Source organism: Labeo rohita, chromosome 14, assembly GCF_022985175.1.
Source record: "Labeo rohita strain BAU-BD-2019 chromosome 14, IGBB_LRoh.1.0, whole genome shotgun sequence".
Lineage (NCBI taxonomy): Eukaryota > Metazoa > Chordata > Actinopteri > Cypriniformes > Cyprinidae > Labeo > Labeo rohita.
This window is the reverse complement of record NC_066882.1, coordinates 27,457,731-27,529,819: the sequence shown is the minus strand read 5'-3', so window position 1 is coordinate 27,529,819 and position 72,089 is coordinate 27,457,731. Positions and strand designations below refer to the sequence as shown.

Sequence of the window (72,089 nt, the reverse complement as noted above, 5' to 3'; positions counted from 1 at the left end):
CATTTGGGTTTGTTTGTTTACCCAACAGCTTTTACAAAAAGGACAGGATCCACAAACATCATAATTCAAGACTGTTTTTGATTATGATGTTGGAAAACACCATATAAAATCACTGGCAAAAACATTTGTGTAACTGGATATTTGGCTAAGCTCTTATAGTTACTGAACTAGAACTTTCGACTACTTCCAACTTTGGTGACAGCTTGCGCCACTTCCTTGTGAAAAAGAAGTAGTTCACAGCATACTTTTAAAAAAAGAGTACTTGTTATGGAAATAATATACTTTTAAAAGAATATACTTAAGTGTGAACTAAATGTGATGTTTTCAGGCACTTAATTGTATGTTATTTACAATTAAATTAAAATGTTTTAGTTTAAATGTATATTAAACGCAATTAGCTGAATCTAGAGTTCTTTTTGCCCCACTTAAGTAAGACTGAAGGGCATATTTATGTGTAATTCTTCATAATTACCTCTATTGTCTTTAAAATACGGTTGAAGTGTACTGCTGAATGTACTGACAAGAATTTAAACTAAAATATACTTTAATGTAACTTCTGTTGAAACTTGAATGGCTTGAATAAGGGCCCTTCTACAGTATTGGTTCAAAGTCAGGGTTGGAAACGTACTGAAAAAAAGGGTAATTTTCCACAAATTTTGTATGTATGCAAATTGTATAATATGCAAGGTACACATTTCTCGTAATTGTGCAGTTAATCCTTATACTGTATTTTCAGGGAGTTTTGGAGTATTTGTCCTCTCCCCGAATTTGTCAATATATAATTTAATTTGAAGGGTTATATTGGCCTATTAAGATTTTGTTTATATCTACCTTGTAAATATATTATATTTTTTTACAGATTAAACATTAAAAGGGAAAAAGTTGATCATACTAATTTTAAGATTCATTATTTTGAATATACATTGAACCAAAGACTATCATAACATCTTAGCTGATAATTCAGTATACTTTATGTCACGAGTTCACCCTCACATCTAATCTGGTTGAGTAAACAGTAAGCATATTTTGGCGTGCTGTCCTGGGGGAGGGCTCCGAGCCCGGAATATGGCCCGAACCCAGAGAACTCCCCCCATCCCAAGTATAGGATGAGGATAGATTAAGGGTGAGGAGTTGGGGTGGAGGGGGGATGCCAAAAAACAGTCAAATGACGGAGGTGAGTCGGCTGTGTGCTTATATATGACTTGTGCTATTTTGGATGATTAGCTAGACGAGTTGCACCTGTGCCAAATTAGTTGATTATCTGATCATGCTCCTCCTGAACTTTGTTATCAAACATCATTTTTGACAAAACATCCCATGTTTCGGTCATGACAGCACATTTTCGTGACAGCACAGTAATGTTTTGGTAGTGATCACATCACATTACAGAATTTTAACCCACATACTAAAACACTACTAAGACTAAAATTTGCATAACTGTTCTAAAATTTTGTTTATTTCCTGCAAATAAAGGATTATGTGTTCCCTTTTGTTACTACTGAAACAATAATAACATGTTTTGGTCGTGACTGTTACGGTAGTGACAATTTTATGGGATAATACCCCCCCCCCTCCAAAAAACCCCCCAAAAAACAAAGATGTCACTACCAAAACTTCATATGTTTTGATCCTGACTGTTTCAGTTGTAAAGCCATTATAGATACTTTTCAGCCTATAGCTCAAAGATGCTAATCAGCACATCCCTTACGAAAATGAAGTTTATTCAAGTGTGCTATTAGTATACTTCTTTTAAACTAAAAATAGGAAAGTATACTTTCAGTCTACTTTTTATGTACTTCTCAGAAACGTGCTTTATATACTTATCAGAAATATACTTAAAATGGCATTTAAGTATACTTGATTTATACTTAGAAAAAGTATTTGAGCTGTACTTGTGCTCTGAGAATCCGTGTTTTCATTGTAAGTTCCCAGCATGCATTGCAGCATGAATAAATTATCCAGTTACTGTTATATGATTATTGTTTTGCTGTTTGCTGACTTCATTTAAAATTTTTTGTTGTTGTTTTGTCATTATTGTTAGTTATTTGTTGTACTGTGACGTACAGATCTAATCTTTTTAATATTTGCTGATTGCCACCGTTCTTGAGGTTTGTGTATCTAGTGTTGAGGCCTAGATACTTTAGTGTTTTTTATCTGTTTCCTGGATATTTTAATCTTGTAAAGTGTTTTACAAAGAGAAATAATGTTGTTTACATACAGAACTAAATTACTTGTGATGTTTTGTATATTCAGATACTCATATAACAAAATATACAAATTAATACTTAAGTGGAGATATAGTGGTATATTTGAAGTATGATATGAAGTTTACTTAAAGGAAACTTAAGAGTATACTTACAGTATAAAACTACTAATCTTGTAGTTTAGTGAGACTATACTTCAAAGTGTACAAAGTATTTAATTAGTAAACTATCAGTATACCTATTAGTTCACCTTTAGTATACTTGCAGTACAAACAAAATATAGATGTACACTAATTGTGTACTCAAAGTTTACTACTGTTACACTTAAAGTATACTTAAAAGTATACTTTTATATACTAGAAAGTGGGCCAATTTAGTCCCAAGGAGTATTAAAGTAGTACACTGAAAAGTATACTACTAGTATGCTGATATTTGTATACTTACTGCATAAAGTATACTTAACAAATATACTTGAACTTTACTTAAGTATACTTAATAAAATAAACTTGAAGTATACTTCTTTGTGGTAAGGGATGGTTAGCTAGCACAGTTCTGAACAGTTGTACACATAAAAAAACTTAATGTTATGGAGTACCTCCCAAAAAAGTATGCTTAATTATAAAAATTGTGTTCGGTAGTGACATTCTTTAAAGTTACACACAGATTTTTCATACTTTTGAACACATTTGCCTCAAAATGACGGGACCTATCTACTCAGCTATGAGAGAAAGTGACATAAGTATTTCCTGATCATAAATGTAGGGGTGTAGTTAAAATCAGTCTCAGCCAATGGACTAAATAAAACAGTGTTTTGGCAGTGACATGAAAATGTGGGGCTCCTTTTTATTTTACATATAACAAGTTTCATAATTTACTAGGAAAATATAAAATAAATATATATATATATATATTTTTTTTTTTACTTACTAAAATATCAAAATGATATTTTTAAAAACAACAATGGAATAAAATACAAAAAGTGTTTTAATAGCATTTTCATAAGTTGAAATTTAGGGGTTATAGGGTTCGGGACCTCCCGAATGCAAGTACCCACTAAATGATGAGTTTATATATATTTAGTTTACTGATATTTAAAATATTATTATGGGTTTGAATATATAATCTAAGATTTGAATACTTAAATGCTTTTCAACTGTGTTTTTTGGTTGTGGGACAGCAGTTTGCACCAGTTGTGTAGGATGTGAACTTGTATATTTTTAAATATATTTTACACATTTATAAAAATTATGATGAATCTGTAGTTAGTACATTTATATTTACTAGCTTTAAATGTAATATTAAATAACACATTATCGTTAAAATTATAATAAAGTATTTTAGTATGTTTAATACTTTAGTATGTTAGTCAACACATCAAAACAAGTGTACTTTTTTAAAGCATGACAAAAGATTATTAAAACAATGATTTAAAATGTACTTTAAAATTAAACTTTTTAAAGGGGTCCTATTATGCTCTTTTAAAAAGTCTTGATTTAGTTTTGGGGGTGTACTAGAACATGTTTTCATGCTTGCTGGTTCGAAAAATGCATTATTTTTAACATAATTTACATTATTACAATACATTTCTCCCAGCCTGGGAGGCCCGCCTTAATAAAGGCCCGCCTTCCGAAAAAGGAAATGTGTTGTGATTGGTTAGCTGTCCCACTGCGTTGCGATTGGCGAACAGCTTAGACGGTGTTTCAGTACTGCCACACCCCTTGTCAAAGAAGCAAGTTCCGTGTACAACTGTTAGCGCAAGGTAGATTAAAGTGATTCTTACGTTTTAAATATGGATATTTTTGCTACAAAACGCATCAGTTCGCTACAGGAGGCCTTTATTAACCCCCGGAGGGGCGTCTGAAAGAAGGAAGTCATATACACCTAGGATGCATGGAGGGTGAGTAAATAATACGCTACAGTAGTGTTGGGTCCTATCGTCAGCCTGCGAGACCACAGATACATGATATTATCGTGATAATGTATTTAATTATTTACATACTTAGTTTCATTGCCCGAAACCAGCTCCAGCATAAGGCTAAAAGCAGCCTAACATTATCAGAGAACATCATCACTGATCAGCCCATAGCCTATTCCAGTGCAAGTTCATGCATTTTAAAAAACACTTGAGTTATCGACACTGTATGAAGAATAAATCTCTTACCACACACTGCACACGTCTGCGGCGTGTTACGGCTCCGACGCGCAACCGGAGTAGATCGCGACTTCGCCATGTGTTTTGACCCCTGTACTGCACACGTCTGTGTTACAGCTCTGAAGCGGCCACTCTAGTCAATGCTTGTGTTTATACCCGCTTCGTTGTGGTTCGTTGGAGCGTCTCTCTTTGCTGCATCGCTATAGTTAGGCTAATCCCCCACCTCGTCCCTACCCTCCCTCCAACAATTCAAATTTCCGTGGGCGGGATTTATTTTAATGATATCCTAATGGACCACGTTGTGACATCATTGTATGTGGAAAACAAACATTGTAGTCCAAAGGAGCCGTTCGTTGTAGTTCTTGAAAAGGGATTTTTAAAAAACTAAATATCTCCTTTTGGAGTGGACTTTGAGATTTGTAACTTTGTAGATATTTTTTATGCCCAAAGATACACACCACACACTGACTAAAGTTCAAAAAGTAAAAAAGCATAATAGCACCCCTTTAATTTAACATTATTGCACTTTTTAAAGTGCACTCAAAGTAAGTGTACTTTAAGAAACAGTCAGGAAAATGTCATTAATATTATATTATAGTAGTTTTTTAAAAAAAAAAAAAACTTTAAAGGGTAACATTTTGCAATAAAGTTCATTAGTAAACACTACTTTAGTTAACATGAACTAAGAATGAACAATGCTTCTATATCATTTATATCATTTCTATCATCATTTATACTTAGTTAATGCATTATTAAAATTGAAAGCTGTGAAATATTAATCCACTGTGAAATAACAATGAACGACTGTATTTTTATTAACTAACATTAATAAAGATTAATAAATACTATAATAAATGTATTGTTCATTGTTCATCCATGTTACTACATTAGCTATAATTAACTAACAGAACCTTATCGTAAAATGTTCCCCTTTAAAGATTTAAAGTGCAAATTCAATACAGTTAAACACACTCCTTTTTTTCACAAGGGACTCTCCTTACTAATGTTATAACCAATTCGTACTGCGCCGGCAAGTTTAAAGTGAAGTATTTCCAAGCTACCTCTTCTACAAGAAAATAATACCACTTTACAGTTAAGCGGCTTAATTTAAATAATACATCTATATATATTCCAAAACTGTGATGCAGCCCTTGGACCGGGGTCTTTACAAGAGCCTCTTGTTATTTTACACATCCTGTCTTACTTCTCCCTGGAGCCCGCTGGTTTAGGCTGGGCTTAGACTGTGGTCAGATAGACAGGGGCCAGACGTTTCTGTCTGTTTCTCTACACACTCCATTTCTGATGTTCTCAGAAGGCTGCTGTTGTGCTGCCCGACTGCTTCACGCCTTATATAACAAGCACTCATTGACAGGTTTATATAGCACACAACACACCCAGCCTGTGCTGCGTTCGGGTACCGTTACCTGCTGTACTATCAGCTTGTGTTTTAAAACCCGTCCCGATAGAGCGTTTGTAAAATTTGCTATCGTGATTGTGCAGCACGCTGCTTTTGAGTGTGTACTTTGTACAGAGAATGTGTGTAAAGTCCTTCTCAAAGTCCATTTCTTCAGCTGTTCACTACAGTGATTCTGGGATCAAAGTGCAAAGCCATTGACTGCTTCATGCTTGTTCCTCGACATCTGCTCTCCAGCACAGTCATTCCTTTCCTTTCTGACAAACGACTCACACAGTTCATAATGTTTTCTGACAAAATCAAGATTCTGTCTGAATCAGGATAGATGTTCAGCAGGGAGCAGTGAGACGTTTGGTACTTTTGGCGTGTTATTATTAGAGTGCAGGGGGTTTTAGTGAGTATGAGGGGTGAAAACATTTGAAATTGCTCACTTTTCTGTTAATCAAACTTCATTTCAGACTATATTTCACTCATGTTATTTGCAAATCTAGGATATTATGGAACTAGAGTTTTGTATGAAGAGTTTGGTTCCAAAACGCTATAAATCCATTATGATTAATTTGAGTAAAAATGTGTTTTCTTTACCAAGAAAGTGGCTAGATGAAAACCACTATTAAAAATTTCAATCCAGATTTTAATTTTCAGAGATATATTATAAAAACTGATTATTTTTCCCCCCAAAATGCAATAAATCCATTGGGGCTCTACGCTTACTTTTCTTTTTAGGAGCACTTGTGCTTCTAACTTAAAAAAATTTAGGAGCACAGTCAAAATTTTAGGAGCACCTTCTAATCAATAATCAAAAAATCTGATCAAAAATTAGCCTTCCCATTACGAGGTGATATTTGACTCCTTAAAATGAATTAAAGGGGAATTTAGTTTTTACCTTTGTAATGGCATTTTTTTTACTTTATTAAAAGTATGTCATCTTTTATGTCAATTTTTAAAAAATATATATATTTTATGAGCTTTTTTGAATAAGTTACCATTCAAATGAAATCAGTATTATCAAAATTAATTTGTACTACAGAGGTGGCACAGAAGAACACAAAAGTGGCTTGTAGGTGTATTTTCATGTTTAATGAGGCTCAGAGATGGAATGCGTACAATCAAATTTATAAATTCACGTTGAGATTAATGTTTTAAGTATAAAATTTTGAATATAAAAATATTAAATGTTTCAAATAACTGAAAAGTTACTTTTAAAATACTTAAGATACTTTTAAATTTAAAAATGAAACTATAACTGCCAGTAGGTGGCGGTTTTAATTACTGAATCATATCGAACGGTTGATTGAAGGTTTGTTTCAACGAAAAAGAGCAAAATCAGGCAATAGTGTTATAGTCAGACAATGTTAGTCACTTAATATTAACTTCTTGTCTATTTAAATGTTGTATTAAAGCAGTATCTCATTTACTAACTCCCTTACAAATCATTAAAAGCTGTCGCTCATCATAGTTCATCGCGATCTCACAAAGTTCCATTATAATCAACGAAGCTCTCTACACTGCACACTCAATCTCTTATTTACACTCTCTCTACATTTTGTTTCTGAAAGGATTTGTCAGATATATCTGTGATACATTACTCAGTGTTGAAAACTAGGATGCTGTGTATAATCAAAGCGCCGTGTTTCCTGTTTACAGTGTGTGAAATGGTGCGCTGTGATTGGCTGAGCGGATGTATTGCATTTTGAAGAGAAGGGAGACGTTTGTCGCGGTTTGGAAAGATAGGAAGAAAACATGACAGAATAACACCGCGGGCATTGCATTTTGCGTAAAATCAAAAACTGCCTTTTCAATACCGACCAGATACAATACTGATTTTGGCTGATTTGCGTTTATCGCATTTTGGAACCAAACTGTTCATATGTAAGTTTTACTTTCCTGTGTAAACCTTGCCATCATCATGCTAGGGTGTTGTGGGTGGTTGTCAGGGTGTTAATATGTGATGAAGTGGTAACTAAGGTGTTTTCAGTGGTTGTTAGCAACATGTTAGTGGTTGCTAGGAAGTAATTAGAAGGCCAGTTCTAAATGGAAGTGGACATCCCTATGCCCTACTCCTTTTGAAGGGCAGAGCTCTTGAAGGGTGCGGGGCATTACTGTCTCATGTAAGCATTTGGCACTCCCTTGACCAAGGGATTGACCAAATGTTACTTTGACAACACTGCGTGTGTGTGCAGAATTCAGTATTCCATTAGTTATTGCAAATAAACATGTTGTCTAATTGTGTCTTATTTACTATTAAACATTTTCAAGAATTTATAACCCAATATCACATGATCACAAATATCTTCCTTGAAGTGACCATCGTATGTTCCCTTCGCTAGCAGACTTCTAGAAGGGCTCTTCGTGAAAGGATCCAGTTGTTCACTTTCGTTTGGAACGTCGCTACAAATGGTGTCCCCTTTCCGAAATGCCGTTCAAGGGTGCAAAAAAAGCTGTTTGGAATTTGAGAATTTCCCTAATTAGCAAACTGTCTGAAATTATACTGTAGCTGATTTTCAAAAATAAATATTCATAATTAAAATTTGAATAAAATATTTTACATGACAAATGTAGTAATTATTATTATTATTATTATTAACACAACTTAATAATAACAACTAATTCCTACATATTTAATTTTTAATATTTTGAATAATATCAGTTATTATTATATGATTTCTATTTATTACATTTTTATAATAATAATCATAATAATAATAATTTTTAAACATTGTTTAATTTCATTATTAAATAACTTCAAATTTCTACACATTTATTCAGGACCACGGGACGTGGTGAGTCCTCTGTGTCTGGCCAGAGGAAAACTGGCCCCCCGACTGAGCCTGGTTTCTCCCAAGGTTTTTTTCTCAATTTGTCACCGATGGAGTTTTGATTCCTTGCCGCTGTCGCCTCTGGCTTGCTTAGTTGGGGACACTTTATCTTCACTTTATCTTCACAAAATATATTATTTTACTTTGTTGTATTTGATTAACTACCTTTACCTGAAAATTGAGTGTTTACTGTTGCCCTTTGCATTGTTGATGTACTATTTCCTATTTAATACTGTACAGCCGCCTTGTCACAATTCTGTATTGTTAAAGGCGGTATATAAATAAAGGTGATTTGATTTTGATTTGATTCAGAGATTTTGAATAATAGTAAGAATTATATTCTTCTTCTTAAAAATTATTAGAACATTCTATTTTCTAATTCTAATTTTCTAATTTAAATTTCTATTATTTAAATTCTACTCATTTCAAATTTCTGCTAATTTAATTTTTAATCAAATATTTTGCTTAATACTAATAATGAAGATTACTATTGTTTTATGATGTCTCCTAATTTCAAATAACTTATACTAATTTCTACATATTTAATTTGTAGCCGAATATTTGGAATAATTAAGAATCAGTGATTGATTATTATTATTTTATAATTTTGTTTCAGTGTCAACTAATTTCAACTAATTCCAAATTCCATATTAAATTGGTAATGCTTTACAATAAGGTGTAATTTGTTAACATTAATGTATTAATGAACATGAAGAAACAGTACATTTATTACAGTTTTTATTAATCTTTGTTAATGTTACTTAATAAAAATACAGTCGTTCATCATTGTTCATGTCACAGAGCATTAACTAATGTTAAAAAACACAACATGTGACTTTAATAATGCATTAGTAAATGCTGAAATTTACATTAAGTAAGATTAATTAATGCTGAAGTATTGTTCATTCTTAGTTCATGTTAACTAATGTAGTTAACTAATGAACCTTATTGTAAAGTGTTACCAAATTTAATTATTCCAATGGAGTAAAGAGAAATTGCTTTGCATTTTCCCTTTCCTTGGGGTGGGCTGAACTCAGCTGGAACCCAATCTGTTTTTATTTTATCTGCCAAAGTTTAATGCACAGGTTTAGAGGTTTGTTCAGATCACTGATTTTCAGTTTAATCAACAGTAACACTAATGCCTGCTATAGCAAACACCACTAATAACTGTTCTTTTTTGAAGACCAACTGAATCTCACAAGCCCACTCAGTTATATACACCAGTCCACGCTTTCACATGTTATTTTTCAAGCAGGACTGCAGCATCTGACTGAATGAGGAATTGAAGGTTCACCCCAGCATTTACTGTAGGTGTCAGCAGAGCTGTGTGTTACCATGTGGTCTGTCTGGATGCTGCAGCGATGCTTTGAGCCAGATGCGGTCATGACAGCCGGGTCGTTTTCTGAGGCCATCATCAGCTGTCAGTCATTTGGACATCTGTGGATGTACTCTGTATGTTTGTTCAGTGTACAATATCAGGGCAGAGATGATATGTTGTGCAACCATTATGCAGAACTATCAGTCTTACACCCGCTGAAAGCTTCATATGAGTTGCTGTGGAGACTTTTGTCCTTCTGTCTGTGATGATTCATTGTGTTTGTAGCAATACACAAACAACGCTCAACAAATACACACACAGAGCATCATCTTTGTTTAACCTTCAGCTGTGCCATTTTGAACCTGTACAAATGGGATGGAGGCAGAAAGGTTTTCTTCAATGCTTTGGCTTTTATAAAGAACCTTGAAGTTCTTTTGAAGCATTCTTCTCATCGTGTTGACTATTACGCTCCATGAATAAAGCAAAACTGTGAGTTGGTCAACCTAGACTGACTTGAAAGTAAACAAAACCTCTAAAACATCTCATCTGTTCTTTAGAAGTGTCTTTACAGCCCGCCAGAACACAAACTCCACTACAGAAATAACAAAAAATGTTACAGTATCGCATTATGAAATGTATTTGATTATGTTAAGTTGTTATTTCTTATGGTGACACATTTTTGCAACCTGCATTGCTCTGCTGATCAGCTGACCCTGTTTTGGCCGTAACAGGTTAAAACACTGCATTTGTTTGTTACACGTGCGAAGACGTGATCTCGAAAGGACTGTATTTAAATTTTTTGGTACCAATATGTGTACTGTTATACTCGTACATGTTACATGACAAAAAAACCCAGACACAGTGTGTAAAAAAGAGCTAATGTAACATGTACAGGTAAAAGTGTATATAAAGTATGCGTTACTTGTAAAACGTTAATTGTTATTCACTTTGCTTGCGTTACAACTTAACTGTTTACTTTCACACATTACATCCGGTGTTGGGTGTAAAGTGTTTAAAGAAAAAGTGCTAATGCAACATGTACAGGTAAATGCATATATGTAGTATGTGTTACTTGTAATGCATGTTAGTTGTTAATCACATTACTTGTGTTACGAGTAAATTGTTTACTTTTACACATTACATCCAGTGTTGGATGTAAAGTGTGTAAAAAAATAGGAGTTAAGGTCACATGTAAAAGGAAATGCATATATGTAGCATGTGTTAATTGTAACACGTTACTTGTTAGTCACATTACATTATGAGTAAACTGTTTACTTTTACGTATTACATCCAGTTTTCAGTGTATAGTGTGTAAAAAATAAGAATTAATGTACTGTAACATGCATAAGTAAATGCATATATGTAGTATTTGTTACTTGTAATCAGTGTTGGGTGTAACGCGTTACAAAGTAACGCGTTACTGTAATAATATTACTTTTTTCAGTAACTAGTAGTGTAAGGCATTACTCGTCTGAAAATGGTAATATTATTACAGTTTTCCCGAGCTAGTTACTTGCGTTACATTTGCCAGTAGCACCTTCATCACACACAAGGCACACAACACAGAGAACAGAAGGGAAGGGGAGGGGGCGTGAATGGAACAGTGATTGGTCTGGGTTTGGCACGAGGTATCATTTACCATCACCGATTGGTCGACACCCGGCAGCCGGCAGCAGAGCGGCACCCGCAAAGACAGATGGGGAAAAATGGAAGCGTCAACAACGGCAAGCTTTTTCAGAGGAAGGTTCCCAGTAGCGCTGCACAATTAATCGTATCGCAATCGCGATGTCAGCCTGTGTGATTATATTAAATAAGTTTGGACTTGAGAACACCTACTTTTTTTTTTTGTTTTGGATTTGGATTTGAGATTACTGACACTGACCAGAGAGAGGTACTGTGCAAGAATTAGAGGCCCTGTTTCACCTGGTATTAACATGCGTTTTCTGATGCGTCGATCTGATCACAAGTGGACAATGCTAAGTACAGGTGTAAATAGGGGTGTAAAACGTTTTCAGCTTGTCCACTTTTGACCACATCTACTTTTCAAAATCCCGTTTGTGTGCCCCTCACTTTCAAATTTGTTTGTTAAATTAATGTCTCGTATTGTAGAAAGCACGCTCAGCGCCGCTGAGAATTCGCACGATCCTTAAAACGAAACCGAAAGTAAAACGCGCACGCGCCTTCAAAAGCAATTTTAACACGCGCTTTTAGAGAGCGGTTCCACAGTGCGCGCAAATTAGGCTACATAACATATATATGTTGTTATTTGTATGTATCCTATAATAGGTTGTGTAGTTGTCTAGCTCTGTATCAGGCTTAAAAAAATTGGTCTCTATTTGCACTTTGAACATTGAGAGAGTAGCCTGGCCTACTTTGATTATGGCTGCACTATTGTTTGCACTTAATACAGCTATTCTTTTGTTTAGACTATTTTTATTTAAACTGTTTTTATTTATATTTGTAAAAAAGATCTTCAGTTAGGAGGTCAAACGTTCTAGAAGCTCATAATTCATGTACAGTTCTAATGTCTGAAGAGAATCACATGAAATCATACAGGAGAGACGCCAGTCAGTGGAGTTTGTAATGTATGTAAATGCAGGAATGTGGTCAGAAGTGGTCGAAAGTGGACAGAAGAGATGGATTAAAACGCCAGGTGTAAACGACTGTGTCTCCATTGTCCACTTGTGATCCGATCGACCAAAAACATATCCTGTCTCCTTTTCAAAAGATTTTACACAGAGTACATGTTAAATTCTTCATAAATGTCCGTTTGTTTGGGCAAAATCTTTAAAATATCTTATTTTTGTGAAACTGTGTATGTTTTTATTTTATTTAATTTAGCTATACTTTTGAGAGTTTACATTAATGCAAATGCTATTTCATTTGGTAAAAATAATTTATTTTGAAACCATTTCTAGTGTTACAAATACACATTTCCGCATTATCACTAATCTGTGTGTGCATTTTCTTTAAGAACCCATCAAGTTGACTCACAGTACCATTTATTATAATCGCAATCGCGTATCGCAATATTGACCTCAATAATCGCAATATGAACATTTTCCCAAATCGTGCAGCCCTAGTTCCCAGCAACAGAAAACTAGTTTTGACGGGTGGAGATTCAGTCATTATTTTGAATATGTTCAACGGAAGGAAAATAACTTGACGGTGAAGTGCACACTCTGCCCGGGAGAAAGCTGCTCTCCACCGCTTGTAACTCTACCTCCAACTTGAAGAAGCACCTGCAGCGACAGCACGGACACATCAAGCTCCTTGCGAAGCGACAGAGTGACATGAACGAGCAGCCCCATTGTACTTGATTGCACAAGTACAGTTGTTTGTAGTTATTTGTGCTAGACAGTGCCAGTCTGTTGTTGGCGTAATAAAGACCCTAAAGAACACTCCTCCTTTGTATGTTCTCCCTCCATCTGATGCATCTCAGGCAATTATAGAGTAATTAAGAAAAAAAATGTAACTAGTAATATAACTAGTAATATAACTAGTTACTTTCTCCAGGGAGTAATAAAGTAAAGTAAGGCATTACTATTTTTGAGAGTAATATGTAATATGTAATATATTACTTTTTTGAGTAACTAGCCCCAACACTGCTTGTAATGCATGTTCCTTCTTAATCACATTACTTGTGTTACGAGTGAATTGTTTACTTTTATGCAAAACATCCAGTGTTGGGTGTAAAGTGTGTAAAAAACCCCCAAATGTAACATGTACAGGTAAATGCATATATGTAGTATGTGTTACTTGTAACGCATGTTACTTGTTAATTACATTACTTGCGTTACGAGTAAACTGTTTACTTTTACATATTACATCAGGTGTTCGGTGCATAGTGTGTAAAAAATAAGAATTAATGTACTGTAACGTACTTGTAATGCATGTTACTTGTTAATCACATTACTTGTGTTATGAGTAAATTGTTTACTTTTATGCATTACGTGTAAAAAAACTAATGTAACACGTACAGGTAAATGCATATATGTAGTATGTGTTACTTGTTAATCATATTACTTGCGTTACGATTAAACTGTTTACTTTTACGTATTACATCCGGTGTTCGGTGTATAGTGTGTAAGAAATAAGAATTAATGTACTGTAACGTATAAATAAATGCATATATGTAGTATGTATTATTACAACACATTACTTGTTAATCACATTACTTGCATTACCAGTAAACTCTCTACTTTTACGTATTACGTCCAGTGTTTGGATGTAAAGTGTTACACATAACATGCATTACAAGTCTTAAAAATATTTTACAAGTTGTAACACATTACATGTAACATGTTTTCCCCAACACTGCATGCTAATGTTGAAAAAAAGATAAAGCTGAGATGATTTCAGCTGTGCCTGACCAGGATGTTTGTCAGTGGCACCGCAGGAGTGCAGGTGTCCCCCTGCAGACCGTGAGTGCGTATTGAGAGGGGAGATGGAGAACAATGGGATCGTTGCAGCGGCCGTGCTGCTTCTCTGGGGCTTGCGCTGTGCTTGCTAATTGCGGCTCTGGATGTGTTCAGATCTCTTTGAAGTATGTCTGAAGAGGATGCATGAAAGACCGGCAATTACCGCACATCATGTAATTGCTGTGAGACAGGCAGCCGTATGAGAGAACTCACTGCTTTCTCTGAGAGAGCGAGTGCGTGTGTGTGTGTGTATGTGTGTACACTTTCTTGAATTAATGGAGTAATACTTCACAATATCTGTGTAAGAAAACATCAAATCAAAGGGATTGGAAGCCGAGCACCAGAGCGGTTTGAGCTTGTTTGATGCGCGATTTGTACATAGTTTCATAAAATGGCTTAACTAATGCTTAATTTTGGTTACATAAAGTTAATCTCATTTACATCCATAGTGTGCTTTAATTTTTTAAGTCTCATCAATTTAATTGATGATACTGATCAGAATTAAAGTTACAATGAAAACAAAATGAACTATTCTTATTTTTTAATGGAATATTGCAATGTTTATAATAAATTATCACTATGGTTTTAAAATTCATGTGCCTTTATAATCTTTAATCAAAACAAAACAATGCTACATTTGTCAGTACATATGTCTCAACGCAAAAAGACCCATACAGAACATTTTTGGTATGAATGTGTGTACTGTTCAGTGTTGGGGAAAGTTACTTTTAAAAGTAATGCATTACAGCTTGGCATTACTCCCTAAAAAAGTAACTAATTATGTTACTTAGTTACTTTTTATGGAAAGTAATGTGTTACATTACTTTTTAAATCTGGGCAGGGCTTGCTTGTTAGTTTTTAATATAAAAAGTTTTATTTTCAGCAAATGTAAAAGCACTTGCACACCAAAAGTGAAATGAATAAGCCTCAGGCTGAAGGAAAAATAAATTCACATCTGTACTGTAGAACACAGGAAAAGGAAGTTCAACACAGCAATTTAAAAAAAAAATATGAAGCACAAATGTTAGTTTATCTAAAGTAACTTTTGCTCATTGAAGGTCAGCAGCAAAGACATTGGTTAATAAAATGGGATTAAATACAGAGATATGGGTAAATGCATTTTCACAGTTAGTATTGAACTACAGTAAGCATCATCAATACACTGAATGCTTTATTCCCGATTTCTCTTAAAATTGGGACAGGAGAGCTGTCAGTCAATAAATGGGACAAAGTAATAAAACAAAGTAACTGGTGTTATTTATTTAAAAAATATAAGATATTTTCTTGTAAATTAAAAAGTAGCATTACTTTACCAGTTACTTGAAAAAAAGTAATCTGATTACATAACGTTACTTGTTACCCCCAACAATGGTACTGTTACACCCCTGATTTTTACTTGAAAAATATATGCAATGCAAAAGAAATATGTAACATGTATAAGCGTTTGCTTGTAACACACGTAACGTGTTACAAGTAAATGCGTGTTTACACAATGCTGTTTTCAACTAAAATTGAAAAAAATATATTACTTTTTATATGTTTTGGCATATTTATGCATTTATTTACATGACAGTGACATTTTAAGGACCTAAAAATGCAAATTTTTTGAATGTTTTTGAATAAAATGCAGTTTTCCGCATTTTAGCCGCATGTGTATTACGCGTTCAGTGTATAATTATGTGTGCTGGTGCATAGTGTAAGAGACATTGTCAGCTACTGGCCTGGCATGTAAAATACAAAATTTTTAGTCATTTTTGTGCATATGTGGGAATGGGGATTGTTTTGAGAAAGTTGTCGTCTGTAAGGGAAACTTTTCAAATGCACAAAGGAAAAATGTTTCCATTTTTACAACGTTGTTGTGTAAACATACCCTAAATTGTTTTCTTTTACCCATTACTTTCAGTGTTAGGGGTAACGTGTTATACATACCATGCATTACAAGCTGTAAAACATGTAACACGTTACATGTAACATCTTTTCCCCCAACACTGCATACTGGTGTTCTAAAAAGAGAAAATTAAGATGATTTCAAATTAAAAACACAATACATGTACTATTCTGTCATTTCAAATAATGACAGTCATGTTTGGGTGAACTGATAATTAATAAATAAAGTAAAAAATCCAGATCTTTTCTCTGGTCTGGATGTAACTCAGTATTCTGGATGTGCATTTAATCAGATCTGGAAAGGTTCACACCACAAAGTGCACATTGGATATATAATTTATGTGGCCACATCTGCTCTGTGCTTGTATGTGGATTTGCATGTGTGTGTTTTAGAGAGAGAGAGAGAGGGAAAGGCAGAGAGAGCCGTGTGGATGACTGCCAGACTCCTATGGAAGTGCTGGCATGGACAGCCGTGGTGTTTACCTGAAGGTCACACTGCATATCAGCGGTAACCCTGAGCACATCTCATCACAAACACACACTGAAAATCACATATAGAGTCAAGACTGAACTCAGTGTGCAGTTACCACCATAAACCTAATTCAACACATAAATATATTTTAACAAGATCAATAGAAGTGTGTTATTGCATCTCTATTTTTTTTTTACATATATATATATATATATAATACAGGTGCATAATCCTGCTGTCTAGAGCTCTGCTTTCCTGCAAAGTTCAGCTCTAGCCCTAATCAAACACACCTGAACCAGCTAATTAAGATCTTCAGGAACACTTGATAATTACAGACGAGTGTGCTGGAGCAGGGTTGGAAGTGAAGATAGCTCTCCAAGATCAGGAATGGGCATCCCTGCACAGCAACTGCTTTTTTTTTTCCAGGTTAAGGAATCTTCTCAATCACATATACTAAAGCTGAATGCACATTGTACTATTTATAATAGTCCTTTATGATCGTTGCTTGTCAGACTTGTCAGATTGTTGCCATGTCACACTGTGGGATCTCATTTGTCATTAATGTCAGACTGTATGACATTAATGGACTTGTCCAGAGTTTTACATCATCGATCCGTGACATGTTCACTGATGGTGTGCTGCATTTACATGCAAAATTAAAATGGTGGCTTATAGCCAACAAAAATAATCTTGATTATGGAGGCAATTTGATCACAATGGTCTTTAATTGTCTGTTGAAGAACATGTCAAACGATCAAAGACTACAGATTTTAGGCCTTTTCCACATTTGAAAAAGCATCGTTTTCCCTCTGTTTTGGCCTTCTGTCCACAATGAGATAGTATTTTTGTTGAAATTAAGCATTTTCAAAATGGAGGCTTTTTTAAAACAATGATGCATGTTTAGCCATGATGTACGAGTAGATATCTATATTTATAGGGTACAATGGGGCTAAAGGCGCCCTGGGGTAAAAGGTGCATTTGATATTATTTTTCTCTAAACCAATAGATGGCAAAAAAAAAAAAAAAAAAAAAAACGTAACAGAGCACTTTCCAAAACATCCCCTTTTCAACATACACGTGCACAATTGTTGATTCTGTGCTTACTTGATCTAATATTTTATGTTTTTAAAAATGTTGTAGATTTAAGTACCAAATGAGAATCGCTAAAATTATTCAATATATCTTGAGAATAATGTCTTCTTGGTTATTAAATAATAAAAGAATATGTAAAAGTATGGTATTTGGGGTAAAAAGCGCCCCTGCTGTTAGGGTTAAAGGCACAATAATTAACATGATAATTAATAGAAGGCTGACTTTTCCATTTGTTGACATGACATTGTTAGATTCAGACTGTAAATATTATATATTCTTATAAAGAATATATATCTTCTTATATAAGAATCCTATATCTTGGATGTCCATCTTTAGAATGAAACCATCATATTTAAAAACATGCTATTAATCATATCATATAATAAAACATAATCTGTTGTTACTACTGTAAATGTATATTAAATTATTATGGGATGTCCTTCAGTGCTTTCAGAATCTTTACATTTTAAAATGATTTTGTCTCTGTATTTTAAAATGTATGTTTTATATTAACATATTTTAATGACAATATATTTTTTTAGAACAAAAAATAATTTTATTAATCAAAATATATAGAAAATAGTACAAACTTTGCTAAAGTGATTGTTTTAAACAAGTATTAACTTAGACATTAAAAAAAACAAAAAAACAAAAAACAAACAAACATTATTTTAGCTAAAGTATTTGAATCAATACTGTGTGCCTTTCACCCCATGTGTGGGGTAAAATGCCCCCCCTTGCCACCTCGTACATTTATATTTTTAAACAAAACTTGTATGATTTATTTTCACACAAAATTTGTTGCTCCATGAATGTTCAATACAAATGTATGTATTTTTCCGCATTCATACACAGTGAAAAGCAATTTTTTTTTCTTAGGGGGTACCTTTAGCCCCGTTGTACCCTACCGTTGTTGTGTCTGTTATGTGCTACACTGTTGCTAAAGATGTTACTTTGTACACTCTTCATGTCTTTTTATGAGGTTGTACACATGCCCAAAGCAAATTTAACATTTTCTGACATTTTAGTGTGGGTGAGAAACTTTTGGAAAACGCTTGACAACACTGTATGGATGGAGAACGTTCTAAAGCGAAAACGCTGTTTTCCAACGTATCCGGATTAATATAGACACAGCCTTTGAGCAGTATCAGAGGAATCTTTGACCAAATTGGCCAAACTACATAAAATAACCCATGTTAGACCTTCAGAATCCCCCAAATGTTGTCCCAACTCATCAAATACAGTAATCGTTTTTTTTTTTTTTTTTTTTTTTTTTTTTTTTTTTTTTTTTTTTTTTTTTTTACATGTGGTGATTGTCACCATTCTTGAGGCTTGTGTATCAAGTCTTGATGTCTATTTACAGCCTTTTAAAACTTTAACCCGGATATCTTTGCTTTGTAAGGTGATTGCTCCATCAGAAATTAAGATAGCATAGATCATGTCACATATTAAGTGTCCTATAAAAATGATGAAATCCATGGTGTTGCAATCTGAAAATTTGCTTAACAAAATCTGTAGCTGCCTTAATGAATTTATTCACTGAATGAGACATTTTGTATTTAATGAATGAACAAATTGAAACTGACAAAAGAGAGCAATAATTAAAAGAACCTGAAAGTCACATTGTGTTGCACTGAATTTTTATGAAGCAACTATGGGGACATAGTGATAGAAAAAAAAGAGATGGGAGGGAAAAATGCTCTTGTGTTTTTTTTTTTTTTTTTTTTTTTTTTTTTTTTTTGTCTTCTGAAGCCATATAACAACTTATGGTGAGCAAATAATAACTGAATATTTATTTTACTAATCATACAAATGTTGTTGTTTTACTTCCTAAACTCTAGGGGGAGCTTGTTAAAAGTTAAAGGAAAGCTCAATAAGTTGGTTTGTGATCACTTTATGTACACTGCCCTCCAAAATTTTGAAAATGCCCTAGAAAAGTAGGGTTTTTGACAATATTGGCATGAATCCTTTTTCATTTGTGATAATTTTGCACTGATAAGGAACAACATAAACTACGAAAACATATTTTATTACATAAAAAGTTTATACATAGAAAAAACTTACATTTTAGATTCATTAAATTATCCACCATTAGCAGCTATTACAGCTCTGCATAATCTGGGCCTAAATTCATTGTATTCTAAACTGAATTGGCAATCAGTTGTTGAAGCTATTAAGGTGTGCTGACCCAAAAATCTTTTAAAAACCTGGGCCAAGTTTAAACCAGCAACCAGGCATCACAGCTGGCAAAGAGGCATGTCTGACTTTGACATGTATATATTGCCATTATGATGTAATCAAAATGAAAATTATTATTGCTGGTCTTTAATGATAATGTCAAGTTACTTTAATGTATTTGCACCAAAAAATGATAAGGATTTATGCTGATATCGTCCAAAACCACACTTTGCCAGGGGTGTTTCCAAACTTCTGGAGGGCAGCGTATCTATATATCTTGTTTTAAATATTTATTACTAATATTTATTTTAAACGTGAATGCTTTGCGATTTTCATTGTGATTTGAAAATCTGAACTCTGAAATGAATGGTAGTTTTAAAGGACCTTATTGGTAGACTTAAAACCTGAAGCTGAAAGCTGAAACTAGAGTTGGTTGCTGTTTTCCTTGATGGCCTCGATGTGTTTAGCTACTCTGCAGATAATGCTTTGATATGAGCTGAATAAACAAAAAACAACCTTGAGGCAAACTCCACATTTGCAGTTATGCCAGGTATGCAAGCGTACTGCGTCTGTCACATTTTGAGTGCAAGTGAAGGCATACGGCAGCTAACCTTAAAAAGTTCAATGACGCAAAAAAAAAAAGTGTGTTACTGAACCATACATGGTTAGTTTTCAGTTATTTTGTGACATGATTTGGAGTCATGGCAGTTTAAGTATCATGTGCATTATGACTCTACAAATACGTAAGCCTATATTTATAATATAATCTTTAAAATCTCGGTTGTTTTCTTACATGGCTATAAAATTAACTGATGGTTGTTTTGCTGAAATCTGGTGAAATCTAATATTAACATAATACTGTATATTTACATAATTGCATTTTTGTTGCTATTTTTATGCACTTCAGGAGAAAACAAGTTTGAATAAATTAAACTGCACTTAAGTTCACCACACAAGGCCAAAGGAAGCAGTGTCGTCCGGTTTGTGATGTCAGAGCTGGATCTCAGAACGCCATTGGTCCAGAGCTCAGCAGGCCATGATGTCAGAAGCTCAGACGGGGGTTGTGGTAGTAATGGATTAGTACGGCTATTTGTGCAGGAAAGTGCACGTTAGGACGTGTGATGTAATTGTGTCTACTAGGCCTACATGAGGAAAGTCCTATTTGGTTTGCTGTCAAAGAGAAATTGTGACTTGCCATTGCATAATTTTAATGTATTATTTTACAGTATAAATCATATGAATATTGTTGCACTGCATTTATGCAGAGTTAAAAATATGGCAATATAAGACATTTGCCTATTGTATCATGTTTGATACACAAACTTCCTCTAAATTATCAACATTATCAAAACTATGCTAAAAAACTTGTTTCTAAAACCAGTCTACACATGCCTCTGGTTGATAGAACAATATTTGGCCGAGGTACGACTATTTGAAAATCTGAAATCTGAGGGTGCAAAAAAAATCAAAATACTGAGAAAATTGCTTTTAAAGTTGTCCAAATTTGCTTATTTGTTCATCCCTCAATCAATTTTCATTGTATTGCATTGCTTTTTATCTCCACAAAGAAAACTACCACGGTTTTGATCATAACAATTGATAATATCTTTCTAAAACATATTATTGGGAGAAACAGGATGACAACTGTTATTTATATGCATTTTAAATACCTGCTATAGTTATAAAGTTATAAATCTCATTTATTTGCATTGCAAACTTCAGTTTGTGCCTCTGAATAAAATAAAAAGGTGTTTTTCCTCCTCGAGTATGAAAAATATGATATGCAACAAAAATGTATTATCTTATTTTAGTTTTGTCTAACTTTGTCTGACGTGTTCCATTAAAAAAATAGATTTTTCTGACTATTACTGATTGTTTTATAATTTACAGTGTTTAAAGTAAACACAACAAATACTAGTATGGTTTAAAAATACTTTTTAATTTTTTAATTTTTCCAACTTCACATATTTTTTTACATGTTATTTTCAAACTACACTTTTATACTTTATTCAGCTTTTAAAGACAGGTTTTATTTTGTAATATTTCTACATATGTCTGCCTAGCCTAAACCCCCACACCCTGATCTCACGTGGCGTTAAGATAACATGCATGTATACACATTCTCACACACACACGCACGGCCGCCATTCCTTCACACAGCAGCAATCAGTAATCAGAAACCTCTGGCCTGCTTTCCACACACAGAAAAAAGGCAACTGCCAGAGAGAGAGAGAAAAAAAGATTTCACCCAGCCAGTTTACCAGGGCAGACAGCCAATACTGAGAAAGAGAAAAAGAGTGAAAGGGAGGGAGTGAAAGGGCAGGAAACTCCATACATAGCCAACAGGAAGACAAGAGTTGGGGAAGGAAGTGCCTTGTATGGTCACAAAGGTTTCCTGGCTGGCCGCGAGAGACCACATTTCTTTAGCTGGTTGGCTCCCTAAGCCCGGATCACATGACACACAGCGGGAGAGGAGAGATTTGAGGGCCTGGGCCACAGCGTGTGTTTATGTGTGTGTTCGCCGCTCAAGCCACTCCCTGTTCTCCTGTGCTCCAGTCCTACTGCTCTGTTACGCAGCTCGCGGTGACTGGGCTAAGCTAAGCTAATCCTTCCAGCTCAGACTGTGGTTATGTATGCTTTAAAAAAAACAATCCCTCAAACAACCACTCAGGCTGAGCGAGTAATCAAGCCACACATTCTTTGCTGTCGCCGTCTTTATGTCGTAAACGACATAACAAAACTGTTCGAACTTGTTTTAATAAATGAGGAAAGTTCAACTAAGTAAGGAGCAGATCCCACAGCCATAAGGAAGTGCTGGCTAGATGTGTTTGAATGCATTTTGGTGGGATAAAAGACTCATTTGTCTTATATTACAGCAATATTTCATACATGCAAACATCCTATGATTATCGATTGCATGAGAGTCTGGTCAGTTATAAGGAATCAGGCTGGTTTCTTATTTGTTCTGATTGCTTGGTCCGAGCCTGAGTTCAATCCCACTGTCCTCCCCCTGCCTTCACGCCTCCCTATTCACACAGAATACAGGGTAAAGCCAGGATACTTAAGCATAATAAGCATAATTAAGCACGATCTATCATTATGTGCATTTTCTTCCAATGCTAACAATCTAAAATTCATCTTTAACTGTGGAATGCCATTGATCATAATTATTACTATCATAAAATGTCTCACGTTTCATTGTGTTATTTAAGTACGTATTTGTCCCTTTGGATTAAAAGAAAAAGTTTACACGCACAAATAAGGCCAATCCTTTGCAACATGGTTCAGAATCAGGTAAACAGGTTCATACTCGCATACTAAAGCAAATATGAAGTACATGATTATTTTTTCTACTGTATTGTGTTTTTGGATGTTTGAAGGGACTGCAACTATTACAAAAGGTTCAAATGCTCACTGATGCTTCAGAAGGAAAAAAGATGCATTAAGAGCCGGGGGTGAAAACCTTTTTAATTTGAAGATCAGGGTAAATTTAACTTATTTTGTCTTCTGTGAAACATGTAAGTATTTTCTGTAGCTTCTAAAGGGCAGTACTAAAAAAAAAAAAAAAAAACAAATCTTCATTCTGTTCAAAAGTTTTCACCCCTGGCTCTTAATGCATCTATTTTGCTTCTGAATTATCAATGAGCATCCGAACCTTCTGTAATAGTTGCATATGAGTCCCTCAGTTGTCCTCAGTGTGAAAAGATGGATCTCAAAATCATACATTGTTGGAAAGGGTTCAAATACACAAAAATGCTGAAAAAACAAAGAATTTGCGGGACCTGAATGACTTGTTGAAGAACAGGGGCAGTTTAACAGTTCAGGACAGACAAGGGACTCACTACAAACAACTACAACAACAACAACAACAACAAAAAAAACAGCTGTAACAGCAGGTAACAACACAGTATTAAAAATCATGTGTATGTAAACTTTTGAACAGAATCATTTTTATAAATTCAACTATTATTTTCTCTTGTGGACTATATATAAACATCTTTTATGTGAAATATCTTATTCAGGTCAGTACTAAATAAAAATAATCCCTCTTATTTTGGTAAAATAATTAACATTTTGCAGATTCTGCGAAGTGTATGTAAACTTTTGACCTCAACTGTATTTTAAATTTACTGGATTCTTCTACCACTTCTACAAATTTATTTAACTGTAAGTTTTAACAGAAGTGGTCTTAAAGTTATTATAAATGCTTGCCTGTACATTCAGCAGTACACGTATTCAACCATATTTTAAAGACGACAGGCAAATTATGAGTTTAACTAAATGCATTTGATACAAATTTAAACTGTAAAACATTTTATACAACATACTTCTGAAAACAATACATTCAGCATTCAGTTCACATTTAAAGTATAGTTATTAGTATATTTAAAGTATATTATTTCCATAAGTACTCTTTTCAAAATATGCTAAAGTATGATTCTTTTTCATAAGCTTTTTTTTTTTTTTTTTTTTGGAATGAAGAGAATTTATTTAGAAATGAGAAGTTATAAGAACTGCATGAACAATAGCATGTCATAAATGGCAGTTTACTTTCATGTTTAAAGACAGGTTGCTTTTATTGTGGACTGTAACAGAATAAAAAAAAAAATACCATTTCTCCAACTCTCACTCCAACTAGTTGTTTATTAGCATGTATATTACTAGCATATTAACTGTTTATTAGTACTTATAAAGCACATATAATTGCCTTATTCTCATATTTTATATGCTTTAATCCTACTCATGCCTAAACCTAACTATCTTACTAACTATTAATAAGCAACTAATTAGGAGTTTATTGAGGCAAAATGTACGTAATAGTTAATTAATAGTACGAATTGGTCCCCAAACTAAAGTTTAACCTGAGAAAAAAATATATTTTATTAAGAATTTACTATGAATAGCTACAAAATGCTTTGGTAAAGCAAACCCTCTGATTGTTGGTTCTCAAACAGGATTTCTCCATGAGGCTGTTTTACCTTATCAGCTCATGTGCAGGGCAGCATCTGACCTTTTAGACTGCACTGAGAACAGAATAGTCGATTTTCTAGCCTTTGTGAGGGTGAGCGCTTAAAAGAGAGAATCTGAGAGAGAGTGAGAGACGACACGAAACAGAATCACACAGATCTGAGTGTTTAAGCCACATCGATGTATCGACAGCAGGTCCTATCCGATGATTGACATGTTGATGAGCAAAAATCGATTCACACTCATTCAATTATCATCAATTGCTGCCGTCTGAAAAGACTCAGTGTAACGGGATATTTATTTCAGTGCGTCACAAATCATCATTGATTTAGAAAACAAATGGTTGTATTATATATATTATTCCCACTAACAGAGATGTTAGTGGGAAATTCATATTAGTGCTTGTGAAAGCATGGCTGAATATTGTACATCAGAACAGCCTTTGTTTCATTTTAAAGAAGCTCCGTAATTCCTGGGAAAATTTACATAACAATATGTAGATAAACATAGCAGGTGCATGTTTGCTTAATAATAAAAAAAATATTGCTTTTTAATGCTTAAAGAGGCTCAGATGTATACCGGGACATCAGGCGCTTTTTAATACAGACCCAGAGAAAGACAGAGATGTGTGTGTTATTCATAAATCTTCCCTGCATGTGACACGTGTAAGTCCATACACCTGCTGTAGTTGCGTATAGCAAAAGATGATGGATGGATGTGTGTGTGTGTGTTTGTACATAAAGCAAGGGATAGGCTGCAGTCTTCGACATAGGGGCAGTGAAACAGACATCCATAGTCTGTAAATTCATAACATACGTTAAGAGTTAACCACACACCTGCATTGTGTGAATTCACAGAGCAAGTTCTTAGAAAAACACAGGTGATGGACAATATAATGTAAACACTGAGCAATAGATTAATGTCACAGTCCTAAAACAGCAGAGCAACCTTTCACCTTCAGTTCCTCCAGGAATGCTGCCATACCTGAAAGGTTTTTTCGTTGAATATTGCACCATTGCACCATAACAAAAAAAGTTTAATTTTCCAGGACTTCTCAGTCAAGAACTTCCAATGGTTAAACATTTAGGCCTGCATGATTAGAAGTGCTTTTTTAAGCAAATAAAATTCACTCCAAAACATAAGGTTTTAAAACTGGGTTTCTTTGTGAAGAACCATTTTGGGTTTGCCAAAGAACATTTCAGTTAACAGATGGTATAATGTTTCTTAGTGTGAAAAATATTTGAAGGAATAGTTAATAGAAATGAAACCTCCTCACGCCAATCGAAGATGTAAATGAGTTTGTTTCTTAATCGAAACAGATTTGCAGAAATTTCACATTACGTCACTTGCTCTCCAATGGATCCTCTGCAGTGAATGGGTGCCGTCAGAATGAGAGACCAAACAGCTGATAAAAACATTACAATGATCCACAAGTTTTTCCACACCACTCCAGTCCATCAGTTATTGTCTTATGAAGCAAACTGTTGCATGTTTGTGAGAAACAAATCTATCATTAAAACTTGTCATTTCAAATTGTCATTTCTGGCCAAAATACCAAAGTTCATAATACTACATAACACTTTCTCTAGCGAAAGAGTTCAAAGTCATGTTTGTTTTGAACTGTGAAAACAGTGCTATTTTCACTTGTAAACAGTGCTTGATCTGTGCATATTTCTCCCCTGATTTAGATAAGACAATGTTTTCACTGGTGAAAGCAATATTATGGATAGATGACTTATTTTTTATCCAAAAGCAGCAGTATGCTTGATAAAAATGTCTTAATGATGGATTTGTTCCTTACAAACATGCAGTTTATGGATTACTTGCATTACAGTACTTGAGGATTATTGTGATGTTTTTATTAGCTATTTGGACTGTCATGCTGACGGCACCCATTCAATGCAGAGGATCCATTACTAAGCAAGTAATGTAATGCTAAATTTCTCAAACTTGTTTCCATGAAGAAAGTAAAAGTCAGTAGGTCAGTAAAATGTAATTTTACTTCTTTTAAAAATCTAAAGGGGCTTTTGCACCAGAGGAACCTTTTCATAGTTCCTAGAACTACTGGACGTAAGTTCCTTCTTTTTGGCTTCTTCACACAACAGGAACTAGAAATATATTTAGTTCTAGGAGCTCCATTTGTGGGAACTAAATTAGCTGTTACTTCAGAGTAGGGTCTAAAACAGTTATAGGAACTACCAGTGACGAAGTGTACACTGATTTGCCAAACACATACGGCATTTTTAAAAAGCTGTGTAAAATATTTACTTGACAAACGTGGAAAACGAATATAATGGCATTTATATTTTGTCACTTTTTGTCTGCAGTCTTGTGTTCTTTTCTCAGCCTTGATGATATGGAAAATTGCAAGTTCTCATAGGAGATTAATTCAGATTTTCATGCTCTTTTAATCACGTAAATTGTGTTTACATTCTATCTGTTATCACGAAACACAAGACACACAAGAAAAAAACACCTTTAAAAACCTTCTTCCACTATAAAGAACGTTTTTTGCTGTGGACAGATTCCATGGATGTTAAATGTTCTTCATGAAACTATAGAAGCCAATTTTTTTTTTTTTTTAAAAAAAGGTCCTATTCCTATCAATCAATAACATTCACAATATGAAACACAGTGAATGATATCTCATTATATCACATTACTTCTCACTGGCTTTTGGTGTTCATCACACATATATATGTTGTTTTTAGATACAAGCTTTTTCTGAGTGGCACTTGTGCCATTAATTCCAGCATTTCTAAAGTTCAGAATGTACAGTTTTGCTGTGTGCTGTGCTGATTCAATGCTGCTGCAATTGTTGAGGCTGTATTGTTGCAGTTATCTGTGATGTGTCCATCTGTCTCTGTCATGGAGCTGTGGCCTGCGCTGTCATTATTTTGAGACGCTTCTTCTCGACTCATTAGACATTTTTGCACCTTCAGTTTAGTCTCTTTGGAAATCTGTTAGCCGCTTCAAACCAAAATGCATTGAAAACCTAAAGTATATTGACAATGAGATTTTTGAGGAAAATGAGTTTGCTGAGCAAAAGTCACCTCCGCATTGTTCCAGTGCTGCCAGGAGATTGTTAGATTGTTACTACATCGTTTCTAAGTTCTAAGTTCTTGTGTTTTTTACCCATATGTGCTGTAGGATGTTTAAAAAATGGGCTGCTAGGGTGTTGCTATGTTTCTAAAGTGTTCTGAGCTGCTTTTAGCAAAACTACTGTGGTTGTTTGTTGCATTTTTTAATTGTTGCTAGGTGTTACTAGTTTGTTGCTAGGGTGTTGGTTTGTGGTTTTAAGGTATTCTGAGTGTTCTACAATATTACTTGTGATTGTTTTTTTGGTGGCTTTGACTGTTTCTAGCATGTTGTTGGTTGTCAGGGTGTTGCTAGGGTGTTGCTATATGGTTTGTAAGATGTTCTGACTGTTTTTTCTTAGCATACTATGTGGTTGTTAGGGTGTTTCTAGCTGGTTGCTAGGCTATGGTGTTGCTATATGGTGCGTCAGATGACACACCATATAGATGACAAACAGTCACATCACAGTCACACACACATCAGATGACAAACAGTCTCTGACTGTTTTTTTTTTTTAGAACGTTGTTATGTGGTTTCTTAGATGTTCTGACTTTTTTTTAGCATGTTGCTGTGTGGTTGTTAGGGTCTTTCTAGGGTGTTGCTATGTGGTTTGTAAGGTGTTATGACTGTTTTTTTAAACATGTTGCCGTGTGGTTGTTAGGTTGTTTCTAAGTGGTTTCTATATGGTTTGTAAGACAGACTGACTGTTTTTTTAGCATATTGTTATGTGGTTGTTAGGGTATTTCTGGGTTGTTACTAGGGTGTTGCTATGTGGTTTGTAAGATGTTCTGACTGTTTTTTAACCCTTTAACTATCACTCCCATTTTTGAACACAGACATTTAAAAAATGCACTATCCAGACTTAAATATTTGTAATTCATGAATGAAAACCTTTTGTAATATGATTTTGATGCACATTTTAATATGCCTGATTTTAAAATGCCCTTCAAAGGATGAATTTTGAGATTTTAAGTTTTGAACTGATATATAATTTCTTTTATTTCTAAAATGTGATAGGGAAAAGGGCAACAAAGAAAGTCATTTGTGACAAAGGTCAGAAGAAGGAAGTCATATACTCCTAGGATGCATGAAGGGTGAGTAAATAATACTCTACAGTAGTGTTGGGTCCTATCGTCAGCCTGTGAGATCGCCAATACATGATATTATCGTGCTAATGTATTTAATTATTTACATACTTAGTTTCATTGCACGAAACCAGCTCCTGCTTAAGGCTAAAAGCAGCCTAACATTATCAAAGTAGTATAGTGCAAGTTTATGCATTTTAAAAAAACACTGGTGTTATAAGTGAAGCTATCTACACTGTATGATGAATGAATCTCTTACCACACACTGCACACGTCTGCAGCGCGTTACGGCTCCGACGCACAGCCGGAGTAGACTGTGGCTTCGGCATGTGTATCGACCCCCTGTACTGCACATGTCTGCAGCGTGTTACAGCTCTGAAGTGGCCACTCCAGTCAATGCTTGTGTTTACACCCGCCACGATGCGACTCATTAAAGCGGCTCTCTGTGCTGCATTGCTACAGTTAGGCTAACCCCCACCTCGTCCCTACCCTCCCTCCAACAATTCAAATTTCCGTGGGCGGGATTTATTTTAATGATATCCTAATGGACCACATTGTGACATCATTGCATGCGGAAAACTGTTGTAGTCCAAAGGAGCCGTTCGTTGTAGTTCTTGAAAAGGGATTTTTTAAAAACGAAATACCTCCTTTTGGAGTGGACTTTGAGATTTGTAACTTTGTAGATATTTTTTATGCCCACACCACACACTCACTAAAGTTCAAAAAGTGAAAAAGCATAATATCACCCCTTTACGATGTTCTGACAGTTATTTTTCAGCATACTGCTATGTGGTTGTTAGGGTTTTTCTTGGTGGTTGCTAGGGTGTTGCTATGTGCTTTGTAAGATGTTCTGACTGTTTTTCAGCATGTCGTTATATGGTTGTTAGGATGTTTCTAGATGGTTGCTAGGTTGTTGCTATATGTTGTTTTCAGCATGTTGCTATGTGGTTGTTAGTGTGTTTCTGAAGGCTGCTAGGTGGTGGCTAGGGTGTTGCTGTATTATATGGTTTCGAAAGTGTTCTGTCAAGAGAAATTATTTGTAAGAGAAATAACGTCATATCTCTTCTCAGCAAGTGCTGATTTAGGTTTGTTCAAATCCCTAACCATAAGCAATAGTAATAGTGGGACTTGCTTAACTAGTACTAATTAGCACTAATTGTCAGACCTCTTTCAGCTGAGCTGCTAATTAGCAATCTGCCTGGTTCTTTTTTAGTGATGTTGTTGTTTTAAAGTTTAAATCCTTTTCTTATGGCATTTTTTTAATCATTTTGTTCATTCACCATGTATGTGTGACTTCCTGACTCACGTCTTGACTAACTCCAACACATGCACACACAAACATGGCTTGGCTCAGTGTCAGACAGTAAATAATGGGCATCCCATAGGAGGTTACTTCACTCAACAAGATTGTCAGGGTCACGGCAAGAGCCTTTACAGTGTGGGACACATGCGTGGCATTGCTAGCGTTCTTCTGGCTTGAGGAATGTGTGTTCCCTGCATTCATTTTGTTATAAGATTTCCCCAGTGGAAGTGCAGAGGCTGTTCAGCTGAAGAACAGGACACTAGTGGATGTGCTTTTGGGCCTGGCAGATGTCACTGAGTTAGAAAAGTGCAAGTGAAGGAAATCTGCTTTAAAGCTTTTGTGTTAAAATACTTCCTTCTATCCCAGTTCAATATGCAGCAACATCTAGGTTGATTTTAAGTCCAATTCATGCTTTTAAGAGCATGCCAGAAAAGATCAGAAACAGGTAACATGTCTGTTACACTATACGTACACAATATGTTATATATGTTGTTTGAATGTAACACATTTTCAAATATGTTATTTTGTCATATTATACATTAAGGGAATCAATAGGAAGTCCTAATTGCATCATCTGTGTTCAATTCCTTTGGTCAGAGCAAGATTGCAATGTACCTTTTTTTTAACTTCTACAAAATTAACTGTTTCTGACTAGGAAACTTACATTAACAGCAAATGAATACAGCATTGAAGAACAGAGTTTCCCACTCCTAATTACTTGGTGTAGCATTCATGAGTGTTTAACTCACAAATGCAATCTTTCTGACATGTTTTGAGAAACTATAAGCCATTGCAACATCAGCTCATTGCAACATCAGCTCAAGCAATGGTTTAAGCTGGGTAGGACTAACTGTTTGTCCAACCAATGGAAGCCAAGTAGCGTCTGCGGAAAAAAAATGTGTTTAGGAAAACTCTCTGGAAACTGTCATTATTCTTGCAATTACATTAGGTGCAGCTAATGGCACAGAAATTACACAGTGCACTGAAAAAAGTGTGTGGGATTATACTGTATATGAGTGTGTGTGTGTCTAAAAATGCATTTATCACTTACCTCTTCAACCTCAACATACGCTGATAATTGCTTTCTGACATCCATTAATGTCAGTAAGCTTTTGATGAGAGCTTGAGAGGGAAGTTCTCCACTTCTCCATTAAAGTAAACAGAATTTCGATTTTCATGTGAGGGAGTGCTATGCCTGATCATAGAAAACTGCCTTCTGACAATACAAATTACATTTCGAGCTTCAGATCTGATATATATTAAATAGCGTGCGCTGTAATTCAGCATCTCTCACTCTCGATGTTTCTTTCTGGGGCCATGCAAACATCTCTTCTGACCTTCGATAAACCAAACGCCTCTCAGCTAAATAAAATTTGTCAAAGAGTGACACTGCAATGGACACTGTGACACATTCACTGAGACTCTTTTGAAATCAGTCCTTTCAACAAATTCCCGAGGATGTTATGAACGAGCGATAAGTTACATCTGCTTTAAAGGCCAATATAAAGCAGAGGAGAATGGCTGGCGAACTGAAGCCGACAGGTAAAAGCATAGCGCTCATTTCCATTCTTATGCGAGCTTTTACCCTGTTGAACCAGATGGAATAACAGCGCGGATCGGAGGGTCATTACTCACAATGGAGTTCTATTAGGGCGCATCAGGGTCCACGGCTGAGCCGCAGCCGGCTGGTGTGAATAACACTTAACAGAGCCCGTATTTCCAGCGGGGGGAGAGGGGAAAAAATACCTGCGAGGTACTCTTTTGTAATCCGACGCAATTATCCGAGGCTTCACGTACATTAGAGCCGGAGAATAGCGCGGGTTAGAAGTAGGGGAGGTTAGAGGGGGTTATTGTGTATTTATAGCGCTGCGGCTGCTTGACAGGCCGGGTCTGCAATCCAATCACGGCTTAACGCTGTAATGAGGATGTGTGTCGGAGCGCCAGGGTTTTTAGGGAAAGTGAGTGTGTTTTTCTTTTCTTTTTTCCTCTCGTGATTTCGTGTTTAACCTGGAATAGCTACAGGTTAGAGTTGTGAATACCCATGAGTGTCGCTGTAATGGACAATGACATGTTAAAAGCAGATGTATTACATTAGCACTTTACATGGCTTGTTTCTATGTGGACTGCCCTTAGGATACATGTCAGAACCAGACAATATATAAAATGTGCATGACAGAAAAATAAATATAAAATGATCAAAAAATAGCACTGGTGTGACAGATCTGCTGGAGAGTGACTGGAACGGTGAGACAACAGCTAGTTAGTTAAAGGGGTCATCGGATGCAAAGTTCACTTTTACATGTTGTTTGAACATCTATCCTATAATGATAACAATGCATGCAGTGGTTTTTAATTAAACTGTTAAAATAATATCCCCTTTTTCAAATCGAGCCATTCTCAGATGCCTAGAGGCCACTCCCACAATAGTTGACTGACATGAGTCTTACCTCAGACCCGCCTTAAATCAGCTGTAACAGTCCGACCTCTGTTGTTTCGATGCCAGAGCAGGGATGTAAGTTAGACAAGAATATCTCAGATTGAGTGATTGAGGTGTTGTGTTGCTGGATGTAATAATGAACATAGTAGTCGTCATTTACTCCCGACATCTGAGCCGCTGAAGATGCAGTGGATTATGTTTGTTTGTAAATGGAATGCGCCTCCCGATCTACATATATCCGTCTATGTTCACACAAATCATCCGTGATCGAGCTTCACCTACAGCAGAAGTAAGTATAAGGTTTTTTTTATATGTTTGCGATCACCTTTCCTAATAACGTGCTAGTTAGTAAGATTAGCGGCTAAATGCGGCTAAAGTAAACAGGCTCGTCACTCCACAGAAGAAGAGAGGGGTGGGGTGAGCAGAACTCATTAACATTTAAAGTAGCCTTGACCAGAATGAGATGATTTTTGCAGAGCTGATTTTGGCAAGGTAAAAAGGGTGTTGTTTTACAAAACCATTGAGAATTTTTAATCAAAGTATATTGTAGACTTTTCAGTAAGACCCTAAAGAATCATATAAACCTGTGGAAAATGGGCATCCGTTTACACGACACAGATGTACTAAATGTCTATTTGACGTCTGCATTTACATCAGCAATATGTGTTTTTAGAGTGTTTGCTCATCTGCAATACATCTATTGGACGTTTCCTATCAGATGTCAAATAGGTGTCTATTAAATGTCTTACCGTTAAAATATGTGAATTTAACGGTAAAAGACTGAAAAAATTCTACAGTAAAATCCTGTTAAGTGGTTAACAATAAATTCCCCCACTATATACAGTATGGTGAAAAACTGTATTGGACATTGGATGTAATTTTACGGTAGTATACTGTTTTTTCGAAGTGTCTGTATTTATGTCTGTATTTATGTCTGTACAGTATTTACAGTGAATAACCGTAAATTGACATTCTCAGAATTCCCTGCGTTACATTTCATTTATTTTTTTTAGCAGTTTTGTACATTAGAGTTCTGTTACATCTAATGTTGTTAAATTAATGGTTATTGCATTATTTCAGTTTTATGAAATGTTACCATGATGGTGTTTAGTGTTTGTGTGAATGACACTGTGCACCTTCTATATATGTTAGTATTTCACAAGCTGCTTGTGATGGGCTTTGGTTCATCATGTGACTTTCACATTACCACCTGCTTTTGGTGGTTATCAGTGTATTACAAAGGTACAAAACAAATTTTACTACCTCAATATGTTGGTTAGCATCACATCGGTTAATGAAATTATGGTATTTAAATATAAATGTAAGTTACGTTACTAAAACGTTGCTACCGTATTTTTTTACGCTAAAATTCCGGCAACCACAGCTACCGTTTTTTACAGTAAAGTTTACAGATTGTTTTTTACAGGGCTGATAGCATACGTACATCACAGAGATGTCTATTTGACATCTGCATTTACATCTGCAAGATATATTTTTTAGAGAGTTTGCTTATCTGCAATACATCTATCAGATCTATCAGATCTATAGACGTCTATTAGATGTCTTTAAGATGTTAAGATGGTTTAAAATGTATGTAAAACTGACGTCTTACAAACATCTTACAGACGTCTGTAAGAAGATGCTTTCCAGACATACGTGTGCTATCTGGAAATGATCCCTGTTCACTAAACTCTGTATTATGGACGCCAGACCAGTAGTTTATGATATTACTTTGATTATGATATTACCTTTACTGGCTAACACAGTTGACAGGTAACTTAGTTGACATTTTTAGTGTTTTGGGCCTATACTCAACATGGAAGCCTAGAAATACTGAGCATGTGGTATGTTTAGAAATATATTTTCATAAACAAAACATATGTTTTAGTTAAATTGTCTTATTAAAATTTGCAGCAATAATACTTGGGTAACACTGTTGACAGTCAATTAATCCACTCTTGACACAGGTTTAACCAAAATTAAGGGAATGAGAGAGAACATAATTTACTAGTGTTTCATCCATGTGCTTCTAGAGGAAATATCATCATACTGTGCAAATTATGCGAGAATGGAACAAACCATTCCATTTTGAGAGGGGGGTTTCTAGTGGGTAACTTAGTTGACAATGGTTTTTCGGACACAAATAAAACAAGTTATATCACGATAAACACTTGACTATTTTGAAGCGCACACCAAATGTCTTGATAATCTAATCCAATTGAAGGCAAAACTAAAATTAATTTATATTTGAGATAATTTTCATGCTTAAATGCAGAGTAGAATGAGCAACTTTGCAAAATCCGTCATCTGAATAACCAGGGTTGTATGTGATATGAACATCATTTTTGAACAAAAGATTTGGTTTTTTCAAAATATAGTAGTATGATTGGGAAAAATAATATTGTGTACTAAGTTAAGCATTGGGGCTTTATATTCATAAAAATATTCCAGCACTGTAAAATGACATGGATTTTGTCTTAAAAGATGTAATATATTAATAAAATGGATGAGATGTGGATGTTGACAACATGGCCAGTCTGACACTCTCCTCATTCTCCTCCTCAAGCCAAATCAATTCTTTTACAAAAGCCGCATAAGCTTTCGTGTTAACGTGATTTGAAAATGGTTGACATTAAAAAATCCATAGAAATGTGAGAGCATGTAGCTGACATTCGATTTGTCAAAGACATCTTCACTGGTCAGTGCGCAGCTCGGCAACCTATTGGAAGCAGTTTCTGCACAGCTTATATTAGTATGTAATTTGTATTGCTCTAATTTCTGGGTGGTAAGAGACTACACATTTTCACAGCAGGTAGCCCAGCATCCCTGCCACATGCCCACGCACCCTGGTGACATCAGCCTCCATAGAGAAGAGAGATTGGTTCCACCTCATCACAAGAATCCTAAAAATACCGCAGCTTCTTTCGCTGTATCAAAGACGACCGTGTAGGGTGCACAGAAAGTGAAGGATGCCAGGCATTTTGACTTGAACAAACACATGTGCACAAGGTGGTCCTCGTCCTTTCTGGCTTTTCAATAGATAAAATACTCTTTAGCACCATGCTGCCTTCAGTTTGCACACCTTGCATTGTACGAATCAGTGGCCTTGCAGCTATGTAAACACAGCGGCGGTATTCACTTCGTATTCTGGTTCTCTTGTAGCCGTGCCTGTTACAAAGACTGTCACCGAGCAGTATTTGAATTCCCAGTCTCGCGTCCCTGCAAGGATGCCTGTGGCAACAGTGGCAAAGAAAACAACTATGCTATGAGACAACAACAACAGCAACAAATTATAATCCCTAGATATTCATGCAGACACAAAATATTACTCTACTAATGCAATCAAAATAACCCAGTTATTTTTTTTTTGCAGAAATCGGGTTTGTTTGTTGATTTTTGTTTTACTGTATTGTTGTTTGTTTTGTTTGACCTTTTTGTGTTGTCTTGTGTTTGTTCTGTTTTCTGTTTGAGGGTTGTTGTTTTGTGTATTTTTTTTTTTTCATTTCTTTTGCTTTGTTTGCTTTTATCTTGTTTTGTTTTTGGTCTTGTGTTTCGTCTTGTCTCTAGTTTTGTTTTATTTTTTTTGTTTTCCTTGCGATGTGTTTGTTTTGTTTTGTTTCTTGTTTTGTCTTGTGTTGTTTGTTTTGTCTTTTTACTGTTTTGTTTTGCCTTTCTTGTTTTTCTTGTTTTGTTTGTTTTTTTTTTTTTTTGTTTTGCCTTGTGTTGTTTGTTTTGTCTTGTTTTGTCTTTTTACTTTTTTGTTTTGCCTTGTTTCTTGTTTTATGTGTTTTTTGTGTTGTTTGTTTTGTCTTGTTTCTTGTTTTGTCTTTTTACTTTTATGTTTTGCCTTGTGTTTGTTTTGTCTTGTTTCTTGTTTTATGTGTTTTTTGTGTTGTTTGTTTTGTCTTATTTTTTGTTTTGTGTTATTTTTTTGTTTTGCCTTGTGTTGTATTTGTTTTGTCTTGTTTCTTGTTTTGTTTTGTGTTATTTTTTGTTTCGCCTTGTGTTTTTGTTTTGTTTCTTGTTTTTGTTTTGTGTTATTTTTTTGTTCTGCCCTGTGTTGTTTATTTGGTCTTGTTTCTTGTTTTGTGTTATTTTTTGCTTCGCCTTGTGTTTTTTCTTGTTTTGTTATTTTTTTGTTTTGCCTTGTGTTATTTTGTCTTGTCTCTTGTTTTGTTTTGCCTTGTGTTGTGTCTTTTTTGCCTTGTTTCTTGTTTTGTGTTCATTTTTTGTTTTGCATTGTGTTGTGTTTGTTTTTTGTGTTGTTTTTTGTTCTTTGTTCTTTTTGGGTTTTGCTTTGCTTTTTTTTTTTTTTCTTTTGCTTTATTGTGCTTTTTGCATTTTTGTGAAAGAAAATTTGCCTGTTGTTGGTAACCTTTCATTCCATACATGTATAAACAGAAAACAAACCCAAGACACAAGACAACACAAAAAAGGCTGAATAAAACAAACAAAAATACAGTAAAATAATTCAAAGATGTCTACAAAGCAGATTTCTTTTCTCCAAAAATAACTATTGATTGTGTGTGTGTGTGTATATAAACAGATTTGTGAACTTCACTTAACTGAACTTTACACATTTATTGCAAAGAAAAAACTGACAATTATATCAGATTTTCTCTCACTCTCTCTCTCTCCCTCCCCCCTCTCTCTCTATATGGAGCTCACATAAATTACACTTCTATAAAAAATATATATATATATATATATATTTTTTAATTGACCATATAACATGCAATCTTTGTATAATGTAAATCGCTTTTGAAGGCTGTTTTACATCACAGCTGATAGAGATGTGTTTCATTACATGGCAATGTATTTCTCATTTCGACATTAGCTTTCCTCATTTGGCATCCATTGATGAAGCGGTCATCATCATTACTGGCATGTGCCATTAGTCAGTGGCTTTAGCATGAAGAAAGCCATTGTTCAGTTGCGTAACTAAATGTTTCATTCATATCACTTATTGCATTATTTATCACAGCTAAAGTTCACACACATGATGGCGTTACCTAACAAGTGACGTGATGGATTTGTGATGGCACGTAGCCACGTCTCGCTCTGTTGTCATGGTTAAATGCATTCGGATCACGCCATGAGAAACTTGAGTGCAACATAACCAACATGCATGTGTGAATGCATTTCTTTTTATTTCCATTACAGCTGTAAGCATGACTATGATGACTTTAGCTTGATAAATCATTGAAACCAATTAAATGCCTGAATAATGGTCATCTAGTGAGGGTTATTTGGAGTGAAACACAGATGGACAGTTGGTCGTGGTGTGTATCTGTGTGCGTCAGGGCAGGTGTCAGCGAGATGGCGAGAAGCTGCTCTCACTGTAATTGACAGGTGGTGTGTGTTACGGCTGAAGTGAAGTGACATCACTGGCATGAACGCAGCAGGTGTAAATGACACAGGACATGCGGAAAAGTGCCGGAACATTCTGCCCAGAGCGCCCATCTTATCCGAGAGCAGCAGGACAAAATATAGTCAATATGCATGGCTTAGGCTCACGAGTCATTCTATAATTTACAAGACATTTCACATCAGGAAAAAAAAAAAAAAAAAAAAAGAATAAATATATATATATATATAAATATGCTTTCTCAATAAAACAGCTTTTGATTTTAGTTGATATATGTTATCAATGTAACTTATCTGCTAGATGCCAAGCTTAATCATTAAGCACCATTCTGATATTACCAAAAAAAAAAAAAAAAAGATGTTTTCCCTGCTGGTGGATTCACAACAATGTTATGGGTTGACAATTTCACTTTTTTTGACTTATAAGTTCAGCTATGTCTGGCCAACCAAATGTTATTTTCTTTGATCAGGTTAACCACAAATTTTAAAGGGCACCTATTATGTTGTTCGAACATAAATGTGTGTTGGCAGTGTTTGTACACTACCACCCTGTTAAAAATCCACCCACTCCTTTTATTTTAATCCCCATAAATCATAAGCAGTGTCTCCAAAGAAGCTGTTTGCAGAATCTATAAAAAGTGATGTCATATTTTACAGGCCCCACCCACAGCTGTTGATGAACACTGCTGTATAAGCTGAGTGAGCCACACAAAGTCTGCCATGTTTATCATAGAGCATTTAAAGCAGCATTCAAGTAAGAAATGTCTTCTTTAAAAGCTGTAGTTATTCATTCCAGAGTAGCGAGTGATTTTCTGCTTTTATTTTATTGTTTGGGTCATATTAACAATGTAGACAGCAGTGCAGGTACTGTATATTTCACACATACACTTACATAACTGACAGTGTATTTGACAGTTTAAGCATGAAAAGACATGAAAGAAAACTTAGTTTAGTACTCACATGCTGTGTGACAGCTGCTTTCTGTGTGTGTGCTTCAGGTATGTGCGCTCAGAAAACTGTATATGGCAGAAATTTTAACTGATATACATGCAAATAAGTTTTCAGGGTGATACACACGATAATCAAAGTATCTGAGGTATGAACTGTAAAGGCACAGCCCTATTCATGAAAAGAGGGTGGGAAGCAGCAGCTCATTTAAAGAGACATTCACGAAAAACGTGTTTTTGTTTCTAGTGAAAATGGGCATTTTCAAAGTGATATAATAAATAATTGTTAGGTAATTTGAGAGGAAACTTCACAAACACATTCTAGTGACACCTGAGGCTTATATTACTATTATATTATATTACTTATATTTCTTGTAAGAAGGGGTAAAAAGGGTTCCCTTTAATATTTATTAGAATTAAAATCGTAAAAAATATTGCATACCATAACAATGTACTCAACATAGATTACAGATTACTCTTTTACAATAGATCATTGGAGATAGGTCAAGAGGACATTTACCATAATGTGTCTGCCACAGAGGCATCACATGATGCTGGTCAGATGGTTTTGTGATAAACCGGTTTTAGGGGAGTGTTTTGTTAACAACAGTTGACAGAATTTTGGTCATGAATTGGACATGAATAAAAGAAAAAAATTTCTTACTTGAAAGAAAATCAGATTTAAATTTTTTCTAAAAGGTGATTAGATGGAAGGAACAAAAATTTACATTTTTATTCATTATTTTGAACTCAAAACTTAAAGGCAACACTTTCAATACCTGTAATTAAAAAAAATGTTCAAAATTTTTACCTTTAGGGGTACAACAGCTTGTCACTGGGGCAGTACCCTTAAAGGGACACATTTGCGTCTTCTTCACCCCTAGAGGTAGATTAATACTTTAGAGTAGTAATATGTACCCTTAAAGGGATAGTTCATTCCGAAAATGAAAATTAAAAAAAATAATGAATAAAAATAATAATAATGTCATTAATTACTCTCCCTCATGTTGTTCCAAACCTGTAGGACCTTTATTTATCTTTAGTACACAAATTAAAATATTTCTGATGAAATCCTAGAGCTTTCTGACTCAGACAGCAATGCAACTGAAATGTTCAAGACCCAGAAAGGTAGTAAAGAGATTGTTAAATACAGTCCATGTGACCTTAATGGTTTAACTGTTAGAGAGCTCTCGGATTTCATCAAAAATATCTTGATTTGTGCTGCGAAGATGAACACAGGTCTCAGGGATTTGGGAGGACATGAGAGTAAGTATAATTAATGACAGAATTTTCATTTTTGGGTGAACTATCCCTTTAAGGTACTTATAATATGTACTTTTGTTACTAACATGCACCCTTGATGTACAATGGTGTCCCTTTGAGGGTACTTCCCCAGTGACACACTGTTGTATCCTTAAAGATACAATTTTTGCAGTAAATTATACCCTCATTTTTAAGAATAACTTTCCTAGATTTTGTAATGACAATTCTTCTTGGATAATATGCAAGCCTTTTTATGTTTCCGTTCTCTTTCATAGGATTCTGAAGGAAAGGGACTGTAACCCTACAAATGGCTTACAAACAGGATCTTCCCCTGCATCTCTAGCAGATGTGAGATGCGTCCAGACTGATGCTCCTCCTGTGCAGCAGATTGAATGATGTCACTGCTGGCTACTGCAGTTTCCCAGAGCATTCGATCACAGATGCGATTTCACATCTGTACAGCTCAGTTCCCTGGTAATTTGACACGAACTGGCCTTAGAGCAGATCACGTCCTGTTCGGTTTGCTTAGTATGTGTAAACAATTAAAACATTTATGTGTCTAGCATACGCTTTCCTACTGAAAAGGCTTACAATAAATTGCACGAGGCACGTGCTTTGTGAATCTTTGCTTAAAGAAGAAGTATTTGTTTTGACGGTTCTCCATTGAGGAGCAGACTGAATTCTCACACAAACTCAGTATCCCTTTGTTTTTTAAATTGACTTTTTGAATATAGATCACTTTTTTTTTTTCAAAAACTGCATAACTTTTCATCCAATACCGCTAGGCAGCACATCTATAAATGTGAGTCAGGGTGGGGCAGAGAGTAATAAACTTGAGTAAGAATGTTCTTGCTGAAGTTGATGCCTGTTTCCCAAAACTACATTAGTGCCCAAAACGTTGCCCTGTGTGGAGCACCTTTATATAACAGATGGATTGCTTTACTTTTTAATACAAACCCTGCAGGAGGAAAATGACTTTTTGCTTTATATTGCTCATGACCAATGTGGACAGCTCGTAGTGAAACAGCTGTGAGTGTTCACGTAACCGCACATGGTCCACTGGCAGATAGGAAGTGCATTATTGATGAGGCACTGAGCAGGTGTATACTTTTGGGGTTTGGAATTGCTGTATTTCAACGCATTTGATGCAAACAGTGACGTATCTGATGACTGTAATCAAGTTAGGTGGATGTAAATATTCAGAAAGGTCAATGTTTGTGTGAGGAATTTAGGAGGTTTGTCATCGGGGAAGGAATGATATCAGTGCTTACCAAGGCACAAGAACAATGTGAGAAAAAAAGTGAAGATCAGTGAATGCAGCTCTAATATGAAACACAGGTATGCATAGCTGATGGTGGTAATGCATAATACTGCCTAACAGTATTACATGAATCATACTTTAATTTGTGTGGTTTGAGTCTTGAAAGCAAGCAAAGTTATGTAAGTAATCATTTACAGTGCCAACAACTCAGAAGATCTTAGCAACCACCTTGCAACACCCTAGAAACCACCCAGAACACCCTATAAATTGCATAGCAATCATCCCTAACACACTGGTAAATGTATTTTAATGTGCTTACAACCAAACACCCTAGTAACCCAGTAGAGCACCCTAGTAGCTGTTTAGCAACCCCTCAACCCCTAAACAACCACCCCGCAATGCCCTGCCAATTAGACAGAACAACATAACAACTGCCTTGCAACCATTCAGAAAACCCTAGTGACTTTATAATGCCTTGAAAGCCTTGGCAACCATATAGAAATGCCTTGGCAACAACCCAGAATCCCATAGTTCAACTGCTAAACAACTAGCCTGAACACCATAACAATCACTCAGAACACCCTAGAAACCACCTAGCAATTGTATAGGAGCATTCTAGCAGTCAGAAGACCGTAGCAACCACATAAGAATGTTCTAAAAACCAACCAGCAACACCTGAAAACCACACAGAACACCCTAGCAACTGTTAAGCACTGTACTTGTAACAACTCAGATCATATTAGTGACTAGAACACCCTAGTATAACCACACCACAGTATAACAGTATTCTAACAACCACATAACAACATTCTAAAAACCACCTAGAACACATTAGCAACCACCTAGCAACACCTGGAAACCACCCAGAACACCATAGCACCTGTATAGCATTGTACTCGCAACCACTCAGAACATCTTAACAACCGGAACACTCTAGTAACTACGTATCAACTGTACAGCAGCATTAAAGCAACTTCTCGGAAGACCTTAGCGACCACATAACAACTTTCTAGCAACCACCTCTTAGCAACCGTTTAGAAATTCTCTGGGAACAACCCAGAGCACCATAGCAAATGCATAGTGAACACTCAGCAAATCCAAGTTACCAGCTAGCAATTACTCAGACACCCTAGCAACTGTTTAGCATTGTGCTTGCAACCACTCAGAAAATCTTAATCACCAGAACACCCTAGTAACCACTCATCAACTGTATAGCAGCGTTCTAGCAACCACTCAGAAGACCTTAGCAACCGTATAACAACATTTTAAAAACCACCCAGAACACCTTAACAGCCACTTAGCAACACCTGGAAACCACTCAGAACACCCTAGCAACTATTAAGCATTGTACTTGCAACCATTGAGAATATCTTAGCAACCAGGAGGCCCTAGTAGCCACTTATCACCTGTATAGCAGTGTTCTAGCAACCTCTCAGAAGACCTTAGCAACCATATAACAACATTCTAGCAACTACCCCTTAGATACCATTTGGAAATGTGCTGGGAACAATCCAGATCACCATAGCAACTGCATAGTGAACACTCAGAAAATGCAAGTAACCACCTAGCAACTATTTACCATTGTACCTGCAACCACTCAGAACATCCTAGCACACAGAACACTTTTGTAACCACCTAGCAACACCCACAAACCATCCAGAACACATTAGCAACCACCTAGCAACACCTGAAAACCACTCAGAACACCCTAGCAGCTGTATTGCATTGTACTCACAACCACCCAGAACACCTTAGCAACACCTGCAAACCACCCAGAACACCCTAGCAACACCTGAAAACCACCCAGAACACCCTAGCAACTGTACTGCATTGTACTCGCAACCAGAACACCTTAGTAACCACTTATCAACTGTATAACAGTGTTCTAGCAACCACTCAAAAGACCTTAGCAACCGTACAACAACATTCTACCAACTAGAAACACCTGAAAACCACTCAGAACACCCTAACAACTGTATTGCATTGTACTCACAACCACTCAGAACATCTTAGCAGCCAGACCACCACAGTAACCACCTATCAACTGTAAAACAGTGTTCTAGCAACCACTCAGAACATCTTAGCATCCAGAACACGTTAGTAACCACCTAGCAACACATGGAAAACACCTAGAACGCTTAGTAACCACCTAGCAACACCTGAAAACCACCTAGAACAATCTAGCAACTGTATAGCATTGTACCTGCAACCATTTGGAATATCTTAGCAACCAGAACACCCTAGTAACCACTTATCAACTGTATAACAGTGTTCTAGCAACCGCTCAGAAGACCTTAGCAACCACATTCTACCAACTATTCCTTGCGACCGTTTAGAAATTTGCTGGAAACAGCCCAGATCACCATAGCAACAGCATAGTTAACACTCGAAAAATCCAAGTTACCACCTAGCAACTACCCAGACACCCTAGCAACTGTAACCGCAACCACTCAGAACATCTTAGGAACCTGAACACTCTAGTTACCACCTATTCACTGTATAGCAGCGTTCTAGCAACTACTCAGGAGACATTAGGAACCACATAACAACATTCTAGCAACCACCCCTTAGCAACCCTGTTGAAAAAAACAGCATATGCTGGTTAGGTAGGTTTTGATGCTGGTTTTAGCTGGTTTATGCTGGTCCTTAGCTGGTAATGTGCTGGTCCAGAACCAGCTTAAATCAGCTAAGGGCCAGCATAAACCAGCTAAGGACCAGCTAAAACCAGCATCCCAGCATTAAAACCTACCTAACCAGCATATGCTGTTTTTTTTTCCAATAGGGAATCATTTAGAAATTTGCTAGGAATAACCCAGATCACCATAGCAACTGCATAGTGAATACTCAGAAAATTCAAGTAACCACTTAGCAACTACCCAGACACCCAAGCAACTGTTTAGCATTATACCTGCAACCACCCAGAAACCACCCAGAACACCTTAGCAACCACCTAGCAACACCACAAAACCACCCAGATCACCCTAGCAACTGTATAGCATTGTACCTGCAACCACACAGGAAATCTTAGCAACCAGAACACACTAGTTATCACCTATCAGAAGACCTTAGCAACCACATACAATGTTCTAGTAACTTATTCCATGGGAAGAACACCATGGCATAGCAAACACTCAGAAAATCTAAGTAACAACCTAACAACTACCCAGATATCCAGCAACTGTTTAGCACTGTACTTTCAATCTCTCAGAACATCTTAGCAACCAGAACACCCTAGTAACCACCTAAAAAATGTATAACAGTGTTCTCGCAACTGCTTAGAAGACTTTAGCAACTAAATAACAACGCTCTAGCAACTAATTCCACGGAAATAAAACACAAAGCACCATAGCAATGGCATAGCAACACTCGGAAAATCCAAGTAACTACCTATCAACTTAGCATTGTACCTGCAACCATTTGGAACATCTTAGCAACCACCCTAGTAACCACCTATCAACTGTATAACAGTGTTCTAGCAACCTCTCAGAAGACCTTAACAATGTTCTAGTAACTAGTTCCATGGGAACAACACAGAACACCATAGCAACGGCATAGCAACACTCAGAAAATCCAAGTAAGCACCTAGCAACTACCCAGATAGCCTAGCAACTCTTTAGCATTGTACTTGCAATAACACCTTAGCAGCCAGAACACCCTAGTAACCATCTATGAACTGTATTACAGTGTTCTAGCAACCACTTGGAAGACCTTAACAGCATTCTTGTGACTAATTCCATGGGAACAACCCAGAAAAACATTGCAATGTGATAGCAAACACTCAGAAAATCCAAGTAAGCACCTAGCCTAGCAACTACCCAGACACCCCAGCAACTGTAACTGTAGCAACGGAGAACATCAGAGTTCAAAGTTTTACACGACCAAGCGGTACTTACATTTCCTTCAAACAATGTTAAAATCTAGTCTAATCACCAGTTCTTAAACAGTGTACTCCCTGGAAATAATTTCCATAAAATACCTCAAATAATCAGGATACCTAATCATTTTAATAACACTGCTGTTACACAGAGGCGTGAGAGACGATCTAAAGGGTGAAAGCATATCCTCGTGCATTTCATCTGTGAAGAGGTGAGCAGATTTGAGAGTTGAAGTGCAAAGCGCCGTGCCTCAACATCATCAATTCTCTCAATTCTCTCTTTCTTTAGCGCCGTCTCTCTCTCTCGCTCTCTCTCTGTCGCCAGCACATTAAAGTCAAGCCCTAATCACTGTGGGGACTTAGCCAATGATGTGCTTATCAAACGGCATATTTCAAAAAGGGATCTTAAAAGGCCTGAGGGCAAAGATGCAATAAGAAAGCATTTGTAGTTGGATGAAAGGGAGAAAACGACAGAGAGAAAGAGAACGAGAGAGGGAAAGAGTTGCATACGGACCTTGCATCAGAAATGGATGGAGCTTATTAGCATATGCCATTTAACTGGGCTCAAGGATCGAGGGATAGACAATGAGGATGAGCACGAGCGCCTTTCGTTCTTTTCTTTTTCATTTTTTTTCCCCTCCTCACGCCCTCCAAAAAAAAGGTCCAAAAAGAATAAGAGAACAAACACTTATTTTAACAGGCAGAGGCCTTGAAGTGGAGGCTCATGGGAGAATTGGTAAGGTGGCTTTATTGTGAGTCGACGAGTGGGGAAAAGAGCGATGCATCATCTTGCTTCCTCCGTCTCCATGGCTGTCATTCTCCAAAACTGAGCGAGGCCTCCATGTCAGCCGGTCGACTTTGATATAAGCAAAAGCAACTAAGTCGCTACGAAAGCCAGCAAAGGGAAAACATTATCAACACATCCAGCGCTCTTGAAAGAGCTCTCGTCTGCTCTAAAGTTGGGTGTGAGGGGCACATTGTCACAAAGTTGGCTTTAAACTTGTTGTGGGACGCTGCTTTGAATTCCCGCTCCCCTACGGAGTCTTCAGATGCTGCTAGCGCTCGACTAGCGCAGCCCTGTGTGATGCCTGTTGAATATGAAACTCACACCGTTCTGAAATGACCACGGATGTGGGGTTTGGGGTTTGTTATCACAGATGCTTCAGAGCAGATCGACATGAGAGTATTCTGGCTTTGAATTAGCCTTTGGTAAAGAAATGAAGAGTGGAGAGCCTGTAAACAATACAATACTAAAGCATAAATCTGTATTTATTTGGATGTTTGGAGATTTGCTATATTTTAACTAGTATAAAATTATAGTTTATGGAAAAATAAACAGAATTATGTATTCATGTCATCCCACATTTTGGTTTCAGTAATGTTGATGGACCATTTTTGAATCTCTACCATTACTAACATTTTTGGATGAACTGATCCTTTCTAGCTATAGTGTATAAAAATTTTAGCTCACTATAGCTAGACCAGCACCAAACTAGCATTACCACAATGGAATGTGCTTCTTTACAACAACATAACTCACTGCAGAACTACCATAGTATGTTGCATAGTAGGAGGAACTGACTAGGTAGTCAGTTTCCTGAAACTGTAGAACACTGACAATATGTTTTTTTTTTTTTTAACAGTCGTCACACAGCCATCATCATAGGATTGTACAACCCTGTCGAAAATAACAACATATTGTAGGTGCCAATAGCCTTGTGGTTAGTGTGCTGACATATAGCACTGTTGTGCTGTGAGCATCCCAAGTTTGAATCCCAACCTGTGGACTTTTTGATCACACCCCCTTTTCTCTCCCACTTAAAGAAGCCGTGCTTCAAAACATACCTAACCAGCGTATGCTTTTTTTTTTTTTTTTTCTCCAATGGGGAATATAGGATTGAAGTTCAAAATAACTCTGTTTTTTTTTTAACCATTTTTCATAAAACTTTCATATTTAGTTTCAGCAGTATCTGAACATACAATATATCTCTGCTTTTAAACAAACAACCAAACAAAAAAATCATTTTATTCTAGCTTCGTGCATTTTTTTTTTTTTTTTTCAACAGTTAAATGTAGGTAAGTTTAATTAAAAAAGATACATTTTGAACAAAAGCAGAGAAAATCAAATTTAATTTTCTTCAAAGGCTACATCTGGATTGGATTCAGAACAATCAAATCAAAACATAGACTGAGTAGATCAAGCCCATCAACACCGCCAAACCTTGTGCAGTCATATAACCTTTTAGTGGGTTCAACATTTCATTCAGTAATGTTAGGCAGGTGATCATGTAAGCTTACATGTGCGTAAGCAAAGCTTCTATTGCTGATTTCTGCTTCTTCTTCACTTGTTTTGGGATCCGGAGATTCTGTACAATTTCAGAAGGTGCGTAATGCGCCCCCTACCTTACAACACTAAAAACATGGATTGCTGGAAAATTCTGTCAGTGGCAGGGAGAGTTAAATGTTAGTTCACCCAAAAATCAAAATTCTGTTATTAATTACTTACCTTCATGTCAACCTTTAAGACCTTCATTCATCTTCAGAACACAAATGATGATATTTGGATGAAATGATAATTTTCTGACCTTGCATAGACAAAAGCTACCATTTAAATAAGGATGTTGTTAAAATATTTCATCTGACGTTAGTGGTTCACTAATTTTATAAAGCTATGAGAATACTTTTTGTGCACTAAGAAAAGAAAAATAACGATTTCATTCAACAATTTCTTCTCTTCCGTGTCAGTCTCCACCACGCTTTCAAGTTTTTCTGTGGTTTTTGTTTTTAACGATGTCCTTACTACCTTTCCGGGCCTTGAATGTGGTGGTGTGTTGCTGCAGGGTCAGAAAGGTCTTGGATTTAATCAAAAATATCTTAATTTGTGTTCCAAAGATGAATAAAGGTGGAATGACACAAGGGTGAGTAATTAATGACAAAATTGTCATTTTGGGATGAACTATCCCTTTAATGCTGGATTATTGCTGAAAATAACAACACAAATGTGTTGTGCTGTTTGCGTTTGTTGGTTTAAGGAAAAACTAAATCTTTGAACTATGTAGGTAAGGATGGAAATTGCTAACATAGCACAGTTTTGAGACACACACCCCTGAACAGCATGGAAATTCATGCTGGTCTAAACTGGTGGTTTTAGCAAGGGAGTATTTTTTATTTTTTTTATTTTTTTTTTGGCTTGAGACCCCCCGAAGACTTTGTGAATGTCTATTAAAGTGACCCTGTGAAATAATAGGTGCGCATGAACAAGCGAACGGTGCAATGTTCATTGTGGTTCATTGACATCTGATTCAGGCAACGGCTGTCTCACTGAAGGCATTTGTAGAGAGTCAATTTGGGATTATGAGACCAATTACCCTAATTACTTTCCTTTGTGTTGTTCTTTCCCTTCAACTCGCTCCGTCTCACGGTTGTTATTCCTCTTTTAGATGCATTTGAATCTGGTGCTGCTCTGTGGCTTCATCTTTCGGGCTGATATTGCCTCATAGTTTGGGAAAGTCCCCCTACACAAACAGGCCAATTTTTCCATCCCAGGGCTGCTGACACACCCTAAAAGTCTGAGATTTAACATATTAAGCAACTTCAATTGGTCTGAATATCAGTGTGGCATTGTAGCATTTGATGAGAGAAAATCATCTCGTTTCTATCTAATCTGTTCACCCATATGGTTACATTTACACGCAGTAATAAGATAATCAACCTTTATGGCCCTTGGCTTTTTACTATGATAAATGAAGAAAGAAATGTATAGGCATGCCACACATTTACGTTTACTCCCACAACTTCTGTCATATTAAATCTGCTCAACTTGTATCTTGCCCGTCAAGACAGTTTAACCGAGCTATAACGAGCACACAAAGTGCATACGGATGCCAGAATGGAAAGCAACAGAGAGCGTTTTTTCATTTGATCTTTTTGGTGGCAGAGAAATTAGTATGAGCAGATTATTATTTTTCTTTTACAAAGGCACTCATGTAGGAAGGTAAAACATACAATAGAGCAAAAGCTGCCTTACTCTTAAAAGCAACTTCGATATTGAGACTTTTTTTCCCCCCCCTGACAAACTCAATAGACACGGAAGCCCATTACAAGGGCGTCTTATTAGTGTCGACTGATTTTACAAGATTGCTATCTATGTATAATTAAGCCCCAAGCGCATCCAGTCACATTCGTACATGCTATCTTTTGATAACATATTCTCATGACGCCCAGGAGCTCTTTTGATAAGTAATAAAGAGAGACAATCTGATCTGCCGTATCAACTCCATGATTGGCTTCTCAGTTTGCCGAACTTCTGAACAAAAGAACGCATCAGTACATATATTTTTGATGTCAAGTTTTTATTTATTAATTTTGCTCTCTTTTTTTTTTCTTTTCCTTTTTCGCTCTAGGTTATATTTCAGTTTTGATATCTGTTGTTATGGAAGACGTGACTTGTTCAGATGAAAGCTTGGATGCTTTCAGAACGAAGCAATTGTAAAACTTTAAAATAAATTAATTATTTGAAAAATACATATACTGTTTGAGGATGAAACGTTGTCATTATTAATCTGAGCTACTGAAATTATTCATAGCAATCAGCTACTCTGTCATTTTAATCACATTTTATTATGAATTTATGCTGTCAGGTGTATGAGAAAATCTGGTAATAATTTAAATTTGGTAACTTGAGACCATGAACTAATGGCTTTTAATGACATACTGTATTACAATAAATTGTTTTTTAATATGCAGCGGTGTGTGCGTGTGTGTGTGTGTGTGTGTTCACTCTGTAAAGCAATATTCGTCGAAACCTGTTGCTAAGCGATGAAAAGCACGACAGGGATTCAACATATATATTTATATATTTAGGTTTTATTTATAGTTCTGTTCTTGAAGGATATCTTGTACACCAAATATCCCATTGGCAGTTAAGCGCATTCAATGTGTTTAGAAGCCATAAACAGTCACTTTTTTGAACAAACACAAATACAAAATAAAAATAACAACAAAATAATGGACCGCATGTAAATAACATACAAAAAATCCCATGCCTACTCAGTAGGTAACTACAGCATTCCAACTCCTCAAGATGTAGATATGTACATTTCCGTTACAAAAATATAGTTTATAGTTTTCTTTTTTGCTTACATCCCAAAGAAATGCAGTGCCCTCAAATCCTTTCCCTTCTTTCCTTGAAATGACTTTCTGAATATAGAAAAAAAGAAACGAGAAAACAAAATCCCTTACACCTTAAGGCTAGATGCAATGCATCCACACGCTGATATCTGTCAAAACATCTGCAAGGCTTCACAAAAGGCACCAAAAAAATTGAAGATTTGTGGTTGATTCTTTTCTGATGTTTTCCCCCTCCATTTAACAGGTTTCTGTTGTCACATTTGAGAAAGAGAAAGATAGTACCAGTGGATGATATTTACAAAATAAGAGAAACTAACATCACTCTTCCACATGCGTCAGAATACTTAAGTGCTTCTAGTCAAACAAGGTCAAGAACTTATCACAGCATTTTTACTACTTAATACAGAATGTATCTTATAAAATATGGCCCTGCTCAAGAATAATACAATGCAAATATTCAAATCAATTGTCACAACAATGGTACTAAAAAGTAAAAACAAAAAGGAAACATGGCACATGTACAATATACTGTAGCTTATGTATATTATTCAAACGTCTTTTGTAACTGTACACCTGTCGAGTCAAGCTTCTGTCGAGCCTGAAGCCCACAGGCTTCGATTACACCGCTTAACGTCCTTTAGCCATTCCGCGTCTGTGTGCACGCACAGTCTGAGGGAAAACTTGCCGAAGCCTGTTGCTTTTGTTTGTCATTTGAAATTCTCATACGCCTCGTTTGAAAGGATAGGATTCGAAGGGAGAGAACGACACAAAAATCCCTTTTGTTTTCAAAAGTCTTTGCTGAGTCCTTGACTGTTTTGTAACCGAGCCATGTTGGGAGCATGGACAGAAAAGTGCTTTTTGCAGAGGGGACTTAGAAGTCATTGATGCTTTCTGTTCCTTTGAGTCAAGGGAGAGCCTGGAGGTTTTGGGCAGGAGTCAAAAGTCTCAGCAGATGTCGGACGTCCGAGGGGAAAGCGCGGCTTGCATGTCGGGCAGTGGGGTGGTGACGGGAGAACTGTAGATGTTGCTGGCCACCGAGGTAGGGAAGGAGGTGGCCACCTGAGTCTGGAAGGTGCTGGTCGCCGAGGGGTAAGTGGTTGCGATGGAAGGGGAGGGGTAGGAGGTGTGGACCGGTGAGGAGTAGCAGGAGTTCACTGGGGATGGGAAGGAGGAGACCGGAGAGGGGTACGAAGTGATGGGAGAGGGGTAGCTGGACACCGGCGAGGAAGCTGAGATGGATATGCTGGCGACCGAGCTCTGCACTGCAGTGGTGCCTTTCTCCGCCTTCTTGTCCTTCTGCCGCAGGTGGATCTTTGTGTGGCGCTTGCGCTCGTCGCTGCGGGCGAACTTGCGGCCGCAGATCTCGCAGGCGAAGGGCTTCTCGCCCGTGTGCGTGCGGATGTGGGTCGTCAGGTGGTCGCTGCGGCTGAAGTTGCGCATGCAGATCCTGCACTGGAAGGGTTTCTGGCCGGTGTGGATGCGGATGTGGCGCGTCAGCTCGTCTGAGCGCGAGAAGCGACGGTCGCAGGTGTCAACGGGGCATGCGTAGGGGCGCTCATGTGGAGGTGTCTTGCTTGGCCGGTTTGGGTACTTGCGCATGCGACTGGGCTTGATGAGCTGCGACTGGTAGACGCTCTTCAGGTCCTGAGAGCCCGTTTGGGTCGCAAAGGCCTTGATGGTGGACAGCGGCGTCAGGGAGGGCTGCTGACCCGCTTGCGTCTGGAAGGGCTTCTGGTCGGGTGCCACCAGGCTGATCTCACTCTGCTGTTGGGGAAACAGATAGTCTGGGATCATGGGCACAGGGAAGCTGGTGCTACAGGCCTTGCTGTTGGGGTATGACGAAGGTGGGTACTGCAGTGACGTGCCCACTGTGGTGGGGAAGTTCGGGCCAGTCTCAGGGAAGATGTCTGGGCTGGCACTGGAGTAGGTGGGAGCCGCCGAGTAGATGGGGTTAGGCTCGCTCTGGTGGACGGAGCAGCTCAGGCTGGCACTGGATGTGGATGACGAAGTGGAAGAAGCGATGGAAGACGAAGAAGAGGAAGAGGGGGCAGTCGCCTGAGAGGACGAGGACGGAATGGAGGTGGGGGGCGGGTTGATGCCCACCAGCCCGCTCACCAGGCTAAACAGGGGCTCAGCCCACAGACTGTTGCTGCAGTTGGGGGCAGGTTCCAGGGTGAAACGGCCCGTGTAAGAGATGGGGGGCAGCCGTTGGGTGGGGTAGGTCTGATCTCCCAAAGGTTTCTCGATGGCAATTTCTGAAAGCGTGTCTGCAAAAGCAAGCACAAAACAGAGAGAGAGTGGATTAGAAACCACAGCACAGCTAGTTAACTCTAAATTGTCTGGAGAGCACATAAATGATCCCAAAGGTGTTTTAGTTGGGGGGTCCTGCTGGCTGTCGAGTCTGTGTTTTCCCACAATCTCAGACAGAGCAGCAGGTGCTGATGGAGCACAGGGGTACCCCCCCACCAAAACACACACACATAAACACACACACATTTGCCGATCTCCCTCGGAGACAAGAGCCAGCGCAAGCTAAACCATCTGCATGTGCGCTTCTCTCAGCGCTCTCTTTCTCATTACTGTCATCCTGATCTCTTTTCCCCACTCACACAGCTTATAGTTATTCAGTCTGCACTTCATCCAAAAATTGCATTTAAAATTAAGCTGTTCTGCAAATTCTAAATGTCTCTTTCATTCAAATGATTTTATTTAGTAATAACTAAGCTGTCAGCTTTGGTTAAAATGTTAATTGTCAACTTCGCATCAGTGTGATTTAATTTCAAAATGTGCTATTACAATAACTCTTAAATGTCTAAGTTTAAACGTGTTATTAACTATTGAAAACAACTGCATTTTTGCACAAGCAAACAACCCTCGCAATTCTCTGTATGAAAGCAGCATGCAGCTTTTTCACCACGCAATTTAATCAAGAGGGATTTAGTGCTTACCTCCAGCAAGGTGATCAAACTGCTCGCCGGGCTCCCCGGAGCCAAAGCCTGTGCCTTCAGGTGCTGTGGCATTGAGGAATGGGGTCCCTGCAGAGTTCAGCATGATCATCTCCTCCAACTTGGGGTAGTTATCCATGGGGGAGTGAGGGAAGCTCAGGGGGTCGGAGATCTGCAGAGCAGGCAGGAGCATCTCTGTCTTGGCTGCAGCCATCTCTCTCTGGAGTGTGCTCGGAGAGGAGAGAAGTGCGCTGGAGAGATCAGCAGCTAACCCCTCTGGGACGACAAATGTGAAGATGCTGCGATGTGTGTCTCTCCTTCTTTCTGTTGATCTCCTCACTCGCACAGTTTGTCTTCTTGTTGTCTTCCCTCTTCTCCTTTTTTGATTGTCCAAAGATGCAGAACAAATCCACTGTGTCTCAGATCAAATAAGTGAGATTCAGAACGTCCCTTCTGATCATTCCCTAATTTTGAATTTTTTTCAGCAAATTAGGTCGCTGTTTTGTTTCTGTTGTTGTTTTGAATTGACTTGTCACATTTATTTAATGTGTTTGTTATATATATCGCAACGTGTTGCCTATCAGCTGTCTGCACTAGTGCTGAATCGCTTGGGCTCTCTAGGCTCTTTCTCAGCTCAGAGAATCCCTACTCCTTTATATATCCTCTTGCCGTGACGTAGATGTCCATATTTGGACTGGAGGAAGCCCATATTTAGGCACTGCAGTGGAGGACACATGACGTTTGCCTAGAGGAAAAAAGCAGATTGGGGAGCTTAAACATTAAGTCTGTGCATTAAATGGAGGGGAGATGCCCGTTCCTCCTCCACAGCGAATCAATGCGTGGTAAGCGCTGTGTCTCTCTGCGAGAAAGAGAAGCGCAAGTCTCGCTTTTCTGCTCAAAAGTCTCGCTACATTTTCGGGTTTCCCGTCTGCGCTGTAGCAGAGCCCTGGCCGGAAGATCCCGCTCCGCCATGCCATATAAGGTCGTGACTACATAAGGCTTGATTCCGGTGGGTTTCCACTTCCATGCCCTTATTTGGAGTTTCCTGATGTAGCGCTGATCGGCGCTTGGCAGTGAAAGGGAGGCTTGGGTGCAATTGAAGTCCAGAGCTCCGCACAATAACTAATGTCAGCACTATGCTGCCTCGCCCGTTCCAAGATTTATGAGAGCGAACTTTTTTTCTCAATACTTAAACAACGCTTTCGGTGCAGAAATATTAAGTTGTTTCAACATTAGCACAGTCGCTTTGATTCGTAATGAAGTTCGTATTTTCTATAGCTGCGCTTATTTTAATCACGAGAAAACCTATGCTTTACTATATACATGCATGAAAAGCTCATTTATTCCGATGTACTGTTGCCATTGCGAATAACATATATATATATATTCCCACATGCAATACAACACAGTTTTCCAGCGAGCAGCTTTGCTTTCTGTGTTTTGTTTTGTGCAACTCGTTTTAATATGATTTTTCAGTTATTATTATTATAATCTCCCAGCCTAACCAGCTGAAAAGTGCTCAAAACACATTTTTTTTTTTTTTTAGCATTATAAATTACGTAATACACAGATCTAATATACACTCCCTATAGTCCCTGTACATTTTTTAAAACGCAGTTTTATATTTAAAATCTGAATTAAACCCGCTTGTTTGTTTTGATAAAGAAGTGACACTTGGCTATTCGGTGCACGGCCGGCGCGTTGGCACTGATGGATGGCGGGTGCTGACAGAGGAGAGAGGAGATCTGTTTAATTGGGGGATGTCCCGGACTCGATACACAGGGATCCTCTCTGTCACTCAACTCCCGACACCCATGCAAATAAGCGCTGCAGCACGCTCTCCGGACGCCGGTGGTGTACTGATGCTCTGTAAATTGAGGAGAAGAGCAGGGAGTGCGCCGTGGCTTTGGCAGGGAGATCGATGGAACTTTGCTGACTCAATAGACTTTAGTCAGGGCAGACGCCATTTTAATTTAACGCGAACGAAAACGAGTCTGTGAGGGACGGAAGAGCAGTTCATTCAGTGTGTTGGACTGTTGTCTAAAATTCCACAAAGTGCATAAAAATAGACAGTACAACATGTTGAATGGAATAATGGCTGATGAGTCAGAGTTTTCGATTACCTGTTGCAAAACTGTTTGCAAAGTCTCTAACAAAACTGTTTTTTTAAAGTAACTTAAATGTTGGGCATTTGTGAGCAGGCATTCTGCGTGTTTATTTATGAGCTGTTTTCTCACAAAAGCAGCTTATTGAGTAAGTTTTTGTGACGTCAAAAGCCGTTTCACAGGTGCAGCAGGTTATTACATTATGATGCAAGATTACAAAGGCATTTTTTACTTTAGAATTACATGTAAAATCGTAGATTTTGACTGGAATGTCATCGAATGTGCCATAGACTAGAATGTAATGAAAGATAAAAAGATCACGATTAGGCTAAAGTTGATTTCGATGTAGTTGCACAGGTGTCTCGAAGAGAGATGTAGGCGAATGTCAGCCTTCCAATGATCAACAAGTTTATATAACTAGAACCTCATTTGAGGAAACGGGGTGGCAGTTGGTGACTCACTTATAAGTTTAACAAGAGTAGTGGGAGGGTGTTCCCTTACCAGGGAATGGGGGTGGAAGAGACGGGACAGCCTGGGTAGCTTGTCTAACCTGATGCGTTATTGGCTCATGTTTGTATATATATATATATATATGCTCATGTGGAGGGGGTTTCTCCTTTTCCTTGTTATGAAAGGCCGGTTCTCCCCGCACCTACGCCGAAGCCCACGCCTGTGTCTGTCCTCGCTCGCTCGGTCTATCTCCTGCTGGTTAATATTTCATTAAGATCTGCCAGCCAGCCTGGGTACAGAGAAAGAGAGAGAGAGAGAGAGAGAGAGAAAGGGAGAGAGAGAGCGCTTCACACCCCCACGTTCAGAGGCAAATACCAGGCATCTGCTGGAATTAATCACTGGCTCTGGCTGGCAGCCTGATGGAGATGCTCTATCTCTCTTTCTCTCTCTTTCTCTCTCTCCTTCGCCCACCTCTGCCAGCCCCCCCAACCTGTGCCATCTCCATCATCAGCATAAAGGTGAGCCCGTCGGGGGTGGCCGAGGAGCAGACAGGATGACTGGCTGATATATGAGTATTTGACAGTCTATTACACGATTTAGGGAGGGTGGAGCAAAAGAGCAATGTGTGTTATTCTAGCGTCAAGAGAAAAGCGTGAGGTGATCATGGATGCTGTGGTGCTTACAGGCAAATCGAAGAGAGTAAGAAAATGAAAATAATGGTGTCTCTTGATTTAGAACAGACAAAGAAAAGACGAATAGTTACGCTCTTGGTATTGATCAAGGAGAGTGGCATTATGAAATATAGCGAGAATGAGAATTTAGAAGCAAATTTATCTGTATTACTCCTAATCAGGCTGTTTTTATCTTCCACTAATGTAGCGTCTTGCTATATATATACTGAGAAGCACTTGCAATAAATATGTTTGCAAGAAAGAGATAATGTATTGATATGTCTGGCTCAATAACCTTTTACAAGGGTTTGCTCATTCTGGGTTCTGCCTGCTTAGGCCTTTCAGCACGGCAGCGTAAATCTTTATTGCTCTGAATCACTAAAGGCTTTAGTCGAAGAGTAGTTAGCGCAACATGGTTTTAAATATGGGTGTTAACTGATAAGAATGAATCATTTATACACTTTTAGGAATCGTTCCAAAAAAGCTAACTTGAAATCAGAACAGATTATAGGAATTTAGTTTGTCTTGTGCATGAATCTTTATTATGCATTATCCACCTTTCAAATAAGAAGTTTGTTTACATAATCTTTCATCAAGGTTACATAACTTGGGTCCCAAGGCCATTAATCCATCAATCCTCAATGGATAAAATAAAGTGTAGCGTGTTTTGTTTTGTAGCGTGTATGTTTTCATAAACACATTATATACACTGGTTGGTTTTTGAAATAAATCTTTTATAATTATTAAGGCTACATTTATTTGATACAAAATACAGTAAAATATTATTGCACTTTAAAATAACTATTTTAATATATTTTAAAATGTAATTTATTCCTGTGATGCAAAGCTGAATTTTTAGCATCATTACTCCAGTCTTCAGTGTCACACAATTCTTCAAAAACCAGCCTAATATGCTGATTTGCTGCTCAAGAAACATTTCTGATTATTATCACTGTTGAAAACAGTTGTGCTGAATATTTTTGTGGAAACTGTGACAGATTTTTTTAGGATTCTTGAAAAACAGAAAGTTCAAAAGAACAGCTATTATTTGAAATAGAAGTCTTTTGATCAATTTAATGCATCCTTGCTTAATAAAATATTAATTTCTTTAATAAAATGATAATAATTACTGACCCCAAATTTTGGAAAGGTAGTGCACACCAAACACTCATGCTAAAACGTGTCTTATTCTTTTGTACAGCATAAATGTAATATGAAATGACATCCACAACTTGTTATAATTCCATAATTGGGAATGGAAGATGATATTTAGTGAGAAAACTAACATATATACACATGTATGTGTTCTAGATATGTTCCATTACATTATTCTGCCCATTCGAACCTGAGGATAATTGTTACATACTAATCTACATCAGGCACTAACCACTGCGTTTGTCGTGACTGTGATGTAGGCCCTAAAGCACGGCTTACAGTATGTCCTGACATCCGATGCACACATTTGTGTCATTAATATGACAAATGCCATGAAGCCATTGCCCTCTTGGGATTTTTAGCCAGCTGAAGGTTACAGGCGACAGGAAAACAATTACCAGAGCCCACGAGGCAGCGACAGAAAGCCAGGCTCTGAGACCTGCCCCCAACTGAGTCATTGCCTGCCTTTGTGCTCTGTTTGATGTGTACAACAAAAGGAGGTTCAGCTATGTGTCAGAAGACCAGTACCTGAGGCCTATCTGTTACATTTAAGGGGACTTCCTGAAAAAAGCTGCTGCACATTTAGATTGTGAATCTAAACAAAAATAGAACTGCCTAAAAGGTTCTAAAAAGACTACGATGGAATCAACAGTTTTTCACCATGAATGGTTAGGCCACATGTATGAAGTATGAGTAAGATATAGCCATTTACAGTGGAATAAATGTCTAGCTAATTTTAGTAGCTGGTGTGAAACAACAGAGAAGTGAAACCGAATGACTTGCATGGTTTGGTAGAGTTTTTAATGGATCATTGCCTTGTTGTTTCTTACGCAAGATTCTTTCCATCTGTGTTTGGGTAATCAGAGTGTAAACTGGGAGTGCAGTGTAGTGGTAAAACCGGCCGGCTGGATTTTTGTTTGAGAGTTTTAACTGGGTGTGATTCCACATTCATTTGAAGACAGACACTTCCAGATTTCTACTAGGCTCATATTTCACTTTTCGCTGCTCTCGGTTCTACATGAGCTACCACATTTCCCTTTTATAGTCTATTTAGAGATGAATGATGTTCTCTAGTAGTACAAAAATACATTTTATGAAGAAAATCTAAGGTGCTTTCCCAATCAAAATTCACCGCATTGATGCTAGTGTGTTGTGTGTGGCTAAGGAGTTCTGAATGATTGTTAGCACATTGCTATATGGTTGCAACGGTGTTCTGGTTGGTTGCTAGAGTATTGTCTTTTTCCCCTGGACCAAGTCAAAAGCACTCTATGGTGGTTTGTCACACTGTACCTGAGGCAAAAGCTGTAGAGCATGGCACCAGAAACCCCAAGGTCACAAATTTTATTCCCAGGAAACCCATAAACTGAAAATTTATTTAGCTTAGTAAGTAAGTTCTTTTGGATACCAAAATGTTATAGTTACAGTCGAAGAGGCACTATAAGCAATACCATTTTTTTTCCCTTCATTGTAGATATGGGTTTATTAAACAGCGCAGTGTCAATTTACGTAGGTATATATGTATTTATTTTTTATTTATTTATTTAAAAATGTCATGGGACATTCAAAGTGAAATGTCCAGTGACTGGTGCTAAATGGGGTGTTCAGTTTCCTCTGAAACAATTAAACATGCCTGTGGCAACATTTTATTATGCTGGTTAATGCTCTATATCAGAAATGAAATGTCTGGTGAGTGCCCAAAAAAGTTTAAAAATAACAAAACACCCACACTAAGCTCTAACCTTAAATTAACTGTTAGTCTTAACAAACGCAAATGTGAGATAAAAACAACTTCTTCTACATTCAGCTACTTTATTATGACTTTGCATTTTAGAGAAATGAAATACACCGGGTGCGCTACCGAGCATGTTTACTACATTAGAAAAGCCATACATATGAAGCTGATTATGTCAAAATGTGTTAGTTTGCGAATCATACACTATGGTAAAAGGGTGCTGAGGTCCTAACATAGCATTGTTCATGGTTCATGGTCTTTATTTATCAATAATCTGCCCCTGTAATTCTAATTTGTGTAAAAAGCAGCACATTTTTTACAGAGTTTTGGACCACAAAACCTTTTTTGGGTCTTAAGTAGCACAGGTATATTTGTAGCAATAGCCAAAATGATCAATTTTTCTTTTATGCCAAAAAATCATTAGGATATTAAGTAAAGATCATGTTCCATGAAGATATTTTGTAAATTTGCTACTGTAAATATATATTAAAACAGTTTTGATTAGTAATATGCATTGCTAAGAACTTCATTTGGACAACTCTAAGGCGATTTTCTCAATATTTTACTTTTTTGGACCCTCATATTCCAGATTTTCAAATAGTTGTGTCTCTGCCTATCCTAACAAACCATACATCAATGGAAAGCTTATTCAACTTTCAGATGATGTATAAATTTCAGTTTTAAAAATTGACACTTATGACTGTTTTTGTGGTCCAGGGTCACATATTTCTTATGAATATAGCCTTGGTTGTTAAAGTGTGGGTGTTGGTAGTACTGTGTTGATGCTTGCCTTAACAAGCACCACTCTTATTTAAATCCTAAACCAAACATGAACATAGTTTGTAGAAGTTTACTTTTCCTCAGGATACATTGTGTATATCAACCTGTTACTCTCTACCCAGTGGACACAGTGTCAGGTGAGGTTAGGCCGGAATGCTGGACCACAGGATCTTGTCGATTCAGGATTGCCTGCAGGTAACTCACCGGCGTCCGCAGCCAGAAATGGGGGGCATTCCAAAATCATACAATAATCATAACCACTGGAACACAGCATGTCATGACAGATGACAAGCAAGAGGCAGACGTGAATCCGAAATCATCCCGACAAACAGCACAACAGCGGTGGTGAACCTTGGCAAAAGAGTGAATAAATCAGAAGGCCCTGTCAGAACAGCTCCAGTCTAGATCTCAGGAGTTCACTATAGTTCAAAGAGATAATGTTGAGGCAAAGGTCCACAGTCTCTAATTCAATAAAGCTTTGCAGGTCATTCAGTTCGTTAGATATGGGTTACATCCCAAGTTATGATTTAACACAATCTTAAACTTTTTATGGATGGGATTCTCATATCCCATTGAATATCATTTTTACACAAAGTGCATGAAGTATGCAACTCGGGTTACATTAGATATTGCACTTCACGTTATTCACTGTCTATATTTAAAATTGATGAATTGTGGATTTTTAACCGAGCTTGTCGCAGTGTATTCTGGGAATGCTTTAAGTGTGAAGGAAGGACACATACAATGTTGTGCGGTATCCAAGAAGACAGCATAATTATACACTTTCTACCGTTTGGAACAGCCTTCGCTTCAGGAACAAGTCTGTGACGCCTTAAAATACTGTCTGGGAAAGCAGCTCTAGGTGTTGAAGCAGAGCACTAATTGACAAATACAGTTAGTATTGATCGAATGGTGAATTGAAGGCCTTGGCTACCAGTATAATGCTCAGAAATTCATCCTTTGTACAGATGGCATAGTTTTTATGGGATGCTAGCAGCAGGCATATATCATAATGCAGTTTTGAGACAGCTGTATGGGTTATGTCACTAATATCCCTCCAACCACCGCTCCAAAAACTGATCAAGGTCTATTCCGCAGCTGAGACACGCTCTGGATTTGATATTAAACTGTACATTCATATTTTTGCATTAACAAATGCTATTTGCCATATGAAAGTTACCATCGAACCCTGCAGCCCAAGCCTCAGACAATCTTCATGCACATGCAACCTATAGGTGAAGGCTAGAAGAGACATAAACAGCAACACTATAGGATGTGCTCCTGTTTTGAACTCATAAAACAAGGTTCTCTGTTAATGGGAAAACCGTGACTTGTGTTTTGATAGCGCACTGAAAAGCTGCTACCCCGGACTTGCTAGGGCACAGACTCGACAGCTCCTTCAAATAAATCTGTTGATGAAAGATGAAAACATACACATTACATCTCTTATGGCACACCTCTTCAGTGACCTACGCACAGGCGCCACTGTGTTTTAAAAAGCGCTGGGAGCAGCCAATGGGGTTAGGTGAAATTTTTCATCACATATTTAGTGAGATAACTTCATTTATCTGCCACGTTTGATCCTGAGACTGTGTCGTTCACTGGATGACCCTTGTGAAAAATAAGTACACTTTAGCGTACTTTGAAAAAAGAGTACTTATTATGGAAATAACACATTTTAAAAGAATATACTCAAGTGCGAACTGCATGTAATGTTTTTGGAACATTCGGGAACATTTAAATGGGACTCAAGTACATCTTGATGTGTGTTTTATAATTATTTCTATTTTCTTTTAAATATGTGCTGGCAAGCATTTACTGTAAACTAAAATATATTTCATTCTATTGAATGAAGATGAACAAAGTATTAATCTGTGTGTTGTTCGGCACCAACTTTGTTGCAACCACAACTGTTTCTGAGGAACTGCATTGTTTGGCGGAAGAATATTGTTTGTATTAATATCATTACACTTTATTTGCTCTGTTTTATTTTGTGAAACCTTGCTACATATATGGAATAACCATTTTATAAAAGCAGTAAGCCCTGTGAAGCCATGGATTACAGTGAATTTATAACAGCTTTGCATTGTGCCTAATAATGCCCCTTAGCTGTTATAAATTCACTGTAAACCACGGCTTGTTGGGGCTTATTTCTTTATATTAAGTATTTTACATGTGCTTTAGTACACTGTAAAAAATAAAAGACACAATTTGTTGAGTCAGCTTAAAATAATTTGTTACCCTGCTGCCTTAAAATTTTAAGTTCAGTCAACTAAAATAAGTTTATTAAACTTCAAATGTTAAGTTGTTAAGTAACAACTTAGATATTTGTGTTTGCTAAACTTAACAGATGGGTAAGTAACCCAGCTGCCTTAAAATTTTAAGTTGATTCAACTCAAATATCTAAGCTGTCACTTGGTATAATTTAACATTTCAAATTGAATAAACTTTTTTTGAGTTGACTGAACTTAAAATTTTAAGGCAGCCAGGTTACAAATTATTTTAAGTTGATTTAACAAATTGTTTTTTACAGTGTATGTTAATCAACACAGCAAAATAAGTGTACTTCTTTGAAACATGATAAAAGGTTACGCTATATTGTAGTAACAGCGTTACACATTACGTGCACTTACTATAGTGATAACCGTGAAAAATGCATAATTAGCAACAAGCGACTAACCGTAACTGATAATAAATACATGTTAATTAATATTACCCATGTAAATCTTACTTATTAATATAAATAAAATATTTATTTATGCAATAAATGTTACTTATGTGTAATTACACTGTAACAGGAACACCTTAAAATGTAACCAAAGTGTAATAAAGTGTGTTAAGAAACATGAACATGAACGTTTACTCTCTTTAACTGTACTTAAAGGGATAGTTCACCCAAAAATTCTGTCACTAATTACTCACCCTCATGTCGTTCCAAACCCATAAGACCTCCTTCATTTTCGTAGCACAAATTAAGATATTTTTGATGAAATCCGAGAGCTTTCCTGCATGACAACAATGTTCAACTACCATGTTCAAGGCCCAGAAAGGTAGTGAGGACATTGTTAAAATAGTTCATGTGACATCAGTGGTTCAACCTTAATTTTACGAAGTTACGGGAATACTTTTTGTGTGCAACGAAAACAAAAACAACAACTTTATTCAACAATATCTTCTCAGTTGTGTTGCTGTCTATGCAGGGTCAGAAAGCTCTCAGATTTCATTTAAAATATTTAAATTTGTGTTCTGAAGATACACAAAGGTCTTACGGGTTTGGAATGACATGAGGGTGAGTAATTAATGACAATTTTTCATTTTTGGGTGAACTAGCTCTTTAAGTAGCTTTGTATTCAATTAATATTTTATTTTCTGTAAGCAAAGTAGTACGATGCTTGTGCCTGCATGTTACACAGCCTCGCTGTTTCATCTCAGATCTCAGATTTACCAGCACCTCGTATCACATCTGGCACACTATCAAATACGTCATACTTTGTTAAGCCTCAAACAAATCAATCAACAATTTCCTTGAGCAAAATATGTCAGCAATGCCAAATGAATCACATGAATACAGTGAAGGAAGAAAACAACTGAGGGCATTTCTGCCTTCATCCGAGTCACATGACCCGAGTTACCCTTTAACTCATTGTTAAATGCAGTGCATACAGAAGCTTCTTTCTGTTGCCACAGGAAATTAACACAAGCTTTCTCTACACGCAGTAGATCCCTCACACTCTTCGCCCTATGTGTGTGTTTGCTTTGCACTCCAGCGTCTAAGCAATACGAGTGAGAGAAAAACGCCGGGTAGACAAACATACACCCACATATGTGCATTTACACATATACGTGAACTTGTATGCACTTGTAGAAAGGCAATAGAATCCTCAGGTATTATATAAAAGCTGAAGATCTGCCTTCATCCGTTTGTTGATATCAAGACCTCTAGATTTAAAAGACGTGATAAAGCTTGATTTGACATGTCCATTGTTTACTGATGAAACCCAACAGTGCACACAATAATGTTTTATAATAATACACATACTCTGTGTTTAGAAATAGACTGAAAAAGAAAAACCGGCTTTTGTTGAACACTGCGTAGTGCCAAACGACAACACCACAACTTTATTTGGGCGACTGGACATTTGCTCAAACAAATGTGAGGCTTTTTGTTATTTCACAGGAAGGTTTTCAGATATAATGGTGTGAGATGTAAAGTATGTTGAAACACAGAAGCGAACACACTTTCTGCATTCTTTCACAGAATGTGTCGGTGAAGCCACATCACTGCACGGTATCTCAGCACACAGTTGCCATGGCAAAGAAGTCCTACTGGTCTCCAAGGTACCCAAGCCTATTGTCTTTGCTTTCTTTATTTAGATGAAAACATGATTTATTGTAGAGGATACTGGTTCGCTTTGCCATGAAACGGGCAAATATACACACATATATATTTATACACATATATATGTTTAATATCAGACCACATGTCTTCATTTGCTTGGAGTTTAAACAGTATGCTTCAGTGCAAACTCAATTTAATGTTGTTAGACATTTAATTACATGTTAATTGAAATGAAATGAAAATGCATTATAGTTAAAATTTATTTTAGCTGCAATAAGCTGAACTATAGAGACACTTAAGTACATTTTCACATGTAATTTCATAATTATTTTTATTGTCTTTGAGATATAGATAAAGTATACTGACAAATGTACTTTAATGCAATTTAAATTAAATGCTGTATGCCATATAGTTAAACATTTATTTGTAATTACAAATTTATAATAATTTATAATATATTACCTCTTTAATTTAAAATATATTAGCTTTAAATGTTACAATGAATAACAGTATTTATATACGTATATGTCTAATATCAGAATAATTGTCTTGAATTTATTTACTCTGAGTTTAAAGAATAGCTTAAGTGCAAGTGGAATGTTTTCACACTTAATTACTTGTTAATTGCATCAAATAATATAATAGTTTCACGCACTAATTTGGTACTTAATATGCTAAAAATTATTCTTTATTATTAAAAAAAAAAACATGAAAAAATGCATTTAGCTAACACTTGTAGTACACCTGAACCCATCTTTCATACACTATGAACTACCTTTACCTGAAAATTGAGTGTTTTCTGTTGTCCTTTTGCATTATTGACACCCTGTTTTCCTATTTAATACTGTAAAGCTGCTTTGACACAATCTGTATTGTTAAAGAGTTAATGTTGTTTGAACATAAATGTGTGTTGGCTGTGCGTGTACACAACCACCCTATTACAATAAAAATCCACCCAGTGGTATTTTTGTAATGTTTGTAAGAAATATTCCCTTTTTCAAATCAAGCCATTTTCAGCTTCTTGTCAGTGTGATGTCACACCAACAAAGGTCACTCTCACAATAGTTGATTGATATGACCGTCTTACCTTAGACCCACCCTGACTGAGCTAAAAATGTCTCCGAATGAGCGATTGAGGTGTTCTGTTGTTGGATGTAATAATGAACATAGCAGTCATCATGAAGACACAGAGGATTACTTTCGTTTTAGAAGGAAATGCACCCGGCGATCTACATAAATGTGTCTATGTTCACCCGAATCATTCGTGATGAGTATAAGAGTTTATCATTATACATTATCACCTTTCTTAATAATGTGTTAGTTAGCAAGTTTCGCGGCTAAACACGGCTAAAAAGTAAACAGACCGGCTTGTCACCCCACAGTAGAAAGGGGCGGGGTGAGCAGAGCTCATTAGCATTTAAAGGTATATGCAACAGAATGGCTCGCTCTGAACATGGCTGATTTTGACGAGGTAAAAAGGGTGTTTTTTTACACTACCACTGAGAAATTTTACCCAAAGTATGTTATAGACTTCTCATTAAGACCCTAAAGAATCATATCAGCTTGTGGAAAATGGGCATCCGATGACCCTTTTAAAAGTGTCTATTTTATATAAATAAAGGTGACTTGACACAAGTTGGTTCAAGTGTAGTGCAAGTGGTAACTAAATGCATTTTTTAATACAGAGATAGTATGTCAAAAGCACCTTTTAGTTCATATTCATGATGTCCAAAATAACACATTTGAGCACACTTAGAAGTACTAAAGAATAATTTTTAGTAATAAAAATAGTGCGTAAAAATAAAGCACTTTAAGTTGCCTAGGTTTTTTCAACCCACTTAAGTATGTTTATATGTAATTTCATAATTAATTCCATTGTCTTGAAATATAGTTAAAGTGTACTTCCAAATGTACAGACAAGCATTTAAAGTAAACTTACACTAGAAAAATATTTTATTTTTGTAAGAATAAAGTCATTTCTATTGAAACTTGTATGTCATATTTAAATATATTTGTAATTATACATAAATAATGATGTAGTAGTACATTTAAAATGTATTAGCTTATAAATACAACAATATGTAGTTAAAATCATGATAAAGCAATACACATGTATACCGATGTGTCTTTAACTTATTAACTTGAAGTTTAAGTGTATCATCTTTCTCTTTAGCTTATAGATATATCTATAAGCTGTGTATGTTTCCAGCAGTGATGGTCAAGTGGTAAACGTGACTGTTAGTAGCTGACAGTTTCCATCATACACACCGCATGAGTGAATGCTTACCCTCCAGTGCTGTGACCATTTTACTATGCAAAACCCTCCCATGAGGTTTGCACCTGTGGTCTTAGTGGGGTGGAAAGTACAGTATACAGACTGCTGTTTGTTCCACACCTGTTTTACATAAACTGATCATACATCCTGAATTCAGTTCACTTGATTATGATAACTTTTCTATCATTAACTCATATATGAACACACGGCTTACTTTTAAAATGAGTTATTGTATTGACTGCAACTCGTGCGATTTCATCAGAGGCAGCTCTTGCAGATTTAACCAAAAAGCTTTTAAACACTAAATATGTGACAGTGTATTTTTCTACATATATATAAAAAAAACAGGAAGCATTTAAGCCTGTTGTTAGAATAAGGCAGAAAGATGCCAATAAAGCGACACGGTTATGAGGCTAACCTCTAACCGCACTCATATCCATTTTCCAGCACAGCACAGCTGTCATTTGTCGTCTAGCCCACAATTACCAGGGCTCACAAACAAGGACGTGATGTCACTTCCTGTGCTCCGTGATATCACAAACCCAGAAATGGAGTGTCTAATGCTGACGCGTGGAAAGCGGAAACAGATCTGTCTCGCAGACAATGCCGCAACAAGTCAGATCCTAAAAACCAGCCATGTGACCTTGCTTACAAGCAGACAAACCAAATGAAAATATGTACTTATCTGATGAAAGCTGCTTTTGATTTCTTCCCACTGCTGCTAGTTAATGCTTTTTTTTTTTTTTTTTTTTATGAGGAAGTAGGTTTATGCATGACTCAATTTACACATTTAAAAGTTTAAAATAACACCTCAAATAAATTCATGCCTTTAGTCATAATCTAAAATACCTGATATATTCTGTCTTACAGTGATACTGAACATCATTTCGGCTTGCATCTATTAAAACTTACCAAAAATGTTGTGTAACTCGTGTTTTAATGTACCAAAGAAAATTCTTAAGGGCAAATAATGTTGCAAATGCTATACCATTAGCTCTGTGATGAAAGGCCAAGGTGACTAATAGCTTTAGAGTATGGAAAATTTGACGTGACAGAGGTGTAATAGTTGTCTGACTGGTTGTGATTGGATTGCAGCGGAGTGCAGGACAAGTGTCTGCATGCTCTCTGGTCCTACATGTCAGCAGGGTTGTCTCTCCACAAGCCTGAAAAGTTCATTATTTCAGAGAAATGCTAATCCGAAACTCAACAGGTGACGGTAGTATAGCCTGCTGCTTAAGCACATTACAATGACTGGACATGAACATTAAAAAGTTAAGTATTTACAAAAACACGCTCGCTTTTGAGCGTGATTCATAATAACATGTCCCTGACTAGTTGTTTCACACCCTAAAGCTCTTTGCCGCCAATAAAACGGCACGGTGTAGGGCAATATCCGTCAATCTCTGTGGTGTGAATATAAATGTCCCCACCAGACCGAGCTATAGCCCCCTCTGAATTAGACAGCAAATCCTTGTATAATTCTTGCAGAATAAACGCCCACCAATAATATCCCGCCGGCTCACGCTCTTTATTGGCATCATATTTCCCCCTCTGATTACGCAATAATCTGAGATAGAAGATTTATGATGGCTGGGAATTGGTGCTCAGTTGAGATGGAAACTACAAAGTTTTATCTAAAACCCTGTGTTTTAGTATTCCCTGAAAGCGTGCTTGCTGAGTATTGTTGATTAAAAAAAAACAAAAAAAAACGTGGATGTGCTGTTGATACATTTGCTCGAGGAATCTTGTGGTCAGATATATAAGGAACATTTTAGAATTTGAAACTGATAGAAAAAGTATGTTTAGGACCAATTTTATATGTATACAATGCAAATTGTACAACACAGGAAACATCCAACAACGTAACACAACCAGGAAGAGCACAAAATAAATGTATGCATATTAAAAAAAAAAAAAAGCAGATGAAAACATCAAAGAACACACTCAAATAAGATATATTTTTATTTCAGACTTTTTTTAATATTTGAAGCTAAAACAACATTTCACAAAGTAGATCACAGAAATATATTTTCTAAGGCAGGCTTACTTTTTTCATTTACATGTATGAATATGATCAACCATCAAATGTTAATACCATGGTATTTACTTCAAATGATGCTATTAAAACAATTACGTACAATGATTTCAATTAAATTTAAATAATAAAAGTACATTTAAAAATCAAGTTTAATTATTTACGGTAATAAATATTAAAGGTACATTTATTTATTACTCTCTCTACATGTATGAAAAGTTCAGATGCAAAAGCCTCTAAATCCATCTGATGTATTTCTTTAAAATTAGCATTTCTTTCTGGCTACTTTGTATAGGTTTCTATGTATCTACTGGTATTTCTGATTGGGGTGAGGCTGGAATTTAGCAAGTTTGACATATCACTCAGTATCATTATCTAATTTTTGACTGAGATGGCTTTTAGATGGTTTTGCATCTGAACTCTTCATATCTATCTATCTATCTATCTATCTATCTATATATATATATACACTGACCAAAATTATAAACGCAACACTTTTATCCATCCAGCATCTTCACCTCCAAGGTCATCTGAGACCAGCCACCCGGACAGCTGCTGCGACAATCATTTTTGCATAGCCAAAGAATTTCTGCACAAACTGTCAAAAAAAACATCTCAGGGAAGTTCATCTGCATGCTCATCATCCTCATCGAGGTCTTGACCTGACTGCAGTTCGTCGTCGTAACAGATTGAGTGGGCAAATGCTCACATTCGATGGCATCTGGCACTTTGGAGAGGTGTTCTCTTCACGGATGATTCCCGGTTTTCACTGTACAGTGCAGATGGCAGACAGCGTGTATGGCGTTGTGTGGGTGGGCGGTTTGCTGATGTCAACGTTGTGGATCGAATAACCCATGGTGGTGGTGGGGTTATGGTATGGGCAGGCGTATGTTATGGACAACGAACACAGTAAAATTGCACATTTTAGAGTGGCCTTTTATTGTGGCCAGCCTAAGGCACACCTATGCAATAAGCATGCTGTCTAATGAGCATCTTGATATGCCACACCTGTGAGATGGATGGATTATCTCGGCATAGGAGAAGTGCTCACTAACACAGATTTAGACCGATTTGTGAACAATATTTGAGAGAAATAGGCTTTTTGTGTACATAGAAGAAGTCTTAGAGAGTTGATGGGGGCAAAAACAAAAGTGTTACGTTTATAATTTTGGTGTATATATATATATATATATATATATATAATTATAGATAAAAAATAATTTAAAAAGAAAATGGCCTAATATCCTTCATTCTCATCTCAATTGTTGTTGGACAACAATGAAGTGAGATTAAATAGAGAGCAAATGAAGACTTCTGTTTTGTCCTTTTCAGATCTGTCTCCTTTGAAAAGACTCTTAATATTAAATGTCTCCTCTAGAGTATCAGAACAGATTTAAATAATATCTCACGTAGATACCAAAGACAGAGATTTAAATATGAGCACAAATGTCTCTAATCAAATTCTCCAAAGTACAAATAATCTGATCTTTGCTGTCAAAATGAATTTCAACAGCTGTCTTATTCACTACTATTTTTTTTTTCTGTGCAGTAAACGAGAAACATCTGAAACCTAACTGAATACTTCTGAGCAGAGCAGCATGTAAGCAATACAGTTTGCCTCTGGGATGGGTTTGTCATGCTACAATGGTAACTTTTTTGTAAGTGTTAATGTCTATAGCAGTTGCTTAGTAAATGTAGCTGTGTGTCTCTAAAAAAGCAAGGTCAAAGGTCAGAGGTTAAGTTGTGAACTGTTTGTTCAAAGGATAAGGAGCGGCAGAGGACTTTGAAGGCCAACTGTGGAATCAGATGCACAGGAAAGAATGAGAGTGAGAGTCAGAGTTGGAGTCAGAGGGAGGTGGGGGAGACTGGAGCGAATCCAGGGGAAATCCAGCTCCACATGGCAGAGCTCAGCTTCGGCTACAGTCAAGCAAACGCACAGGGAATTTTATACAGTACACTGTTCATCAGCATAAAACAGCCGCCTCATAGACCAATAACAAATTAAAGTCCTCTATAAATATGAAACTACCGTAACTATCTCAGCCCATATTAAATCTAAAATGGCTCTAGGAGTAATTTCGCTGTACGCCGTTTTGCTGGCTGAATTCGGTAACGGTGTTTAATAAAATTTGTGTGTTATAGCAGCGAGGCAATAGCCTCAAGATTGCAATGGCTGTTTAGAGACTACTTTAACCAAGGTTATTTTTCATTGATACGTAATATGTTGACATGATGGATACACTGTCACAAAGTGTTTATGAGGAGACTCTCAAGTGTAATGGCAGAGCAAACAATCTAAGCTGCATTTGAGGTACCTTATCCCTTTAAGTGAGCTTAAACTATTCCAAATGTCTCTACAATAGGAAAACAGTATGCCATATAATAAAAAGACATTGATGAAAGATCTTTCGAGAAAGAAATGTAGTCATTATTCAGTCAAAATCACATCTGATTTATTGACCTACATATTTAAAGGTCCACTGAAGTGCTTTGAAACACGCAGCGTAGTTCTATGTGTTGACGTAATTTCAACTGAAACGGGAAGACAGGGCGGGACATATCAAGTACTCCCGCCCCCCTTTTTAAATAGCCAATAGCGTCTCGCTTATATAAAAGCTTGGGCCAGAGCCGTTAAGTCGCATTTGACAGTGTTTGGCAGCCGCAAACTCATCCATATCACTATAAAATACACCATTCTATGTAGTGTGGTCTGTGTGTGTGGCACAGCATGAAACCAGACTTGTTTTGGCCCAAAGGAAAGCATATGTACACTGTCTGAATCATTCCCTATCCTCAATGTAGTACCATGTATCGTACAGAAAACACTAACTCTGTGAACAAGCTACCAATTTCAGTTGCAGTTTAAGCATCTACTTATAGTGTAGGGGCGGGACGCTTCAGATTCTAGAGAGCATTCGATTGGACAGAAAGT

General features: G+C 36.8%; 1 protein-coding gene across 1 annotated transcript; it reads right to left on the bottom strand.

Annotated features, from left to right (window-relative positions):
• Positions 1-50,386: 50,386 nt before the first annotated feature.
• egr1 (early growth response 1) lies at positions 50,387-54,263 on the bottom strand. The gene is made up of 2 exons (XM_051127277.1): positions 53,619-54,263; positions 50,387-52,937 (listed from the first exon to the last, which is right to left on the bottom strand). The coding sequence occupies exons 1-2, from the start codon at positions 53,827-53,829 to the stop codon at positions 51,616-51,618; spliced, it is 1,533 nt and encodes a 510-aa protein (XP_050983234.1). The 5' UTR covers positions 53,830-54,263; the 3' UTR covers positions 50,387-51,615.
• Positions 54,264-72,089: the final 17,826 nt, after the last annotated feature.

Coding starts and splice junctions, on each gene's coding strand:
- egr1 (XM_051127277.1), bottom strand. CDS start 53,829: ATGGCTGCAGCCAAGACAGAGATGCTCCTGCCTGCTCTGCAGATCTCC. Junction 52,938..53,618: donor GTTTGATCACCTTGCTGGAG/GTAAGCACTAAA, acceptor TTGCTTTTGCAG/ACACGCTTTCAGAAATTGCC.